The sequence below is a fragment of the Zea mays genome, chromosome 3 (genome assembly GCF_902167145.1).
Source record: "Zea mays cultivar B73 chromosome 3, Zm-B73-REFERENCE-NAM-5.0, whole genome shotgun sequence".
NCBI lineage: Eukaryota > Viridiplantae > Streptophyta > Magnoliopsida > Poales > Poaceae > Zea > Zea mays.
In genome coordinates, this window is record NC_050098.1 from 226083694 (window position 1) to 226155464 (window position 71771).

A 71771-nucleotide genomic window follows, 5' to 3' on the forward strand; every position below is an offset into this window, starting at 1 on the left:
TGTAATTTTTATGAAAAGGTAAATATAGAGTTAAATATAGAGCTAAAAATAAAGAGTTTTTTGAAGATACTATAAGGTTCGTTCCATTTTTTCAAGCGAAATTAGTTCACTTTCTCTTAAAAATAGAAATCCCTTTAAAAAATATAGTTCCCAGACTAGCCTAAAAATTATAGGTCTATAAGGTTTTTTTTTTGCCATCGAGCTTTATATTCCTGCAAAAGGATTATCGAATATTGAAATGAAACTCGCGACAGACAGGTCGTCCTCTGCTCCGTGGACCCTATTCCTGCGATTATCTGGTTGCTCACATGGACGGTGATCCGTGATCCCCGGTGACCAAGGGTGTTGAATCCTCATGCAGGCAGAGGCAGAAACACTGCCCGAGGCTGATGCCTGATGGTGCGATCCCGTTCCCTGTCGCCATCGAGTTCGTTTTTTCGTTGCTTGACAGCCTTAAAGCGGCGCACGAATGCCACGAGCCACTGAGGCGGCTTCCCAGTTCACTCCAGGCCCAGGGCGCCCGGTCGCCATGAACTCCCGCTCCTCCTCCGGCGGCGTGGTAGGTGCCAGGTGGCTGCAATGTCCACCCTTCTCCCGGCGAGTATCCCCAGCGGGTTCTTGGTAGATCTCTCCTCTTCTCTGGATTCATCTCATGGTTCCTCGTCTGTTTTCTTCCCTGGCAGCGGTCCGAGAGCTCGCTGTCGTTGGGGGAGCGCCTCTGCGCGGTCTTCTTCCCCGTCATCGCCATCGCCGAGGCCGTTTTCTTCGCCTTCACCGACTGCCTCGCGGACCTCTGCACCGACTCCGGCTCCTCGCACTCGCGCCGCTTCGGCGCGGGCGCGTCCTCCTCCGCCGCCAGGAACAGTCGGAGCAACCATTGCCAGCCCCACCACAGACCTTTCCTACGCCGCGCCACTGCGGGTGGATGGACCTCCCCCAACCTCCGCCAGCTCGCACGCCTCGCCGACGAGTCCCGATGCTGTAAAAAAAATCGATCCAAGCCTACTCCACCTTTTGCTCTTCCTTGGTTTCTCCGCCTCCATCTCGCAATGCCGTTTCATCTGACTCTGTTTCGATTGAACTGAATTGGACTAAATGAAGTCTCGGTGAACGAGGTGGAGGCGCTCTTTGAGCTCTACAAGAAGATCAGCTGCTCCATCATCGACGACGGCCTCATCCACAAGGTGCATCCAACAAAATCCCTCTTCGATTCCCTGTATCTACCGTCCATATTCTTGTCATTCATGACGTGATTTGGGGTTAATTTGAACATCTATTTCTTTGAGTGAAGTATTTCTTGCTGTACTTGGAAGATGCGATTTTTTTTGTTTTTTTAGCCTGCGGACAATTGCCTCCTTGGCTTTAAATATGGAAGAAATAGTTACATAAGACCTGGGATAGTGACACTCTGTCATCCCCGCATGATTGACGAGTATATTAGGCCATTGAGGGCGACGTGCAATTTAGTACACAAATCCATCTTTAATTTTGCAGGGCATGCAGTGGATTGGATTATTTTCTGAGGGCTGGATTGGTTAAGACAATGTAATATTCTTCTTTTTGAGTTGATTGGAGACCGTCATGTGACAAGCACACATGACAAAATTTTAAAAGTTTGTTTGACAGCCCATTAAGATTGCTCGCCTGAATTTTCCCATATTCCGTGTGCCATTATATCCTAGGATAACACCTGCATCTCGGTATGCTTGGATCCCTGTATGCATGATTGAAGAGTAGGTGATTGAGGACGATGCTTAACTTAGTACATAGATCCATGTTGATTTGTTGCACTACACGCAATGGATTGGATTATTTCTTGAGGACTGAATTAGCTAAGACGACATCTTATTCTTCTTTTTGAGTCGATTGGAGACTGTCATGTGACAGGCCACATGAGTGCATTATAAAACTTTGTTTGACAGCCCATAGGATCACTTGTCTGAATTTTCCCATGTTGCGTGTGCAATTGGGTCGTAGGATAACACCTGCATCTCAGTATGCTTGGTTGTCATGTTCCTTCCTCTGCCATACCAAGGTTGAAGGTTTTGATTGGTGAAGCATGTGATCACATTTTTTTATTAAACTAACACAGCAGCAATTTTGTGTGCGTGTGATGCGGTTCAAAATCAGAGAAATATTTTTCAGCCTTACATTTTCAGCAGCATCTTCTATGTGTGCTGTGTGCACAATAGTCCAATTAGAAAATAAAATATGAATGTCCTTGCTCGTTTTGTATGCAACTAGACGAATGGCCAATGTCATATTAATTTTTCTTAACCATTCCACTGCTGGATGGTTCTTCATCAGGAAGAACTTCAGCTGGCACTGTTCAAAACTCCAAGCGGCGAGAATCTTTTTCTTGATAGAGTGAGTATTTACTGTGCTTTTCTCTTTGTATTTGTTTTCATAATAATTCTTGATTTATTTACTACGCCATACACAGCGCTTCTCCATTTCTTTGCTGATTATCCTCAAAATATTTATATCGCATGCTGTCAACATAGATAATGGCACGAAACTAAGATTGTCTCCGTGATCCAGGTTTTTTATTTGTTTGATGAGAAGAAAAATGGTGTGATCGAGTTTGATGAGTTTATTCATTCCCTAAGTGTCTTCCACCCCTTGGCACCAATTGAAGACAAGATCGATTGTATGTATGCTAACTGCAGAAACGGTGGTCAATATAATAATAATAATAATATGTAGGCTTTTTTATATTTATATTTGCAGCATGCATTTCGTATGTTTCAGTTGCATTTAGGTTGTATGACTTGAGACAAACTGGGTTTATTGAGCGTGAAGAGGTAAGCTCGCAAAGATGTTCTGTATCTATGCATACCTTTTATGTGGATTCTTTTCTAGTAAAGTGGCTAATTGCCATGCCTTGCCTTATAGGTTAAGCAAATGGTAATTGCTATATTGATGGAATCTGATTTAAAATTATCAGATGACTTACTCGAGGCCATCATAGATAAGGTAGGCAATAATCAGCTGGAATGCCCCCAGGATTTTTTTTTTTTTTTTGTGGGCGCAGTGCTGATGTTTTTGTACTCAATTTCCCAGACATTTGAAGATGCTGATGCGGATAAGGATGGAAAAATAAATAAAGAGGAGTGGAAGGAATTTGCGTTACGCCACCCTAACCTGTTAAAGAATATGACACTGCCTTATCTGAGGTTCACCCCCGATCTCCTGATCTTTATGAAAAGTAGGTTAGCCTGATGTCCTGTCAAACATATTAATATGTGCAGTCCTTCCAAAAAAAGGAACTGCACAGAAAAAAAAGGGGTGATGCGTAATTACAAGGCAGAACTTCAGGAGAGCTTACTTTGCTGCCTTTTTGTTTTTTGTTAACGCAATAATTGCTGATTCCGTGGTCCTTAAAAATCCAGGGACATCACAACCGTCTTCCCTAGTTTCGTCTTCAACACGGCGGTGGAAGATTAGTCGTTCGAATTGAAGGCAATAAAGCAGTATTGGGGATTGCTTGAGGTGCACAAGGTTCCTGAAACCTGACGGCTGTTGGTCGCCTTCAACCACTGAGAATCCGATGTGTTCTGAGCATCAAGGCAGCCACCCGACCATCACTCCTGCTATAAATTATAATATAAATTATAAGGCTCATCCGGGGTGGCAGATCGGCAGCGGGAACTTAGGGGGTGTTTGGGAACAAAGTTTTTCTACAGTTTTGAAAGAATACTGCAGTATTCTCAAATACTGCAGTATTATATACAGAATGGTGTTTGGCAAGCTAGCTAAAATCTCAGTTTTTAAAACTGAAGTATTGCAAATACTATAGTAGTTTTAAGCTATTCTAAACTTAAGTCTGGACCTCAGTTTTTAAAACTGCGGTATTGTAAACTGCGGTATTGTCATGACTAAAGTATACTGTAGTATTTCAAAAACTTTGTTCCCAAACAGGGCCTTACCTGATATAATTTCTTGCTGCCGTTTTTTGCGCAGCAATGGATTGAGAGTTGGTAGCTGTAGATACATCTAGCTTCCATTCTGTACGTAGGGATCCAGGAACTGTAAATACGTTCTATGGAATTGTATCGGAAAGTTCCTAGTACGCCAGCCAGATCTAGAATAAGCCAGAGCTTGTTTCTTGCAGTGGTTTTCTTGCCCTCAATGCTCTCTTCTGAACACGAACATGCTTATGCTTGTCAAGACTGCACTGGGTTACCATGTCCTCTCCCACCTGTGACCACGACAATGATAGCTGCAACTGGACGCCAAACGGGCTGCCAGGTGGTTCATTGAGCATATCCTCTCCCACCTGTGACCACGACAAGAGTGGCCTTGTCTATGCGATGGCCCCTGTCATTTCTGTCGGTAGGTTGCAAGGGACGGCGAGACGAGAGGGACCCCATCCCCATGTCAGGTCGCATGAGAAGCATCTCTTTGCTTTCCTTCCTGATGGCAATCATGCCCCGCAGGTAATACTTATTAAACCAAAGCAACTCTCTTTCGGTTAGGATAAGATCGCGTGCGGAGGTGCATGGTTCACAGCCACAGATTTGTCTCTGTGGACCGTGGACCCCTTCACACAAGGTTCCTAGTCACGCACGCTAAACAACCAGTTTTCTTCTTGTAATTTGACTGACAATCAGTTTCGCGGCAAAAACGGACACTACTGGATTACTTGGCAGTGTTTTCCTACGACCATAGTTTAGTTGGTATATAAACAGTATTGTAAAGAGTTAAGAAATTGATGGACAAAGCTTAATTTTAAGACACCATGGAATCAAACCAAACAGCGCACTAGACAGATTGCATTATAGTTGCACTAGAGATCAATTAATTGGGTGTTGGTTTTCTGACTAAAGTTTAGTTTATGTCACATCAAATATTTATGAGCATTAAATATAGGTTTAATAAAATCGTCTCATCTTTTAGTCTTTATCCGGGTAATTAGGTTTATGATTAGACTATATTAAATACCCGTAGTTATCATTCAAACATTCGATGTTGTTTAGTTGGGTCAAAGTATGTTGCCGATTTGCCTGTAACTCTTGTTGGTTGTCACCATCTCGATGGCCTGAAGCGGCAGGGCCTTTTTTTTAAGCACTCAGTTGATGATTGTGATGCGCTATGGAGGTGATTTGTGAAGGTCTCTTTTGTTCATGCCTGTTATAGCAGTCGGGGAGCAACTTTAGTAGAACAGGGGTATTGAGGTCTATTTCGGTAGAGCAGCTTCCAGGCTCAATACAAGAGAAGCTCTACCAAACAATTCTTTTACTGAGAAACAATTATTCGCTTATTCTCTAAAATAAACTAGGAGGTTGATATCTGAAAAACTAGATTTTTTTATTCACTCCATGTAATCTATCATATGCATAGAATCATGAGCAAAAGATGTTTTGTCAAACTGGCCCGATAGGGTCTAGTCATCGAGTCTACTTAGATAGCCAGCCTCCAAGTGGAGGAGGCAACCTTTTGAGATTGAGTCTTGATAGAGAAGTGGCGATTCTAGGATTCACCTTAATGTGGATATATGTGACTTGTGAGTCGTCGAACCATAGGATATTATTTGCGTCTCCATCACTTTCTTGCTAGAGTAGAATTATTTGCGTCTCCTTTGGGTCTGACATTTTGCTTAGCATTTACAATTTGAGCTATAGAAGTTCATGACATGTTTGGTTTATAGCCAAAGTTTTCTCAACCAAGGTTAGGCATGTAACAAAGTAGTGACAGCCATCTTTGCGGCAAGAATAAGGTGTTTGGTTCGCTATCATGCCTAACTTTATGTGGTAGATTTAACTATGGTAACTATTTGGTTTAGCACCATATGAGCTATCACGAATTTGGCAAATATATGTGGCAGGTGTTTGGTTCATGGTCAATGTTGAGTACAATCACCTCATTCTAGGAAGAGGTCAAGAGGTTACAACTTGCAGTCGTCACATCTAGCATTTCCACTCTTTTTACTATATCACAGTGGAAAAAACATGTCTTTTTACTAATACTAGTAAAGTAATCAACAATTCAACACTAATGGACATGTTGAGCAATAATTAACAGCACGATGATCACTTGTACATGTCGTCGTGCCAAAATTGCGGTGAACAAATCGTTTGCCAACTTTTAACGAGAAATGTTGTAACGAAGTATCTAATTGTTAGTCAGTTAATAAGTTATTAGTTGATTTTAGCTAGGTTAGAGCAACTAACAACTAACGGTTATTTGAGAGGTGTGATTAACAATTAGTTGGTCTATTATCTCTCATCTAATTTTAGCTACTAACTACTTATAGTAGTTTTAGAGATTTGGATCAGAACCTAAATCTGTTTGACAGCAAATCTAGAGTAGTATAAATCAAGCACAAACCTAATTTAGTTTGGTATGCTTAAGAGCATCTCCAACAATGCCTTAAACTAGTGCCTCAAATTGAAATATGGGGCTCTATACAGGAAAAACTACTCCAACAGTGCCCTATTTCATAAATTTTTGTCAAAAAACTATAGGGCACCCTCTCAAGTGACTCAAATATACTACACCGTAGTGGGCTGCCCTATAATCTAGATTTGGGGCTTTACTGTTGGAGCGAGGTGTTTTGTTGGTGCCCTAAATTCTATAAAATATACTTATTTTTAAATTATAGGGTATTTTTATAGGTCATGTTGTTGGAGATGCTCTAACACGCGGCGCGGCAGGTTCTGGACACGAACCGAATAGATTCTTAATTTAAGCTATTCATTTCGCCAGAGAAGTAATCCTTTATTGCATATAATATTTATCATGTAATGTGCCTTATAATTTATTTGATTCAATTAATATACTTTTATGCCAAGTCCAATTAAATTTAATAAAGGTAGCTACCTCTAGTAAAAAAGTAAAAAAAACATATAGATAATTTTGTGAATGAACATTGTGATTGCATATTCCCATGAAACAAACTGAAAAGTGAATGAATGGTACTCTATCCTTGATATTTAAAAAGACTAGAGTTTCGTCGTCCGTCCTCACGTCGAAATAAAACAAAACCAGAGCTAGCCTAGGAAGAGCCACAAGGCTATGGCGAGCTAGGACAAATATTAGGGAATCAAACGAACGCAAGAAATTAAATATGGATAGTCCAAATCATGAATTGACCACAAACAACCGCTAGAGAAATGGAGGACATCATGGACCCTGCTATCCTCAGCGATGACAGCAAAAGACTCATAGGCAAGGACCACTAGCTAGCCGAGGACAATTATGGATCGAGGTACCTCACTAAACTTGGCAAACAATACGTAAGTAAGATATGCATGAAAACTGACTATCTAGTGTAACCGACTAGCAAAGCAATATGTAATTAGGACTCAACTTGATACGCCCAGTCGTATCTTGGCTAATTGAGCTCGGCTCTCCCACTCAACCAGCTGGAAGAAAGAGTCTTTACTCGACTCGCGAGATACCTTAATAAATATTAGTGTATTATATATTGAATTAATAATATATTAATATAAAACTAGGTTCATGCCCGTGCGTTGCTACGGGAGTAAAAAAATTGCGCGAAACATAGATACGGAACGACAAACATCACTATGACATGCAAAATCATTGTGGCAAACATTATCAATATCACTTGAAATTATTTCTAAAGAGTCATGTTGGCCTAAAACACAAGCAACACAAATTGCCTCAAACAACACAGAGCAAGTACACCAACTTGGGCTGCTGTTAGTTTTGTGTCTATGACCACACAACAGCACAATGCTAATTTGATAAAAAAAAAGACACACAGACACATAAATGGAACTGATCTCCAATTCTTAGATAAATTTCACAACAAAGCATCAGCACAGGTTACACTCATAGCAATGTTCATACATCATAAGTTCATATCCAAATAGCGATGTGCCACTGAATCCAAGGCATTGGCTTCCTCGGCGACGGCACTGGCCACATCAACGACGACAAATCCCACCTTGTCCATAGCGATGGCGGCTAGCTTTGCAGTAGTGGCGGCCTTCTTCTCCATCTCCCTGGCGGCAGTGCACGCTTCCTCGGCAGTGACTACAGTGGCCCTCTTGGCGTCCAGAGCTTCAACCACGCCTAGCGTCGGAGAACCATGCCTCATCCCACTGTTATAATAATCTCCTTCCTCCCCCACTCTTCATTGTAGCCATAAGCAGGTGGAGGGGCTATTGCTAATACCTATTCACATTCAAAAGAAAAACATAGCTCTTTCTGGTTTTAAGGTTAACCATAAGGAAACACCGCAATTCATTCCTAACGATGATCTATACAGTAGCAGGGATCAAAACTTATACTTACACATATTTAGGGAATAACTCAGAGAATCACAAACATAATTTCACAAGCTCTTTCTGGTTTTAAGGTTAACCAAAAATTTCCATGTCAGTAATGTTGGACAACAGGTTCAGCTAGAGAGCACTAAAACAAAAGTGATCAAAGAAAAGCATAGCTATGGAAGATGACACCAGATTTTGAACATTTAGACTTCACAAAAATATTGAACTTAAGCAGCAGGAGACATGACTCAAAGTGGACTATGCCTACTCCTAGCCTTGTTTAGGTGGAAGCATGCACTAAAACAAAAGTGATCAAAGCAAAGCAAAGCATAGCTATAGAAGATGACACCAGATTTCGAACATTCAGACTTCACAAAAATATTGAACTTAAGCAGGAGGAGACATGACTCAGAGTGAACTATGCCTACTCCCAACCTTGTTTAGGCGGAAGCATGCAGATTAGTTCAAAAAAGGCAAGAGGAAGCAAATTCTAAATTACCATCTTATGTCCAAGTGAATAGAAACAAAGAGGGTGTCTCTATCCAAGTGAATAGAAATAAATTAACAATCCTCATAGATTAGTCTAAGTGAACAGAAATAAAGAGGGATGCTTCTATCCTAGTGAACAGAAATAATAGTAACAATCATCACATTAGTTCAGAAAAAGACAGGTCTCATACCTCACTCAAGCAGGATGTCAATGATTAGAGAGTTGTCGAAGAGTGAAAAGGTGCCCACCCCTCCTTGCCCTTCGCGTTCAGCAAGCTTGAGAGCCCTAAAACAAAAGTTATCAAAGCCAACAGGACATTATCGCGAAACACAACTCATCAGGTGACACTAATTAGATCATTGATATGGTACACATAAGTTACTAAAATTCAAAAAACAATAGTAGTGTCGATAACAATAAAGTTATTTAATGACGCTAAATATCATTACCAGATTCCCGACCTAAGTTGCTTTGAGTCTGGTAGTAATCTATAGCCTCATGGTATTATACTGAAATTTACCCATCTGCCCAGTTACACTGAAATTTACATTGACGAGTTTCCAATAACAATAAACATGTAAGTTGAAGCTTCTGAGTTCTGATATCATCCTCAATCTACAATTGCACCCTAAAAGCATGAAACATTAGTAAAGGGACCTCATACTCGACTTTAATGTGCTAAAAGGCACCATCACCAGAAAGGGTGAAAGTGAATTCCATTAACTGCACATAAGTTACAACAAAGAACAATTATGTGCCTGTTTACAAGGAATTCAGGCATTGCAACATTAACTGCACATAAGTTACAGCAAAGAACAATCATGTCTCTGTAAATGAGAGGAACAATGATTTGCATAACTTGTTTATATCCACATTTATCTACAATACTCTCATGATGTCTGTGATGGCATTTCAAATATCTTTCTCCACAAACACAGCTTGCATCCATTCCCAAGTATTTCAGCATGCATTTAACATATGACGTGATAAAATATCCACATGGACTTAAAGTGATGTTCCATGTATGTAATACTCAATTCTGCATGTATGGGATGACAATGGCCTCTCAAATGTACAACTATATATGTACAGTAGAGGCACTGATATTGCGCTTGGAGCACAGGGACCTATGATGATACAATAGAAAACTTGATGGCTTACCTCATGCGTCAATGGGCAAAGGACATCTTTTCTTTTCAAGTCTGAGTCAATCACTTTTTCTTTCCACCATGGATAAGCATACCTAAAGCCAAGAGCAGTTCAGAGCATGTCACTTCAACAGAAGAAATAAGTAGAGGAAATTTCACTCTAGGTTAAAGGCACAATTCCAAATATATTGAAACAAACAATTGAGTTTTGATAGACTTACCGTAGGAAACGATCTAGGGTTATAGGCTGAAAAGTAACACATTTGGTTATCCCTGATCATGTTAATCCATATTTTTTACCAACCACACTAATAATAGATATGATGATAAGGGGCCCAGCCCAAATGACAGATGAAAACTATAGAACAATCAAACAATTCCTACTGGTAAAACTCTTCCAGTTCTTTCCCAAGTATTTGTCCATCTTTTCAGCTAGATACACTTCTGAATCTACATAGGTAAACCATGAACCTCATTAGAACCAAATAAATTCAAGATATGAGGTCCCAAATTCCCAATCTTCAAAAACTCACTGTAATTTAGTGTTGCAAGATAATGGGGATGTAACAAGTCCAGTAGTTAATATATCCATGAACTTTGCAATCCCTGCAATAATAGGTGTCCCATCAGTGCCTGCCCCACCTACTATTCTAGCCTGCAAAATGAAATTGAGGATCAAGTTATTTCTTCTAAATCAATGGATATATATTAGTTTATTATTGTTCTATTTGTCTAAAGGAAAGCAGTTTGGAAACATGATGATCTGCCCCCAAGGAAAGTAGTTTGGAAACATGATGATCTGCCCCCAATTTTGTTTCCGCCTGGGCCGCAAATTCCTCCGCCATTGCTGCTCCCCGCGCTCCCCCTCTTCCCCCGCTCGTATAGGGTGCATGTAACAATTACAAGGGAGCATAGTCACACTGATAGAACTATGAAACTTTAAAGATCCATTAGTACATACAGATGTATTGATAGCTCTTTTCAAAGAACACATAAAACTTTGAAATAGTATATAGTTAGTTGTCTTTAAAATAGTAAGTAAGGATCTAATAGAAAAAATGGGATTACATACCAAAATTTTGATCTCAGTGAAACAAATAGGAAATACAGAGAACTAAGTAATAACGTAACTGAAACAATTAGAAATAGCTATCATTAAAGCCCTAATTAATTTTGATGCAACTATTTTCTTTCTATTAGACCACACTGATCAATTGATTCTTCATGTTTGCGAGTGTCAGTCGGTATTCTACTTGCAAGCTAGCATCCCCAGCCAGGGTCATTGTGGCCATACTCTCTTGCAGTACGTTGTCCTGTAAAAGCAGGGTTCTAAGCTATTTCTAAAAGTAAAAAAATAATTGATTATGCATATCGATTTTTTGGAGTCTAGGAGACCCTGAATTGCATGTGGGCCAAACATTGGAGTAGCTTCTTGCTGTCCAGACTAACCTAGAAAACTTTCAGATGGATCTTTGGTAATAGTTCTACGAGGAACGACTTTGCTAATGGAGCTAGGTTCTACTGAAGAACTAACACGACTCTGGTTCTGCGGATCTGCTTGATAACAGAATGTTCAAGTTTTGGATCTGCTAGATCCATTTTGGATCTGCTTTGTTTTTTGCTGGATCTGGAAAGAATGCTCAAGTCGATGGTTCACCTCAATCAGACATGTGAGTTGTGGCCCAAACTATTACCCGCCTCTTCAAGATCCAGCTCATCGCGGATGGCAGCCGTGACCGACGATGGCCTTACCCTGCTGGCGTGATCCTGACAATGAGAGCCACACTGCTCTCGCTGCTTGCGCGACGACTCGAGGATGAGGCCGAGCACGGAGACGAACATCTCGTTGCCCAGGAGCATGACGAGGGTGAGGGCGACGACTTGGGAGCTGGACATCGCACCACCTCCTTTAGCATGAACCCAGTGGCTTCGAGCTTCTCGGCCATGAGCACCGTGGCTCCCCGGGACAGCGCCCGTGGCAGGGAAGTCGGGGGAGGTCGTCGACACTGTGGACCAACCTCCGACGTGGCAAGAACGTAGGGAAGGCCCAAGGAAGCTTCGCGGCACCGCGACGCTATGTTGGGGATGCGGGATGGCGTGCGGCGACAACTTAGCCGGAGGGGATGGGAGGAGGCAGCGGAGGGTCAGGGGGCGAGATTGGATCCGCTGTGGCTAGGGACGAAGCGGTCGTTGTAGATGGTGTGCGAGACCGGCGCCGAGGCGGACGCTGCCGCGAACGCGTGCGGTGTGGCGGTGCTACGGGAGGACTACGCGACGAGGCATGAGCGGCCTGGGTCGGGCCCAACACAGACGATGGTGGGGACGGCGGGGATCCGGCGTGCAGGGAGAGGTGGACGAGGGGGGCGGATGTGCGAGGGAGGGAATGGGGGAGCGGTTTCCACCTGCGCGATGGCTCTTCCTCCGAGGCTCGGATTTGGCGTCGGGTATAGAGGATGGAAGGGGCGCGCCTCGGGCGGATCCGATGATGGCGGCGCCGATGGCGTGGGGAGGAGTGTGCGTCGCGGAGAGAATCTCGGGCGTGAGTCGCGGAGAGGATGTCGGAGAAGACGGTGGCAGAACCGTGCACCGTAGGTGGATGTGGACGTCTACACTAACATCTTAAGTAGTAGTATAGATATAGGATCATCATTCAACATTATGAGCTATAAATTCTCATATATTAATCATTAAAAGCTAAGAAACAAGTCGTGTATCTATAGAATCATCCAATATTCATTATTATTGTGTAGGTTTATTAATTTGGAATAGATCATCAAACGATAACGAGCCGGTTCGCAAGACTCGAGCTTATTTTATAGTCCTATCTTATACTCCATCCGTTTCTTTTTACAAGTTGTTTCCAACAGCCAATCTATAAATAGCGACGACGTTTAAAACGAAACGGAGGGAGTTTACAATAGTTGTGATCTTAATTTTTCCCATATGACACTCCTCTAGTTTTACTATGTATGATACATCGCTTACTAGAAGAAAGTAAATATATACTCCCTCCATTTCTTTTTATTAGTCGCTGGATAGTGCAAAATTGCACTATCCAGCGACTAATAAAAAGAAACAGAGGGAGTAGTATTTTCTACGAATTTAGTCAAACTAAATTCCGGAAAGTTTGACTAACACGTTTCCCATGGCGACAATTAACAAATAGGGACGAAGAAAGTAAGCTTGTATCTGAACAAATAATAGAATCAACCTGAAACACAAACAATCAAAAGGTGCATTCACATCTCAGAATGATCAAGAAGAAGCACAAGACACCCCTTCATCCATTACAGCAGTTGCAGCACATGTAACACAGGGGAGAGGTACAATGTTGCTCCCCATGTGGGCCATCTCTCGCCCACTTCAGTTGGCAGTTTATTGTAAGATGTAAGCGAACCTGCTAATGAGTCTCTGATTCCGCATGTAGCTGTCGATCCAGAGCAGCCCACCACTGTACAGCATGCTGACATCGAACCTGAACAATTCCAGCACTTCTGCCTCCTTCATTCCCTCTTGGACTGCACAAATAGTAAGTTAGGTGTGAAAATTAAGAGGTAGCCTCGCATTAGTACAGAGGTTTTGCAACAAAAAAATTGCATTACTATCTCATTTTTGTATATTATTAATTAAAACTAGTGTATTAGCACATATTTGACAGGTTTTGCGCCAATCTTTGACCACATATTCATTCCATGGAACTTGCAGCACTGAAGTCCTATCATTCTGATCACTTTGTTGTTTGTTCGATTCTCCAGTATTGCCATCACCTTTCCTATCACCAGATGTTGAACTACACTGAAAATTACGAATTCTGAAATCGGAAGGTAACCAAGTCCATCCGGCGTCGCTCGGCTTCAACAATGGCGCCGGCTTCCGACCGAGGCTAGACAAAATACTCGTGGCTCATCGGCTCCAAGCCTATTGCAATCGGAGTGTGGAGTCATGTACCTATAGATTAGAGTTTTTTTTTCCTTCCTAAGAGAAATGGAGGATGGAACAATGTGTGCACGGACGGTGACACAAAGTCTTAGCCGACATCAACAAAGAGGTTAATCAATCTATGTCTATAGGTAGTCGAGCACACCAAGGATGGTGGAGGTAAGGACGACAGAACTAGGAGCGGGCGGATGCTGACTTTGAAGTTGAAAAAGCGGATAAACACCAATTGCAACGTACTTTTACTTTCCTAAGTTCCAATATGAATACGTGATTCGAATAAAGTCAGATCGTATCTTTGGTACCTTTTTGTACGCAATTGGAGGACGAGTCTGTTAGGATTTCCAATCCAACGCCCTAATCAAAACGAGGATTCTCAGAACTAGCTACATGAATAATGACATGCACTGAAGATTCGCTCCATGGCATGATAGGCTAAACCTTACTTTTCAGTGGGAACATACATAATTTTGTTCCTAATCTAATACAATGTAGCACTAGTTTTCATCATGGATTGATCTTTCGGCTGCATTAATTAACAAAGAAAGGGATGAGTGCGTTTCGCTTTGATTTCGATAGAAATGGGTAAGTTGATCATGAAAAAATTTGTGATCTAGCTGCACTTAATGACTGTATTACTACTGCAGTATTGCCTTAGTTTCAGATTTTACCTGTATCCTAGAGCTGGAATTCATTTTCAAGCATAGGGAGTGGGAGACCCGTTTTTCTTGTCCAGAGAAATAAACGTACAAAACATTTGTTTAAACGATTTTTTCCTGTATTGTTTCGTACTGTCTATTTTTACTTCCAATATTAAAAATCTGGTATGTAGCTACATTCACAATTTCACATGGTGCCCTCTGATCATGCTTTTCAGAGGAAGTCAAGGAGCGAAAGGGTTCTTAGCTGAGTTATGTGCTTAATCTAATCCTCGAGGGCTTTACCAGAAGTACAATGGGTTGTAGTTGTCTTTCTACTGTTAAGTTGCTACAATTGTTTGATTTATTTCTTTTTTATACCTAATCATAGGTAGAGAAAAGAATGTATAAGTTCGACAAAAAAAACTTGCATAGGGGTCAAACTTTGGAAACCTTGTTATATATTTGTGTATAACCACATGCAGCATTGTTCAGAGAAAAAGATGAAAAAAAAAAGTGTAGCTCTAGTTAAGGGTCATTCGGTAAGAATATATCAAGTTAGTTTTCATTCTTCGTTTTATGAGGAAAACTAGTTAAACGCTATGTTGCCATCCTCTATCCAAAATCAATTTGTAGTCACCCCAGCCAGCCTCGTAATGGTCTAGGTAATTTGGGAAGAAACTCTGAATTAAGAATTTTTGGATAGGACAAGCAAAGAAGGCTAGATTGATGTCTTGAACAGATCGGTTGAGGAAACATGTATGATCTTTCATTTGAAGCTTATTTCTCCCTCGTTGGTATGTACTGACATTTGTTGATTCCAATGCACAAAGTAGAATTGGGGGATTTTGGATGGAGATTTGTTAGGCCTAAACAACGAGCAATGACGTCCGTCCAGCTCATCTGCGCGTGGAACTAACGCAGCACTAACACAGCGCTGATGGCACCGAATTTACAAGCTCAATCACACGAAGACCCACAACACTAATTTTCATAAACATGACCACAATTCCAAACATCCGTCAAACAAACATTTTTAGGGGTCCTGTAACAACAAAAGCTCCATAAACAACTCTTACGGCATGCATTATCCAACAGAACGGTAGAGATACAAGACTCAGAATATTGAGACACGAACTATATAACAGCAAAATACTTCAGGTGCTCCAAAGTCATGCTTATATAGTACCAAAAAGCTACAGCTTTGTTTCCATACTTCACTTCTTTGCTTTCTTTGGCACCCTGCGACATGGGTGAAAAACACGTCAATAACCAAAAAAACATGATAAAATCCAAGGAAACAAAACCTAGTTCCAAGACACTTACCCAGTAGATGGAGCTGGGGCTGCGACAGGTGCTGTTGGTTCTCTTGGGCCCTACACGATAAAGGAAACCTTTTAACATAGATTCTGGAGGAATCCTAAGACCCAAATGTAACAATCATGTTGCATTTTGGTTTTTCTAGTTGCATTGCTTTGATTTTACTACGTATCTAGATTTCAAGGCGTGTGTAGATGCATAGCAAAATTTATGTATCTGGAAATCACAAAACGTTTTATGATTTGGAATGGAGGGAGAGTATCCATTACAAAAGGTTAACGGAACATAAACTACAATGCAGTCAGAGTTATACAAAGTGTACGTAAAAAACAACCTAGCAAAATGTCATTTAAAATGTTAGAACATTGATCCAATTCACAAATTTCACTAGGCGGTAGAAACCATTATAAGATATTCCAGAACATTATGAAGCAGCAGCCACACCCATGCTCAGAAACAAATGCAGTTAAGGATCAATGCAACATTATCATACCTGGGCCAGCCTCTCCTCCCTCCTAGCAATCTTCCTCTCACGGCTTGCCTTGCTCTTTGCACGCTTGGCCTCAAACTGATCAGAAAGTGTCTTCTCTCTGGCCTTCTCAGCCTTGGACTTGTGGATACTCTCCATAAGCACCCTCTTGTTCTTAAACATATTACCCTTGACCTTCATGTACATGTCATGATACATGTGCTTGTCGATCTTCTTGGCCTCACGGTACTTGCGGAGCAGGCGCCTCAGAACACGCATCCTCCTCATCCACAGAATCTTGGTGGGGAGCCTAGCCTCCCTGGTACCCCTGCGCTTGCCTATAAAGACATTGAAATTGAATTAGCACAAGTCCACCGATGTTGAAAACTGTAACATATGGGTTGCAGCAGCATACCGTATCCAGAGTGCCTTCCCTTCTGCTTGGCCTCATGTGCCCTTCTTGCACGGGACCTAGAGTGAACCTTCTGAGGCTTCCTGATGATAAACCCATCCTTAACCAACTTCCGGATGTTCTGGCCTGTAAGTATTGCAAAAACATGGTCTGCTTATTTCCTTTTAAAAAGTTGGAGCAGAATAGCAAGCATAGAAACAACTATAATTGCCTGCACTTTCAATATGATAATCCTTTGTGTGAAACATAAGTTCATGTGCAAAACCCAGCAAACTCACATGACTGTACAAGATTTAAGACGAGGACTATCCTGAACAGCTCAATCATGGTCGGTATGGTAAGTTAAAATTTGAGAAACAATACCACTCTAAGTTAGCTTTGCATGAACATATTAATCTGCAGACACGGGACAAATCTGAGTTGGCTAGGCACTGCAGACATTTAGTAAGGCAGACATGACCAGAACATAATCAGTGTAAAATTAATGGTGGCCAATGATAAAAATGAGGATTACATGTGACAATTATGTCAAGCTATGCAAGGGTATCTCTTCCTTCCAAGCTATTCATAATTTGATACACATGTAATACCAGTTCTAGCCAAAATCTATAATCGCATATCAATAAACAATACATAAAAAAGAACTAATCACAAACTGGGTTCGCTATTTCGAGCAAACTACAATTGCACAGCCTGGCGCATGTGCTCCCGTCCGGGGAAGGGTCAGACCTATTTGGATCTATGGTCCACAGCCTCTCCCGGCACTTACAAGAGGCGGTTTCCACCACTCAGAACCCGTGACCTCCTGGTCACAAAGCAGCGGCTTTACCACTGCGCCATCAGCTTAAATAGTACTACAAGTAACAAGCTAGAACAGGTAGAGCCTACAAACTAGAGTACTAGACATAAACAGGTTTCTAAGTGTGGCCGCAGGTAAACACCGTAACGTGATGGTGGAAAGAATAGTGCAGAGATCGATCCAATATAAGCAACGGCAGCCAGGGCATGCAAACCAGATAAATTATCCACCTTTGACCATACAAGAGTTTCAAAAATTACAGCAAACGTCGAGCATAATCCGTCCAACCGAACCATCCCGAACCAAGAAGGTAAATAACTCAGCCACAGATCCATACGAACACAGCCCAGTGAGCAATTAATCAACGTGGGGAAGAAGATAAATCTTACGGGAGTTAGCCATGGAGATCTCGCTGACTTCATTGGGGTCAAGCCAGACTTTGCCTTTCCCACACTTGAGGACGCTAGCGGCGAGCCGCTTCTGCAGCTTCAGCGACACCATCTTCACCGCCGACGACGATAAGCTCTCGCTACCGTGAACGTGTGGTTGTGGCGTCGCAGGAGAGTGCGGCAGGCGGCGGAGGGGACTCAGGTGTGGATATATGCCGATGGACACAGGGATTAGGGTTTTCTTGAGGCTCTAAGGTGGACCAGGCCTCCGTTCAGTCATTTCAGTTGGGCCATGGCCCATTTACAAAACCACACAGCTCTGAGCGACGGCGTTGGCGAGCGCACAGCGCAGCACGACTGCACGAGCGGAGCAGCAGCACTTAAAGATGGCAACAGTTACATAAAACCCAACTAAACCTAACTACCCGATAGATTTTACCGATATTAAGAGTTAGTTTAGAAACCATATTTTTCTAAGGTTTCCGTTTTCCCAAGCTAAATTAGTTTATTTTTTCTAAGGAAATTAAAAATCCCATGAAAAAATACGGTTGCCAAACTAGCCCTAAAACAGATACAGAATGATTTTTCTACCCGTTAGGTAGACGGGTACGAGTACGGGTTGGTACTACCCATACCCGTCTACCAATTGGTAAAATATACTCACATCAATATCACTATAATCATCTAATAGAATGCATCTTAGCTAAAATAAAAACCTTCTCTAGCTGTCATTTGTCTAGCTATCAAATCATATAATCATATGATTTGTTATATGTAAAGTTGAGCTTGTTTTTTATATTTATTTAATATTTTGAGTGATTGATATATTGAAATTTAAGACTTTCCTAGCAGGTACGGGTTTTGTAAAATTAACCGCACTATTTAATATATGGGTAATCTGGTGGGTAGAATTTTTTAATAGATATGGATATAGAATGGCACTACCCGACGGGTAAGTACCGCACTCTCTCAAACTGCGTGAGAGGAGGGATGGCGGAAGAAGTCAAAAATCGACAAAAAAATGCAAGCAAATAAATGACATGGGCGGTTTTAAAAATAGATAGTAGGATAAACGAAAAATATGTTGCCGAATGTTGAGCACCATATTTGGTACCTAGACTCGGCTGGATGGTTCGGCTATATGGATCAGATGGTTCGCTCCGGAGTCCGGATAGTCCACAGAATAGCCCGGACGGTTCATGATCAGATTAATTCGAACAAGAGAACTTAACCTGTGCATGGTTATCCTAACATATCCACGGTAATCTATTGGATCTCGCATAGGGACGGATCCAGACCTTTCCCTATAAATATAAAGGAGTACAGACGATTGAGAACTAACACACAATTCCATTGAATCAATCTAATTACATTATCATGTCTTGAAAACAGACGTTGCATAGCTCAATTTGTAGTCTCCTAATCTCAATCTTCACCTCTCTTCGGCTCTACATCGTCTAGAGACATCTTAGGTGGTCGGTCGATCCTAAGACAACTATATGATCTTTCCTTCCTGGCGGGGTCCTCCCGAGGGGCAAGATATAGATGCTGGAGGAGGTCATAATTTCTCTATGCACATTGCGAATGATCTGATGAGCAAATCAAAGGGGTCTTGAAATGCTTGATCACAAGATTATGATTTGCTCTTGTTGGGCTAGTCCCTGCGTCCCTTCAAAGTGGACTTGAAATGCTTGATCACAAGCGCCATTTCATCCTCATTTAGACTGGTCGTCTCATATTGCGCCACCTTGTCGGGGAGCGCATCCTTGTTGGCCATCGCTTTGAGAGCAATGGGTGGCACCGGACTGTCTAGTGTTGTCCAGACTAGCCCATGTTTGGCTCATTTGAGCCAAACTCCTTCACTTCTTGGTTGTTTTTGAGATGATCCCTAGAACTTAAACAAACATAGTTATCAACTAAAACAATTGGCTAAGTGATCACTCATACATTTTCAACTTAAACAAACATAGTTATCAACTTAAACAAACATAGTTATCAACTTAAACAAACATAGTTATCATGATAGAATCATACATTTTTCATCTTTACACAAGGATTTGTAATATGTGGAAACTCAAGCTCAAAAAGTGCTAGAAACATTGTAATGGACCTATGTAGCATATTTACGAGTGCAAACCTTACATCTATACCATTTTACATCAAGTTGCTCACTTGGGTCTAGGGATGGCAACGGGTACATACCCGTCGGGTAGTACCATTCCATACCCGTACCCATCAAAAAAAATTCTACCCGTCGGGTTACCCATATATACTCGCGGGTATAAAATCTTACCCATACCCGTACCCGCGCGAGTATTTTTACCCGTCGGGTAACCCGTACCCGTTAGGAAAGAATTAAATTCCAATATACCAATCACTCAAAATATTAAATAAACATATAAAAACAACTTCAATTTTACATATAACAAATCATATGATTACATAACTTGGTATCTAGACAAATGATAACTAGAGAAGGGTTTTATTCTAGCTAAGTTGGACTCTATTAGATGTTTATAGTGCTATTGATGCGGGTATATTTTACCCACGGGTAGACGGGTATGGGTAGTACCAACCCATACCCGTACCCGTCTACCCAACGGGTAGAGGTTTTTACCCATTAACATACCCGCGGGTAGAGAAATCATCCCGTACCCGCCTTCATATCGGGTAAAACCCGTCGGGTATTCGGGTTTCGGGTACCCATTGCCATCTCTACTTGGGTCCATGTTTGTGCTCTTTTGAACTTGATATCATTAATTTGCTTTCTTTACACCAATGCTCATGCTCTATAGTTGTTTTGGTGATTAAGTGCCCAACACACCACTTTGATCTAACTATATTGATAAGAGCATGAGCACAAGTGGAAAGAAAGCAAATTGAAGATATCAAGTTTAAAAGAGCACAAACATGGACCCAAGTGAGCAAGTTGATGGAAAATGATACAATTGTGAGGTTTGCACTTTAAATATGTTGCATAGGTCCATTACAATGTTTATAGTACTTGTGTTTGGGCTCTAACCTATTTTGTAGAGAAAATCTCTTTTGGGCTTAAGTTGACACATATTGCAAATTCTTTTGCAAAGAAGTGAAAGAGGTATGGTTCTAACACTTAGTCGATTGTTTTATGTGCTAATAATGTTTGTCTAAGTGCTAGGGAACCTCTCAAGAAGAGCCAAAAGAAGTTTGAGAAGTTTGGCTCAAAAGAACCAAACTTGGGCCAGTCTAGGGCCCACCGGACTATTCAGTGATGCCTCTGGTGAAGCGTACGACCAAAGACACTGCTCTAAGGAATTTTATTTATAAAATCCACCGGACAGTGAATAGTGCAGTATCCGGTGCACTAGAAAAAGGTTTCCAATGGCTATCTCCATGGGTGGGCGCCAGCCGCCAACGCTAGTTGACGTGGCAGCTGTCCGGTGGCGCACCAGACTATCCGGTACCACGCCGGAAAAGGAAACCGAACAATCAAATCGCCTGGCGACCGTTGTTGGTATGAAATCCAGTGGCGCACCGGACTGTCCAGTGAGCCAGTAGACAGAGAAGTTTTCCAGCTTCCTTGTGGAGAAGGCAACGACTCCTATGCCTCTTGGGGCTATAAAAGGAGCCCCTATGCACCCTCTCCTGGTACCCCAAACATCACAAATGCACACTACAACTCTAAGACTCAATGACTACCTTGTTCATTGGTTCGAGAGAGATTATTTGAGCGCATTTCTGGGCTGTTACTGTGTCGTTTTAGTGTTGCACTCTTGTCTTTGCTTTCGTGCGTGTTATTGCTGCTGAAAGGATCACGATGCCCAATAGGGGGTGAATTGGGCTTTTCTAAAATTCCAACAAAAGTTAAACCCTAAGCATGAGCCCAACTTCACCCAAACTACTAGCCATAAGTAAATACTACTAGATAGGCAACAACCCTAAGTCATTACTACAAATACTAACTAAGCAATTGCACAAAGTAAAATGCTCAAAGTAAATGCGGAATGTAAAGTAAGGGCAAGAAGACTCCTCTAATTTTTTTGCCGAGGTATCGAAGAGTCGACACTCTTTCATAGTCCTCGTTGGAGCACCTGTGCAAGGGTATCGCTCCCCCTTGGTCCTCGCAAGAACCAAGTGCTCACTATGAGATGATCTTTTGCCTCTCCGGCGCGGTAGATCCCTCACAATCGCGTGCAATCTTACGTCAGGTCACCAACAAGTCCTCCGGGGTGATCACCGAACTCCAATCGCCACCAAGCCATCTAGGTGATTCCGACCACCAAGAGTAACAAGTTATAAACTTTCACTTGACCAATAGAATCCTAATGCATATGGTGTGTGCTCTAGGTGGCCCTCATGCGCACTAATGAGGTCCTAACATGGGATTATGATTTTCCTAATCACCTCACTAAGCTTTGTGGGCTTGCAATGCAGTAGCAATGAATACAAGTGTATGTGGGCAGCAAGACACTAAGGGTGTGTTTGGTTGCACGTGTAATGTGCCACGCCTAAGGTTAGCACCCTGCCATATCTGTGGCGTGCCTAAGACGCCTAAGGTTAGATCTTTGTTTGGTTTATCTCCACGCCTAAGGTTAGGCACACCTATAAATGTGTGGCAGCTGTTTGGATTACTACCACACCTAAGGTTAGGCACACCATTAAATGTGCAGCTACTGTTGGTTTATCGTTTAACTCAATTTGTGTCACACTTTTTTAATAGAACTGAGCATATGAAACAACACACATAATTTAGGCTAGCAGCACACAAAATTTAGAAACTGTCTCCAAAAGGTCTCATTTTTCACTAGATACATTAGAGAAAAATCTGACACTACTAGAACATTTGCAATGCGAAATTGGAGCAAAAATTATTACAGTCCAATGCCTTCCTTGCTTTGCAGAGATTCCATAATTGTAAAAGGTACTGGTGCTATGCACTATGCTCATTGGTACCCTCAAAGTTAAAAATCGACAAAAAGAGCAATGTAACAACAGTCACAACCACCAAATATCTCCATCAATTGCCATCCATCAACCTAGAAGAAATGCAAAAAACCCAACTATCACACCATTCATCTCCTACATGGATCATCCTGCTACAATTGCAAAAAATATCTCAAATTATTATAAGCATAAACAATAGAGCTATAATGATAGAAAATACAAAAAAAAATTACTTAGTCGATTCATAGGTCCAAATCACTCAGATGCTTTAGTACCCATGACTCAAATGTTATGTCTGATGCAGCAGATAAGAAACCACGCATACCCTTTTGATCTTTGTGTGCTAGATACGTTCCTACCATTAACTTTTGATCAGTAGTAATTGTCATATTCTCAAGCCTTTGCCACAATATTGCATTAGGGTTAACAAAAGGCATAGGCACTGGAGGTGGTGGCTTCTTAAGATCATTTCGAAGTTCTACCAAAGTAGCACTTAGTTCATCTACTACCTTTGTTGTGTGACTCTTTGGTTTCACATTCCTCTTCGCAAGTACTCCCTCTCCTTGTGGGCGCTTCAGTCCAGAACTTGACGAGCTATGATCAACACTTTGAGATGGATGATGATTGGGAGATGGTAAAGTGTCAGAATCATCACCTAGATCATGCACAGGCTGAGGGTAGTTGGAGAAGTCACTGCACACATCATCATTGAAGTCACTGTCATCTCCAGGATGAGTTTCATTCATGCAAGTTGTAGCTTCCATGGCTAGAGAGCCATCAGCACTGCTGTTAATAAACAACTCTTGCATTTCATTGAAAAACTTGATAGGCTTAGAAAGGAGCCTCCTTGCCCTATCCTGCATACAGAAACATAGAGCATAAATAGGAATTTTTAGGTACATGTAGGAACAAATACATATAATAAACAGAGCAAGCACCTAGAATGCACGACAAATAGTATCTAACATGTATGATTTCAAGCATATGAAGGAAATGCACATTCCATAAAGAAACTAGAAATTAGAAAAATGCATCGAAGAGTTTATTACCTTTAGGTTAGCTTTCTCTGATTCAGATATGACTACCATAGACCTTGTTGTGTCAAAAGTGTTACCACTCTTGCTTAAGGCTGCAGCAACAAACTTCCAATTCTCTTTATAATGCCTGTAACGTCTTTCAACTTGAGTAGCAGTGACCCCCATATTGAATTGTCTGTTCAATGCCTCAGCACACTTGAAGTGGTGTTGTTTTTTAATCTTAAAACCAGCATGTTGTTCTTTTATGAAGTCAGTAAACCAACCAAGCATAAACTTGCTTTGATCCTCATCCCACACAATGGTCCTCTCAATCTTCTCTTTTCCTTTACTCGTCTATAAATTTCAGCAATAAAGGCACAAACAAAATACCATGAATATAACATGAATAGGGTCTGAGTACATCAACATAATACCATAAAATAGGTTCTCATTACAGCCACATAAAACCATAAAATAGGTTCTCGTTACAGCCACATAAAAAGATCAATTTCCATCCCAATCGTCCCACATTTGTTGCGCTAGCTGATCACGCATAGTTGCCCAAAGTTGATTATTTATGTTCATATTAGCATGGGTACGACTACTTCTTGGAAGACTTCCAAACCATGCCTCATCTTCATAAACATAAATATCAGTTTCATCCTCTATTATGAAGTTGTGCAAAGCACAACAAGCCAAAACAATCTTCACTTGAGTTTTGAGAGGGAAGAACGGTTGGCTTGTGAGTATCTTAAATTTGTTTTTGAGTGTACCAAATGCTCGTTCTATCGTTGTCCTAAGATTAGAGTGTCGAAGGTTGAACAGTTCTTTTGGATTCTCTGGCCGCCTAGTACCCTGAAACTCCTTAAGATGGTACCGAACACCCCTATATGGAGGTAATATGTCAGGTCGTGCTGCATAACCCGCATCTGCTAGAAAGAAATGACCTACAATTGGATTTAACTAAAATTAGCTAGTCATTTTACAAGCCGAAAAAGGGTAAGTCGTGTGTCTTGTCTACTACCTTCGGGAATTTTTAAGCCTGAGGGACGTGACAATGCATCTTGGAGTACAAATGAGTCATGAGCCGATCCTTCCCATCCAGCCAACACATATGTAAACCTAAGATCAAAATCCACGGTAGCTAACACATTTTGTGTTGGGTAGTGTTTTCTACCTCTAAACCTATCCTGCATATAAATGGGGACCCATGCTGGTACATGTGTGCCATCGAGTGCTCCTACACATCTCTATCAAACAGAAAAATGGGTATTTGTAAGTACCTACTATAAGGATCAATTCCATCTATATATGTGTGTGAGATATGTTACCTCAAAGTAAGGGTGAAATCTTCCCGGGCTACTAGATATCTTTGGATGTGTCTCTGTGGTTCTCATAGTAATGAGGTCACGTGACATGACACATAGAGCATCTAAAACAAGGTTGAAGTACCTGCTAACTGTTTCTCCAGACCGTAGGAATTCAAACCCAACTGACCTATTTGTCCATCTATGGCCAACAAACTTTAAGAACATAGCAACCTGTTCTTCAACAGAGACACTGACGATATCCTCTAACAGCTTACCAAACCTTAAATGGCTACATAACCTATGGAAAACAAATTTGCACATGCGCAACTCACTAATACAATTGGCTTATGTCCCATTATACAACCGGTTGAGCCGCTTCTCTCGTTCCAAATCTCTTAGTAACAAAGGACCATATTTAATACTCTTCTTATGTAATCTAGCCAGTTTATACCACAAAAAAACCACACAAATGGTAGTGCAAATAAGCACCCTTCTTCTTCGTAGGTACTGATTGTAACTATTGTAATATTGAAGATACATCTCCTTCACACCCATCTAGACAAATTAGAAACTAATTACAATGTAAACTTGACATGAAAATGAATTTGCATGCCATCAAACATTCACGCACCTTGAAGCAGTACCAAATGAAAGTCTCTTACTTGCAAATGGACCTGAGAACCAAAAGATAAAATATTTTGAGCCTTACACACTTATCTGTCTTATTTTAATGTACTTGATTTTGTGAGGATTTAGATAAAATATTTGAGATGTCCATGGGGAGATATGAACAACCGTAGAAATTTGAGAACACTACTAATGCATAACATATAACTTAGGAAGTTATAAATCCCATTCGGTAGTAGCATCAATTCAAGTACTACTTGCCTTTAACTATACATACTTTAGTTGTTTTAGGTACTGCTCATCACTAAGCTAGTTATTTTAGCAGCTGCAGACAAGTGCCATCAACAGGGTAGCAGGAGGAGGACGCGACTAGCAGGTAACAGGTAGCGGCAGGAAATATTCTAACTAGAACTCCAATCTTGGCTGCACTATCCTAGAGCAAGTTTCTGTCACAAGTGAGATATCAAGCAACGAGACAAACAGGGGCAGCATCCATCTCGTAGCTTCCAACTACATCCATACAACTTCTTCCGTTGAAAAAATTGGAGGTCACTGATGGCAACGATGACTTAGTGGTGGGAGCAGGGGATGGTGCCGACCAGCGCAACACCTCTAGATCTGATGGCTTCCGGACCCCGCGCAACTAGCATGTGTTGAACAACGTAGGCCTAGATCCAATGGCTTCTATGTGATGGCTTCCAATCCACTAATTTCTTTGTTTGATAGTGCTTGGAGGAGATGAAAAGTAGATAAGGGATCGTAAGGGATGCTGACCGTGCTTGGAGATCCGACGAGCAGATCCGATGACTTCACATGAGGATCTTCTAGCGGAGCATGAATCTAGAGTGGGGGTCCAGATGCGCCGCCGGCATGTGAGGACTGAGGAGAGGGCGGTAGTCGGCTTCGTGTTCTTGGAGAGAAGTGCAGCATGAGAGAAATGCGGTGTGTTGGAGGTGTTGTGGCGGCCGATTCCAGTGCCCCAGCTGTGGCATAAAATTCTGTGGCAAACCTAAAAAATGTCGCCAAACTTTTTGTGGTCGCCTAAAGTTAGTCATTAAACCAAACACTTACCTACAAACTTTGGCACGCCTAACTTAAGGATGTGGCAGTTGGGGTAGTGAACCAAACATGCCCTAAATGTGGCTGGTAGAGGGGGTATAAATACCCACACCAACCAAAACTAGTCGTTACTGTGGCTTCTGCACATGGGCGCACTGGACTGTTTGGTGCGCCATCGGTGCGCCAACGGTGCGCAGCCAATGGCTAGTTCTGACAGCTAGTCGTTGCTATGATGGCGCACCAAATAGTGAACAATGATTATTGGTGTGCACCGGACAGTCTGCTGCACAACTAAAATTTAGGCCAACGAACTACGCGCTCTCGGGTTTTATGTCACACCCGGGTTCTAGGGGCCCCAAACCCGAGCGCAAATCATCACCAAGTGTGCTAGGATCAAGTCTCACACATATGATGACTCATGGTACAGAAACGAATGTCACATCTTTAATTTATAATGGAGTTCTATACAAAATAGATAAATAATTACATCATACAAAGACAACGATCCAGCAACCATATTTGACTGGGAGACGATGGCCTAGATCACTCACGAACTCATCATAACATCCTTCATGCGCCCATCCTGTGGTACCTATTCTTGACCTGGGGGATGTGAGTACAGCAAGGATGTGAGTACAGTAAGGATGAGCTCACATACATTCATCGCTCAACAAGTTGTGGGGAATAATGTGCATGAACTCACCAAAGGTGGGAGCTCATGTGAAGTGTAAGGCTTACCAAAGGAGATGGTTAAAGCTGAGCATTGCTTTTAAAGTTGGTCAAAGTTTTATTAGCAGTTACTAAGTATAAGTAGATATCAACCTAAATAAATAAGAGATCAAATTAATGATAACACTCGTGATCAATGCATATGACAGATTAAATTTAGTTCCATAAATTAATCATGCGAGAGTCCTGAGTCGCTCTTGACCGTGAGCACGACTGATATACCAGTTTTACACTCTGCAGAGGTTGCGCCCTTTACCCACAAGTCGTGTACCCTGTCTAGCCAGGGTTTGCAAGGCCCTTAGACACTTCTGAGGTGAATGGCTAGGGATCCACTACGAGGCCTTTATAAATTCCAGTAGCTTCAGAAAACACGCTACGGTTTCTGAGAAGGGCAATATAGGAATCCCTCGTCCAAAAAGCCATCGCAGCATGATCGACCCGAGAACCTCCCTATACGCAGCTCCTATACCGTCTTTGCCCCTTTTGGATAAGGTAGTCCTCCATTAGTTTTCCTAATTAGTCGGCCAGGGCGTCCCATTCTACCCTTGTGGTAGCACAAATATCTCAAGTTAAGTTCCCTGTCCAATTAATAGATTGTTCTTGTCATGACCAATAATTAAAACAACAGCATAACTGGAACATGATCATAATGTAACATTAATTTCCCCAAACTAGGTAGAGCAATAACAAAACTAACCAGTAGTTCTTTTGTCTGCAAGGTGTGGGATAAACAATGCTAGGGAAGCCTAATAGGTCCCATCAAATTAACCTGAGCATGTGACAGTAAATAAACGAAACATTATTGGGTAAAGAAGAGTGATCAAGGGCACAACTTGCCTATAACTCGAATTTTTAGGTACTTCACCTAGTTGGTCTTCGGTGACTCGTAACCTCGCTGCTACTCGTAGCAATACATACAAACAAACAAGTAGTACATAAAAATAACATTACACCAAACATGAGAACAAACCACATAAGAATATTCTACGCGTTACTTTGAGGTCGTAGGTTCGAGAACCACTAAATTCAGACTTACGGTTAAGAGGATACGATTTTCCAAAGATTTAGGTGATTAAATAATAAAATATTTATTATATGTTAATTAATATAAATCACGTGAGAATTAATTAAACTTTAATCCAAGATATAACTTGATTATATGTTGTATTTTTAGTCAGGTTATAATCATGGACAATTAACTTTGATTAGCAAGATAAATCAATAATCATAGGATAAACAATATAAAAGTAAGTAATATGTCGCAAATAATGTTGTTATTGCATAGACAAATTTAATACGAGACTAACGCAACTTGAACGGACTAAATGAGAGTTAAAACGAGCAATATAGGGATTAATTTAGTTTTCGGTTATTTTTATAATTAAATCGAGCTCTAGGGACTTATTTGCAATTCTCAGGGACTACTAGGTAATCATCTTACCGCATAAGTGGATGGCAGGTTGATTAATATAGAGCACATGGTTTCTTTTGCAAAAGTAGATAGCCGAAGAGGTATGGGCTTTTGTAGACCATTGGATCAATAGTCTACAATGCAGATTAGATCGAAGTCTCGGTCGTTGGATCGGAGATCGACGACAGATATTTTATGACAGCAGATCGAATTTCCCGCGCCAGATTGAATCGGACGGCCCACGGCCCCGGCCGAATCGGTACGCGACCGATCCTATCACAATCGTCGGATCTAAATGAACGCTCGAGATTAAAGGATCCCACGATCTAATCTCGGCCAACAGAATCTAGGTCAATGGCTATGATTTTCGATCACGATGGAGTATTTGAGATTAAATCGTGAGCGCTCATCACCGGATCGATGGCAAGGGACGTTTTTCCTCCCGCACGATCATGTTCACGCCGGAACGGGGCGGCGGCATCGTGCCCGTGGTGGCAGGCCCACCGGCGAGCGGTGGCTGCTGCGAGACTATGGATGAGATGAGTCTTTGATTGATGACTTGAGGTGTTATGGTGGCATGTATTTATATAGGCTGGGAGGTGGGTGGTTACATGATAGATCTAATATGGTAGTTATTTGTTACAACCATATCCTATATATTACGACTCTAACAAACTCGAATCCAAATCTGTTACATGATAGATCTAATCTGGTACTTATATGTTACAATCATATCCTATCTATTACGAAATCTAACAAACTCGAATCTAGAATAGGTAACAGTGATGAAAGATCTGGCAAGTGGAATAAAAAAATAGGAGGAAAAACTCATGTGGGTTGTGTTCCTTAAGTGGCCGAATAGATAAGCCTTTTATTTGCTATTCTTTTTTTCCAATTTTTTTATTTCTAGATTTAATTATCCCAATTCAAATATGATTTTAAATTTTGAAACCATATTTATATGTGCAACCAAAACACCAACATGAATGCAAATATTTTACACTTATTTACTCCTTATTTACTTTGCTCAAGTATGTATTTGTATGCATAAAATGTAATAAGCATGGAATTCACATAGTTATATAACCCAATAGGAGTAATTTATATAGAATAACTCACTATCCCATTTATTATAGTTTAAGTATATAGTCAACATTTTATATTTACTATTTATTAAATTTTAGGGAAGATAGTCTCAATTCATAACTTTGTTATATTACGCTTGAAATTTTAAATCTTTAGGGAATTTTCTTAATTAACCAAGATACAATTTTGGAGGATTACATTTTCCTAGGAGCAGAGGTTGCTCCTGGAGCTTTGTTGGCCCATTATCAGGGGTCACACCGGACAGTCCGGTGCCCCTAGGACAGAAACTCTAGTTTCTTTTCCTTATGTTTTTCTAACCCGATTTCGTTCTAACTTGTGAGTGTGTTATAGAGTGACACCTAGCACTAGTTGTGAGTGTGAATATGGACCAACACCACACTAGAATTCTCTTGGTCAAACTACTCATCCACGACCCCTCTTTATAGTACGGCTAAAATTAAAATAGAAAACCTAACTCTATACCAAGTGTCCACAACTCCTTCGACACTTGGAATATGAAGACCTTCATCTTTTGATTTGCCTTTTTTAGTCGTCGCTTCAAGTTCTCATCTAAGGGATTATTTTCAGCGTTGCAGCGCAACCTCCTGTAATGCAACCTAACTTACCATTTGCTCTGCAAAACACGCATTTGTCACATATAATCTTATGTTGTTATTAATCGCTAAAACCAACCAGGGGCCTAGATGCTTTCAATATCCCCCTTTTTGGTGATTGATGACAACCCTACAAGAGTGTGAGAGTGATTTGTTTGTTTTTCTGTCAATACTGAAGATTGAGAGCACCTAGAGGGGGGTGAATAGGTGATCCTGTAAAAATCTAAAACTTGTAGCCACAAAACTTGGTTAAGTGTTAGCACAATAGAATCAAGTGGCTAAGGACCGAGCTCTTGTGAAACACAATAGACACAAAGAAAACAAGCACAAGAGACACGGTGATTTATCTCGTGGTTCGGCCAAGTATAACACTTGCCTACTCCACGTTGTGGCGTCCCAATGGATGAGGGTTGCACTCAACCCCTTTCAAGTGATCCAATGATCGACTTGAATACCACGGTGTTTTTCTTTCTTATACTCTCTTCCGATTGCGAGGAATCTCCACAACTTGGAGTCTCTCGCCCTTACAATTGATGCTCACAAAGAAGCACAAAAGTAAGGGTGGGAAGAGCAACACACACAAGACTCAAAGCACGAGCACAATCACGCACACAAAGCCACGACTTGAGCTCACAACACAACTCGAGGAGTTCTCTACTCAAATGGTGCTCAAGTCACTGTCTCAAAGAATCGAATGCGCGAGAATGGAGTCTTGGTTCTTAGGAATGATCAAGGAATGTTTGGGTGCCTCCTCCATGCGCCTAGGGGCCCCTTTTATAGCCCCAAGGCAGCTAGGAGCTGTTGGAGGCATTCCTGGAAGGCAATTCTTGCCTTCTGTCGGGTGGCGCACCGGACAGCCACTGTAGCATGTCCGGTACGGATCTCCTTCCTAAAATAGCATAGTCGACCGTTGCGGAATTGTAGCCGTTGGCGCACCGGACACTGTCCGGTGCACACCGGACAGTTTGGTGCCCCTGCCGACCGTTGGAGCGGGCCACGCGCCGCCCGCGGATTTGGCGGCTGACCGTTGCGCTGGCGGCCGTTGGCTCACCAGATAGTCCGGTGAATTATATCCGTACGTCGCCGACAAATTTCCGAGAGTGGCCAGTTCGCTAGAGCCCAGCCTGGCGTACCGGACACTGTCCGGTGCACCACCGGACAGTCCGGTGCACCCAGACTGAGCAGCAGTTGGCTGTACACAACCAACTCTTTTCCAATCCTTTTCTTTTCCTGATTCTAGCACTTAGACAAATATATTAGTACACAAAAACCAATGTACTAAGTCTAGAACCATACCTTCTTATCGATTTGCACTTCATCCATCATTTGGCATATAATTTCTCACTCAATATGTGTTGGGCACTTAATCACCAAAATATACTAGAAATGGCCCAATGGCACATTTCCCTTTCAATCTCCCCCTTTTTGGTGATTTATGCCAACACATCAAAAAGCAACAAATGGAAGTGCAACATCAATGCAATTGAGAACAAAAATAGTCTTTGACAAGATTTGACATATTTGGATCGTTCTTCGCCACCACTTGGTTTGTTTTTGCAAGTCAAATTCATTTTCCTATCTCTAAGTTAAACACACATGTTTAGACACAATGAGAGATAGTCCAAGAGTAAAAATGATTAAGAGCTAAAAACTCCCCCTTTTTCCCATAATTAAACATTCTCCCCACAAGAGACGGAATTTTGATAGTAAGAGTTATTTTGACAAATCAAAAGTTCTACTCTATTCTCTTTCAAAAATTTCACAAGTGGTAGCTGATCCATTTGCTTTGGCCTTATTTTCTCCCTCTTTGGCATTAAGCACCAAAACAGGATCAATCTTGGCCCTTAAACCCCATTGCCTCACCAAAATCGTCAATTATGAGTAAAAAGGCAATAAGAGTATGGAGATGAACTCGGAATAAATTACCCTCTTATCGGAGTGCAATGGAAGTCTTGCATGGTCCAAGTTCACCTTTCCCTTTCAATCCACCTTTGAGACTAGATTGAGTAAACTCAAGCACACGGTTAGTTTCAAAGGGTTAAGTTGTAGCACATCCCCCCCCTAAATATGTGCATCACTCACACATGGACTTTTGAGGTCCGGGGATTGCTTGCACAACTTGATCACCATAAGTAAGCAATAATATGCATGAAGGAACATGATCAAAGACATAAAACACATGTATGCTATAGATCAATCCAAGTTATGCGAATCTAAGACATTTAGCTCACTACGCAGCCTGCAAAAGGTCTTCTCATCTAAAGGCTTGGTAAAGATATCGGCTAGCTAGTTCTCGGTGCTAACATAAAACACTTCGATATCTCCCTTTTGCTGGTGGTCTCTCAAAAAGTGATGTCGGATGTCTATGTGCTTAGTGCGACTGTGTTCAACAGGATTATCCGCCATGCATATTGCACTCTCATTATCACATAGGAGTGGGACTTTGCACAGATTGTAGCTAAAGTCCCAGAGGGTTTGCCTCATCCAAAGTAGTTGCGCGCAACACTATCCTGCGGCAACGTACTCGGCCTCAGCGGTGGATAGAGCAACGGAAGTTTGTTTCTTAGAACTCCAAGACGCTAGGGACCTTCTTAGGAATTGGCACGTCCCTGTACTCTTCCTATCAACCTTGCATCCAGCATAATCGGAGTCTGAGTATCCAATCAAGTCAAAGGTAGACCCCTTTGGATACCAGATTCCGAAGCAAGGTGTAGCAACTAAATATCTAAGAATTCGCTTAACGGCCACAAGGTGACACTCCCTTGGGTCGGATTGAAATCTAGCACACATGCATACGCTTAGCATAATATCCGGTCTACTAGCACATAAATAAAGCAAAGAACCTATCATAGACCGGTATGCCTTTTGATCAACGGACTTACCTCCTTTGTTGAGGTCAACATGTCCGTCGGTTCCCATGGGTGTCTTTGCAGGCTTGGCATCCTTCATCCCGAACTGCTTGAGCAAGTCTTGCGTGTACTTCATTTGAGAGATGAAGGTGTTGTCCTTGAGTTGCTTCACTTGGAACCCAAGGAAGTAGTTCAACTCGCCCATCATAGACATCTCGAATTTCTGTGTCATCACCCTGCTAAACTCTTCACAAGACTTTTGGTTAGTAGAACCAAATATTATGTCATCGACATAAATTTGGCATACAAATAGATCACCATCACAAGTCTTAGTGAAAAGAGTTGGATCGACTTTCCCAACCTTGAAAGCATTAGCAATTAGAAAATCTCTAAGGCATTCATACCATGCTCTTGGGGCTTTCTTAAGTCCATAGAGCGCCTTAGAGAGCTTACACACATGGTCGGGGTACCGTTCATCCTCAAAGCCAGGGGGTTGCTCTACGTACACCTCCTCCTTGATTGGCCCGTTGAGGAAAGCGCTCTTCACATCCATTTGAAACAACCTGAAAGAATGGTGAGCGGCATAGGCTAACAGAATGCGAATAGACTCTAGCCTAGCCACAGGAGCAAAAGTCTCCTCGAAATCCAAACCTGCGACTTGGGCATAACCTTTTGCCACAAGTCGAGCCTTGTTTCTTGTCACCACTCCATGCTCGTCTTGCTTGTTGTGGAACACCCACTTGGTTCCCACAATGTTTTGCTTTGGACGTGGCACCAGGGTCCAAACTTTATTTTGCTTAAAGTTGTTGAGCTCTTCCTGCATGGCCAACACCCAGTCCGGATCTAGCAAGGCCTCTTCTACCCTGAAAGGCTCAATAGAAGAGACGAACGAGTAATGCTCACAAAAATTAGCTTATAGAGCGAGTGGTTACTCCCTTGCTTATATCACCCAAAATCTGGTCGACGGGATGATTCCTTTGAATCGTCGCTCGGACTTGAGTTGGAGGGGCCTGTGGTGCTTCTTCTTCCATAACTTGATCATCTTGTGCTCCCCATTGATCACATGCCTCTTCTTGATGAACCTGTTCATCATCTTGAGTTGGGGATGCACCATTGTTGAGGAAGAAGGTTGATCTTGCTCTTTTTGTTCCTGTGGTCGCACATCTCCAATCGCCATGGTGCGTATTGCGACCGTTGGAACATCATCTTCATCTAAATCATCAAGATCAACTTGCTCTCTTGGAGAGCCATTAGTCTCATCAAATACAACATCGCTAGAGACTTCAACCAAACCCGATGATTTGTTGAAGACTCTATACGCCTATGTATTTGAGTCATAACCTAGCAAAAACCCTTCTACAACTTTGGGAGCAAATTTAGAGTTTCTACCTTTCTTCACTAGAATATAACATTTACTCCCAAATACACGAAAGTACGAGACGTTGGGTTTGTTACCTGTTAGAAGCTCATACGAGGTCTTCTTGAGGAGGCGATGAAGGTAGACCCGGTTTATGGCGTGGCAAGCTGTGTTCACAGCTTCCAACCAAAACCGCTCGAGCGTCTTGAATTCTCCAAGCATCGTCCTCGCCATGTCTATAAGTGTCCTGTTCTTCCTCTCTACCACACCGTTTTGCTGTGGTGTGTAGGGAGCAGAGAACTCGTGCTTGATTCCTTCCTCCTCAAGGTACTCCTCCACTTGAAGATTCTTGAACTTGGACCCGTTGTCGCTCCTTATCTTTTTCACCTTGAGTTCAAATTCATTTTGAGCTCTCCTTAGAAAGCGCTTAAGGGTCCCTTGGGTTTCTGATTTATCCTGCAAAAAGAATACCCAAGTGAAGCGAGAAAAATCATCAACAATAATAAGACCATACTTACTTCCCCCGATGCTAAGGTAGGCGACGGGTCCGAAGAGGTCCATATGAAGTAGCTGTAGAGGTCTTGTTGTGGTCATCACGTTCTTGCTGTGATGAGCACTTCCCACCTGTTTACCTGCTTGACAAGCTGCACAAGGTCTATCTTTTTCGAAAGAAACATTGGTTAGACCTAACACGTGTTCTCCCTTTAGAAGTTTTTGAAGGTTCTTCATCCCAACATGTGCTAAATGGCGATGCCACAGCCAACCCATGCTAGTCTTAGCAATTAAGCATGCATCTAGATCGGCCTCCTCCTTCGAAAAATCAACTAAATAGAGTTTGTCGTCTAGTACACCGTTAAAAGCTAATGAGCCATCAATCCTTCTAAAGACAGACACATCCACATTGGTAAATAAGCAATTGTAGCCCATATTACATAGTTGACTAACGGACAACAAGTTATACCCGAGCGATTCAACTAAGAACACATTAGATATGGAATGCTCGGAAGAAATAGCTATCTTCCCTAGACCTTTAACCTTGCCTTGGTTCCCATCTCCAAAGATGATCGAATCTTGGGAATCTTTGCTCTTGACGTAGGAAGTGAACATCTTCTTCTCCCCCGTCATATGGTTTGTGCATCCGCTGTCGATAATCCAGCTTGAGCCCCTGGATGCATAAACCTGCAAGGCAAATTAGGCTTGGGTTTTAGGTACCCAACTCTTGTTGGGTCCTACAAGGTTAATTACAATATCCTTTGGGACCCAAATGCAAGTCTTATCTCCCTTGCATTTGGCCCCCAATTTCCTAGCAACCACTTTCTTATTTTTACATGAAAGTACAAAATCAGTGTTGTAGGTATGAAAAATAGTAGCAGATTCATTATGCATTTTCTTAGGCACATGATGAATAGCACTTCCCCTCCTAGGCCTACTTCTACTATGCACAAAAGTAGAACTTGAAGCAATCATAGCATGTGAGTCAAAAGTACTATGAAAATTTCTAGAATATTTTCTATCATGGTACATGAAAGCATGATTCTTTTGACTACTACTAGCCATAGGGGCCTTCCCTTTTTCCTTGTTGAAAATGGGAGCCCTTTGGCTTGTTAAGTTCTTGGCTTCTTTCTTAAAGCCAAGCCCATCCTTATTTGAGGGGTGTCTACCAACAGTGTAGGCATCCCTAGCAAATTTTAATTTATCAAAATCACTTTTACAAGTCTTAAGTTGAGCATTAAGACTTGCTACTTCATCATTTAATTTGGAAATGGAAATTAACTGTTCATCACAAGCATCAACATTAAACTCCTTGCATCTATTGCAAATTACAACATTCTCTACACAAGAACAAGATTTGTCAACTATTTCTAGCTTGGCATTTAAATCATCATTAATACTCTTCAAACTAGCCACAATTTCATTGCAAGTAGATAACTCAGAAGATAGTAATTCATTTCTCTTTATTTCTAAGGCAAGAGACTTTTGAACACTAACAAACTTGTCATGTTCCTCATACAGAATGTCTTCTTGCCTCTAGTAGTCTATCTTTTTCATTTAAGGCATCAATCAATTCATTAATTTTATCTACTTTTGATCTATCTAAACCCTTAAATAATTCAGTATAGTCTACTTCATCATCACTAGATTCTTCATCGCTTGAAGTAGTATACTTAGAAGTTTCACGAACGCTTACCTTTTTCTCCTTTGCCATGAGGCAGGTGTGGCGTTCGTTGGGGAAGAGAAAGGACTTGTTGAAGGCTGAGGCAGCGAGTCCTTCGTCGTCGGAATCAGAAGATGAGCAGTCTGAGTCCCATTCCTTTCCGATGTGTGCCTCGCCCTTTGCCTTCCTATAGCTCTTTTGCTTCTCTTTCTTTCCGCCCTTTCCTTGTTCCTGGTCACTAGAGTTATCGGGACAATTTGCTATAAAATGACAAGTCTTACCGCACTTGAAGCAGGAGCGCTTTCCCTTTGCCTTGTTCTTGTTTGAGTACTCCTTACGTCCTTTCAATGCGGTCTTGAAGCGCTTTATGATTAGGGCCATCTCATCCTCGTTTAGTCCGGCCGCCTCAACTTGTGCCACCTTGCTAGGTAGCGCCTCCCTGCTGCTTGTTGCTTTGAGAGCAACTGTTTGAGGCTCATAGATGGGCATTGGGCCATTCAATGCCTCATCGACGTATCTTGCTTCCTTGATCATCATACGCCCGCTTATAAACTTTCCGAGTATTTCTTCGGATGTCATCTTTGTGTACCTAGGATTCTCACGGATTGAGTTCATAAGATGAGGATCAAGTACAGTGAAGGACCTGAGCATAAGTCGGACGACGTCGTGGTCCATCCATCTCGTGCTTCCATAGCTCCTGATCTTGTTGACCAGGGTCTTGAGCCTGTTGTACGTTTGGGTTGGCTCCTCCCCCATGATCATTGCGAACCTTCCCAGTTCGCCTTCCACCAACTCCATCTTGGTGATCATGGTGGCGTCATTCCCCTCATGAGAAATATTGAGGGTGTCCCAAATTTGCTTGGCGTTATCCAAGCCACTCACCTTGTGGTACTCGTCCCTGCACAAGGATGCTAGCAAAATAGTGGTAGCTTGTGCATTTTTATGGATTTGCTCATTAATGAAAACGGGGTTGTCAGTACTATCAAAAAACATTCTGTTTTCAACGATCTCCCAAATACTTGGATGAAGAGAGAATAGGTGACTACGCATTTTGTGACTCCAAAATGAGTAGTCTTCTCCATCAAAGTGTGGAGGTTTCCCAAGTGGAATTGAAAGTAAATGAGCATTGGAGTTAAACAGAATACGAGGATAATCAAAAGAAAGGTTTGAGTTAACCGATTTCTTTTTCTCGTCGTCGTCATCTCTTTGGGAAGAAGAAGACTCGTCGCTGTCGTAGTAGACTATCTTCTTGATGCGCCTCTTCTTCTTCCCGTCCTTCTTCTTATGACTTGAGCTAGAGTCAGTGGGCTTGTCGTCCCTTGGCTCATTGAGGGAGGACTCCTTCTCCTTGTCGTTGACCACCATCCCCTTTCCCTTAGGTTCCATCCCTTTGGGCGATTAGCCCCTTTCGTGAAGAGAACGACTCCGATACCAATTGAGAGCACCTAGAGGGGGGGGGGTGAATAGGTGATCCTGTAAAAATCTAAAACTTGTAGCCACAAAACTTGGTTAAGTGTTAGCACAATGGAATCAAGTGGCTAAGGACCGAGCTCTTGTGAAACACAATAGACACAAAGAAAACAAGCACAAGAGACACAGTGATTTATCCCGTGGTTCAGCCAAGTATAACACTTGCCTACTCCATGTTGTGGCGTCCCAATGGACGAGGGTTGCACTCAACCCCTCTCAAGTGATCCAATGATCGACTTGAATACCACGGTGTTTTTCTTTCTTATACTCTCTTCCGATTGCGAGGAATCTCCACAACTTGGAGTCTCTCGCCCTTACAATTGATGATCACAAAGAAGCACGGAAGTAAGGGTGGGAAGAGCAACACACACAAGACTCAAAGCACGAGCACAATCACGCACACAAAGCCATGACTTGAGCTCACAACACAACTCGAGGAGTTCTCTACTCAAATGGTGCTCAAGTCACTATCTCAAAGAATCGAATGCGCGAGAATGGAGTCTTGGTTCTTAGGAATGATCAAGGAATGCTTGGGTGCCTCCTCCATGCGCCTAGGGGTCCCTTTTATAGCCCCAAGGCAGCTAGGAGCTGTTGGAGGCATTCCTGGAAGGCAATTCTTGCCTTCTGTCGGGTGGCGCACCGGACAGTCCGGTGCACCACCGGACAGCCACTGTAGCATGTCCAGTGCGGATCTCCTTCCTAAAATAGCACAGTCGACCGTTGCGGAATTGTAGCCGTTGGCGCACCGGACACTGTCCGGTGCACACCGGACAGTTTGGTGCCCCTGCCGACCGTTGGAGCGGGACACGCGTCGCCCGCGGATTTGACGGCTGACCGTTGCGCTGGCGGCCGTTGGCTCACCGGACAGTCTGGTGCACCACCGGACAGTCTGGTGAATTATAGTCGTACGTCGCCGACAAATTTCCGAGAGTGGCCAGTTCGCCAGAGCCCAGCCTGGCGCACCGGACAGTCCGGTGCACCCAGACTGAGCAGCAGTTGGCTGTACACAGCCAACTCTTTTCCAATCCTTTTCTTTTCCTGATTCTAGTACTTAGACAAATATATTAGTACACAAAAACCAATGTACTAAGTCTAGAACCATACCTTCTTGTCGATTTGCACTTCATCCATCATTTGGCATATAATTACTCACTCAATATGTGTTGGGCACTTAATCACCAAAATATACTAGAAATGGCCCAAGGGCACATTTCCCTTTCAAAGATAGTTAGTGATACTCAATAAGTTTGATAGAGAAAGTCATGTAATAGTATAGGAAGTATAAGCACATACACAACATAAATATCTTGTTCACAAAAGTATGAGATAAAGTCCATGAACAAGATCTGCAAGACTGGTGACAACTTTATAGCTAAAAACATAACACACAATCATTAAAACACCATGAGAACATGTCATAGAGTTTGCAAGGTAAACATCATACAAAAGCGAAGAGCTAATACAAAGAGTATCATGCATATATTACATCAGAAGATCATGAGTTCTCAACTAGCTCCCCCTAGCTCTCACAACTCGCATCTCTCCCCCTTTGGCGTCAAACGCCAAAAGGGTTACCCTAACCTAGAGCCTAGAGGAAGGAGGAGGAGGAGCAGGTGCATCAGGTCGAGGTCGAGGAAGCAGTGCAAACACGAGCAAGGTGTCACAGTCAGTCTCAGATCCAGTATCTGCGGTAGGGGATAGAGTTAGTGCTGACTCAGATGTTGGCTATAGTGCAGGATCTGCTGGAGCTAGAGCAGTCACAGAAATAGCCACGACAGGAGTGACGATAGTAGATGTTGGAGGCACTGGTGGCTGAGCGCTTACTGGTCCGACGACTTGGGTAGAGAAGTCAAGGGTGACCGGCCTAAGCAGAGAGATGGTAGGACCAAAAGAGTGGAACTGGGGTCTTGACTAAATGGCTAGCACAACTGCAGCCTAAAGAGCAGAATTGGAGCAGACCACATTGAAGGGATAAGAATACCAGTATGCTAAAGGATATGAGTCATGAATGCCCGGTGCTCTGCCTTGTCTGCTAAAAGTTGCTGCTGAAGAGTGTCATGGCGGTCCTGAATGGTCTGTAACATGGACAACATTCGCTCGGACATCTACTGCTGGATGGCTGCCTGTTGGGCCTGCTCGGTTGCTAGGTGAGCCTGCTGCTGAGTGAGAGACTGTAGAATTGTGGCCAATGCAGGGTCAATCGCAGGAGGAGGAGCACTGGAGCCACCAGCCTTGTGGTCGTGGGAACGAGGTGGCACGAGAGGTGGTGGCAGAATCCCCAGATACTCATCATCTGAAGAAGTGTCAGCAGCGGCACCCTGATCCTCAAACTATCAAATAGCCTCGTCCTCATCCCTAAGGCCCGACACCAGTGGATCTACTGAAGCTAGAGCGGTGTCCTCAGAAGCTGGGCGGTAAAATCCAAACTGAAGTATGGAGGCATCAAGGGTAGCCTGGAACTGAGGAGGATGGATCAGCTATGCGAAGACATGACAAAGGTAGTGAGCATATGGCTGTAGACGTCGAGCCCGAAGACCATCCAACACTGTGTCCTTTATCTCACATATTAGGAAATCGACCACATCGAACACAAAGTGAGATACCAGAGCACCAAGGAGCCGGAGCTGAATATGTGTGGTGGCCACTCTGTATCCCATCCTCGGTAGCAGGGTGCGCCTCATGAGCTCATATAAAAACTTCACCGCTGGGGTTAAGTCAGCAGGAGAACGTCGAGACCCGTCTGTGAATGGAGGTCTGAACATAGCGGCGACGTGAGCGGTGCCAGGAGCTACTCCACCATGAGGACGACGAGGAGGGTCTGAGGTACCATAGCACATGTTGTGAAGCCTCATCGTCGACTCAGGGAATCCAAATAACTCTCTGATCTGAGTTGTATGCAAAGTGTTGTCCTCATGCTCGAACCAAAACCTCATCCACTAATGGTCAGAGTCAATACATACTGTGGCATAGAATACTCGGAACCACTCCTCAACATACCGGCCACCAAAAGTCAGCAAAGAGTACAACCCTGGCAGGTATGTGATGTGACCCTCTAACGCTAAGTCAACTGTTGTACGAAAAGCAGTGAGATCCAAACGTCGGTGAGTCCGTAGAGCAATCTAAGTTGACAGCTGAGCCCTCAAGAAGGACTCCTGGGTCCTGGTACTGAAAAGTGGTGTAGCTGCCCGATCCTGCTGAGCAGGCAGCCACGAGTCCACTAGCACGTGTCTGAATCGACACACCCTGGCAGCTGTGGCCCTTTGAAGGTCGAGCAGGCATGGGTCTGCAGCAAGAGGACGCATCTTAGTCTCATCACGCTCCCAGAAATGAGGTGGAGGAATAGGTGGAGCGGAAGTGGGAGCGGGAGCAATGGAAGCTGGTGTGGTGGAGGTAGTAGACGCAACAGGTGTGATGGAAGGCTCAAGAGTGGTAGGAGCTGGCGTAGTGGAAGGTGGAGTGGTAACTGGGCCTGAGGGAGCGGATCGAATAGGGATGGAGTGAGCCCGAGACGAGAGGCGACGGACTCAGAAAGCAATTTGGTCGGAGGTGATCATCAGCTGACCTCCCTGCTCTGCCTGATCTGCTGTTGTTGCTGCGGCAACTGCTGCATGGGTGGCTCTATCCAACCGTCTCTTTTTCTTGCCCCCTTGCTGCTCAAGGTAAACTGTCTTGCCCTTATACTATCTGAAGTGGCGAGGAGGGTCCTAGTCATCTCCTCCCCCTGACGGTGTGACATTCTTTGTCCGCACCATCCTGCACTGACTACTGACACGCTGCATGATAATGATAAAAGGTAAGCGAGAGTAGTAGAGTAGTAGGTAAGTAAATATTTAGAATGGAATAGCTACCTTGGTACGTCTCGAGAGAGAAGAACCAGACAGGACAGGAGTCATGCAGGCGGGCAAGGAGGCACACTAAAATGACAGAAGATGTGAGCACATATTAGTCACATAGTCATAAGTATATGGAATGTGAGTAAATACATACAAAGAGAGTTATGACACAAAAACTGAGAGTTTTAGGAAAACAGAGGTCAAACGGAGCGAGAACGACATTTGAAGATGAATTGTGTCATAGAGAATTTGAATTGAAAACGGGGCATGAAATGACTGGAAAATGAGCCGATACTTCACTGATAGGTAAATATGTATGACAATGAGTGAAGGGAGTGCTTGGTTTGAAGTTTGGCAGAGGGAAAATAATTTTGGCACCCGGCTCGAAAAGGATCGCCAAAAATATGAATAGGATGTGTAACCGGTGCCTGGAGTATTGGATAGTCATGAAATTTGGCATGAGAGGTAATGGTAGTAGCTGGCGTGTGCTGGAAAAAATTGGGTTCGATTTGAGCTTGTTTGGCTGGTTTGTGTATTTCACCGAGCACATGGCGTGCGATGTTTTAGAAAGGCAGAAATCAAAGCTTTTTAAGGTGTGAAACCCCCAAGGGGATGAAGCACCCGCAAGGGAAGGTACACTAGTGCACCAAGATCACATAGAGCACTGGATTCACATGATTTCACAGAGCGTTGATTGGATTTGAGGGGTGGAAGGGATTCTTCAATGGAGAGGAAAAACAGAGAGAGTGAGGAAGAAGGAGAGGGTGAAGCTCACCATGGAGGAGAGGAAGAAGCCGAGCACGGGCAGCTTGCCAGAGATCGGACCAAAGTGATCGCCGGCGGTGACCAGGTGGTGACGGTGAGGGAGTGCACTAGACAGAGAGAGCAGCTGGGCAACACTACGGTGAGAATGAAATAAGCCTGGCCTCGGACTCGAGCGGGTGAGAGTTTTTTTTAAAATGAGTTATGGGCACACCGGACAGGGCCGCACATTGGCAAATCCACGCGCGCCCAGCCGGTGCATCGGACATTGTACAGTGTAGTGTTCGGTGCACACCAGACTGTCCGGTGAGCCCAGACAGAGGGTACTTTCAGATTTTCTAGTAATTTTTGAACCAAACCAAACCCCAACTTATAAGCACACAAAAGAACACCTGTTGGGACAGGTATTGGCACCCTCACATATTCTCTCATAATTTTTCAAAATATTATGCCATGGGCTATGTAGTTTTTAGAGAAATTAGCAAATGGTGAGATTTTGCATTTGGGTGTTGCACTAGGGGTTTCAAATATGAATTGAGTTGTGAATACTCCCCCTATGTGTAATACCACATGCACATCTCAAAAACCAACAATTGCATAGAAAATGAAATTTAAGCACCAAAAACTTAAAAGCTAGAACTTGTCAAGTTTGAGCCCGAGTTAAGCCTTTTTCACTCGCTTTGTTGACAGTTATCTCAACTAGGTTATACGAGTCCTAGATGCAATACAAGAAATTTAAATATGCAATGGAAACTTGACATCACCATTTTATAATTAAGTGAAATTTATGAGATCAAGAATATTTAGCTCATTCCTCAACATGCAACAACGGGTTTTATCTAAAGGCTTTGTAAAAATATCCGCTAGTTGATCTTCCGATCTCACTCCTTCTAGTATAATATCTCCTTTAGTAACATGATCTCTAAGAAAGTGATGACGAATGTCAATGTGCTTGGTGTGAGAGTGTTGTACAAGATTATTAACAATTTTAACAGCACTCTCATTATCACACAACAAAGGTACTTTTTCTAGAACTACACCGTAGTATAGAAGAGTTTGTTTCATATAAAGAATTTGTGTGCAACAAGCACCCTCGGCAATGTATTCTGCTTTGCGGTTGACAAGGCAACACTGTTTTGCTTTTTAGAGGTCCATGAAACTAGAGATCTCCCAAGCAAATGGCACACTCCATATGTACTTTTTCTATCAATTTTGCAACCGGCGTAATTCGAATCAGAATAGCCGATTAATTTAAAAGTAGCTCCTTTGGAATACGAAAGACCAATGCTCGGGGTGTGCTTAAGGTACCTAAGAATTATTTTAACAGCGCTAAGATGAGCTTTCTTAGGGTTTGCTTAAAAGCGAGCAAACATACAAACATTAGATGCGGTAAGATAAAATAAACTATCTGTTGGTCCTTGTTCTCAGATGCTAAATACCAAGAACAAGGCAACACAATTGTTATTGATTAGGGACCTTCGTCCTTCGAAGCATTATCTCCCTCAGGATATAATGATCTTCATACAAAGGTCATGAAGGACATACCTTCATCATCTTAGTGAAAGAAGACATAAATAAAAGCATATGAAACACAGAGAAATATAAACAATTATTCCAAATCATTAGGTTATTAATCTATTTATTTCTTAAACATGGATAAGCATTAATAGTAATTTTATTACATTTGTACCTTCGACTTGACAGAAGGTGAAAAGGCAATAGTGACGTGCGAGTGATTACAAATCAGCGTGAACAGTACGGCGTTACTGGTCATCTATTTATAGGCACAGGACGTAGCCTGGGCAAAATTACATTTATGTACCTGATATTTATTGTTAGCCAAAAGGTAAACTGTCGAGGACTAAGCAGTCTTTTCCCCTTTAGGTCGGTTTCATCCTCCACCATCGTCCTTGTGCTAAGCCGAAGCTCCCCCAGCCACAGCTTCGGAGTTGGTCCATCCTTCTTCCAGATCACGCTTTTCATATCATGCACACCTTCATCTTAAAGGTGAAGCTTCCTATGACAGTATACTATACTGAAAAACATGTTAGTCGTGGTTTTGAGGACATTCGGAAGACGAAGGCCCCTAACAGTAGCCCCTTGCAGTATTAATTTGTTTTTGCGTCTAACAAATTCAGGCTGCGACGTGAACAAAGGCCTTTAGCCGAAGGTCCGAAAAAACACCTTTCCTTCGCTAGAATAGCGAAAGTCAATGACACATGGGGCCCACCAAGCTGCAATGCGCTAGGCGTATAAATAGAGACCTGCAGCGATAGCATTTGTTGTGCTTTTCAATTGCTTTGTGCTATTGTTTCAAGCTTGAAATTTCTTACTGTCAGATCTTGCTTGATTTGTGAGCTTCGTCATTTGATTGTGGACCCTGCCCTAGCTGGGTTTTACGAAGCAATGGAAAAAACAAACACAGAAAAGATTACAAATGAAATATTAGCTGGGTTGTCTGAGGATTCTGATGATAGCGATGACTTCGATGTGGAAAGCGGGAATGAAGATGCCGAAGATCGGCCCTGGCGGCCAAGTCATACCATCTTCGGAAATTCGTCCATCAAACAGAGTCAGATTGATGCCATGAAGGGAAGATACTTTCGTGACATGTCTATTGTGAGAGTTGGGGGCACAGTGCCGCCCCTGCACCCAAGGAAGATGAAGTTGTTGTTTACAGAAGCTTCATGAAGGCAGGTCTTCGGTTCCCATTGAGCAAGTTTTTGGTTGAAGTTTTGAAGACATTTGAGATCTTTCTTCATCAAATTACTCTCGAAGCTATAATCAGAATGGGTATTTTTGTCTAGGCCATGAGAAGCCAAGGGCTGGAACCAAGTGCAAAGTGCTTCTGTAACATGCATGAACTATTGTACGAGACGAAGGCCACTGGCAAAGAGCAATACCACAACAACTTTGGTTGTTATGGCTTCGTTCCTCGTTCTGATGTAAGCTACCTAGTTCCAACATTTCGAAAAAGGTCGCCCGGGGCCTGGATGGAGGAATGGTTTTATGTTAAGAATAATCTGATTGAAAGGGAAGACATAAAGGGGATTATCCAACGCCCTATCTGGTCTCGCTTTAGCCTCCGAAGGCCAACTACTGCGCTTGGGAACGATACTGAAGCATGCCAGAAGGCATTCAACAATGTTTGCGCCTTCATCGGCACAAGAGACCTAGTTTAGGAGCACATAGCTTACAGGGTATGGCCGCTTGTGAATGAATGGGAGATGCCGAAGGAAGCTGCTGTCAAGTCTAGCTAAGGTGGACTGGTTTACTGGAAATACACCTTTAGATATAGAGATCGATTTGACGAGCCAAATGATGAGTGGTTGAGCAGTATAGAGGCAACCAATGACGAATTGCTTGGGGCATACACAAGGGCCGAAGATGATGCAATGACCTTGGCCTTCGGAGGGCGAGGCAATAAAAGGTTGAACATAGTTTTTGATGTCATCGACTGTGTACCCGGACTACACCTATCCATCGCGAAAGCAGGGAAAGAAAAGGAAATTGCCGCTTCGGCCATCTCTGTTGCGCTGAAAGGCAAAAAGATCAAGGTCTTAACACACCAGCCAAGATACATTGAAACAGCCACAGTGCCAAAGCTTCGCGAAGGGACATCTTCCACTACTGAGGCAGAACAAACTGCTCGTGCCGCTCCCACGGAAGAACTGACTAAATTGCCGAAGGTTCCTGCAGCCGGGCCAGTCGAAACGCCAAAACATGGTGCCGAAGCCAAAGAAAAGACAGCCAAAGAGCCAGAGCTAGGGAAAGCAATAATGCTGCCATAAATCTTGAGCCCACCAGCAGAGGCAGAATTACCGAAGGTTGCAAAGGCTCCCACAACAACTCCCAAGAGAAGTAAAATGGCCAGCGTACTAGATGCTGTTATGGAGTCAACAAGGGCATTGACTCCTGCCCCTGCAAAAAAGGTTGTCGAAGCTATTACGGCTTGTGCTAAAACCGAAGCTGGGCCCTCAGTGCCCGCCAAGGCAGAGTTTGCTGCAACTGAGCAGAGAGCTGAGCAAGAATCTCGAGATACTGGCATGGCTCTGGAGAAGAAAGATGCTCCCGAAAAAGCTAAATCTCCTATTCCCGAAGCACCGTCCGAAGATCTTGACTTTTTTATTTGACATGCTTCGGGAAAAAGGTTATCTAAAGAAGAAATCGCGGAAGCCAAACACTACGCCCGGGAACTGAAACCTGAAGGGGGCCTTGGTGTACAATGGCACGGACGAAGATGATTTCCTATACTGTCTCCCAGACAACAAGGAAATATCCGTCTACAGGGAGATGGCCAAAAATATGGGATTTCTGAAGCTTGAAGATGGCCTCTCTGCCTTGTCAAAGGATGACCTCGCAGACAGCCTTGCATACAATAGTATGAAGGTACAGAAGTTATAGACTTGTAAATAGATTATCTTTGTCTTTTATTTTTGTGCTGATCCTTTATCTCCCTTCTTTTTGCAGGGTTTAATTCTTAGCAACGCTATGAGGGTGCAGAAAAATGCTGAAGATGAAAGTTGCCACATAGCCCTCGACAACTTTCGGTCAGAGGTTATCAAGCTGAGAAATGAAGCCGTAGAGAAAGATAAAATTCTGCTTTCATTGGTGGACAGAGTGAAGAAAGACGAAGCAAAATTTAACGCTCAATCCGAAGCTCATAAAGCCGAAGTTGAAGGCCTTCGGAAAAACTTGCAGAGGCTAATGAAAATTTTGAACTTGCAAAACTGAAGCAAGAAATAAGTGAATGGTCTAACGCCAGGCTGGAGAAGAATGTTGAGGAGCTTCGTGAATCCAAGGAGAGATGCTTTGAGAAATCCTTGGATTGCGTAAGAAAATTGAAAATCAGCTTTGCCAAGGTGGGTGCATATTCTTCCGAAGAGAATTTCATTCGAGGTGACCCCGAGGGAGTTATTGATTCGATAAGCGAAGAAGCCGAAGCTTTTGAAGAGATCCTCAGTGATCGCGGGGACATTTGTGCCTTTGTCGGCACGCGAGGGGTTGCAGCAATTCTGGAGAAGGCTGGTTGTGACCATGTTAAATCTCCAGCCCAGACTGAAGCCGCCTTCTCTACAGACGACACAAAGGACCCCTCGACCGAAGCTACTTTAGTGGGCGGAAAATTTTATTCCGATGTTTGGGTGAACGGTGGCCGAGAATTGGCCAACGAAATCATAAAGAAGAACTGCCAAAGGTGAAGCATATCAAAAGCAAAATTGCCATGATGGAAATCATCATACCATTCATCATCGTTGTATGAATTGTCTTTACGAAGCTCTCTGTGTTGAGGCCTTCAGTCTTGATCATCCTGGGTGAGGTGACACATTTCCTCAGCGGCCTCGTCAATTTTCCTCTGAAGATCGGCGAGATGAAGCATTTTTTCCTTCTTCTTCTGAACCTGCTGATGGATAGCTTCGAGGTCCCTGATTTCTTGATCTAACTCCTCCTTCTGAGGTGTTGGCCTGGTAGCCTTCCTCTTCTGGCTCCTAGCTTCGTGTAGCGTCTCCTAATTAACGTCCAGTGGCTGCAGTGTAGCCCCTAGCCCTGTTGTCTTCTTCGGTGGCATGATGAAGGTCAAAGCTTATCGAATGTGGTCGTATGAGTTCACCGGAGGTGGGCGCCAATGTTGGTCCTCGTTCTCAGATGCTAAATACCAAGAACAAGGCAACACAATTGTTATTGACTAGGGACCTTCGTCCTTCGAAGCATTATCTCCCTTAGGATGTAATGATCTTCAGACGAAGGTCATGAAGGACATACCTTCATCATCTTAGTGAAAGAAGACATAAATAAAAGCATATAAAACACAGAGAAATATAAACAATTATTCCAAATCATTAGGTTATTAATCTCTTTATTTCTTAAACATGGATAAGCATTAATAGTAATTTTATTACATTTGTACCTTCGGCTTGACAGAAGGTGAAAAGACAATAGTGACGCGCGAGTGATTACAAATCAGCGTGAATAGTATGGTGTTACTGTTCATCTACTTATAGGCACAGGACGCAGCCTGGGCAAAATTACATTTATGTCCCTGACATTTATTGTTAGCCAAAAGGTAAACTATCGAGGACTAAGCAGTCTTTTCCCCTTTAGGTCAGTTTCATCCTCCACCATCGTCCTTGTGCTAAGCCGAAGCTTCCCCAACCACAGCTTCGGAGTTGGTCCATCCTTCTTCCAGATCACGCTTTTCATATCATGCACACCTTCATCTTAAAGCCAAAGCTTCCTGTGACAGTATACTATACTGGAAAACATGTTAGTCGTGTTTTTGAGGACCTTCGGAAGATGAAGGCCCCCAACACTATCAATCATAGAATGATAAATAGTTTGATCAACCCAGGTTACCTCCCTCATCTAGGTTGAGATGTCCATTAGTAGGCATGGGTGTCTTGATTGGTTTGCACTTCTCCATTTTGATTCTTTTCAACAAGTCTTTGGTGTACTTCTCTTGTGAGAGGAAGTTGCCATATTTCTTTTGCTTGACTTGGAAGCCGAGGAAGAAAGTGAGCTCACCAATCATTGACATCTCGAACTCCTTCAACATCAACTCACCAAATTCCTTGCAATGACAATCATTTGTCGAACCAAAGATTATATCATCAACATAAACTTGACAAATAAAAATATCACTGTTATGTTTCTTTGTGAATAGAGTGGTGTTGATGGTCCCGATCTTGAGGCCTTCTCAATGAGGAAGTCACAAAGACGCTTATACCAAGCCCTTGGAGCTTGGTTTCGACCATATAGTGCCTTAGACAACCTGTAAGTATGATTAGGATATCTAGGTTCTTCAAACCTGGGTGGTTGCTCAACATATACAAGTTCATTTATGAAGCCATTTAAAAATGCACTTTTTACATCCATTTGATAAAGTTTTATGTCATAGCAGGATGCATATGCAAGAAGGATACGGATGGCTTCAAGTCGAGCAACAGGTGCAAAAATCTCTCCAAAATCTAAGCCTTGAACTTGAGAGAACCCCTTTACAACTAGCCTTGCCTTGTTACGCACAATTACAACTTGATCATCTTGTTTGTTTCAGAACACCCACTTTGTTCCTATGACTCTAGCATCTTGTGCAGGCTTCTCCAAGGTCCAAACTTGATTCTGGGTGAAGTTGTTTAATTCTTCATGTAAGGCATTCACCCAGTCCGGATCTTGTAGTGCCTCATCTATACATGTAGGCTCAACATAAGAAACAAAGGAGTGATGTTCAACAAATGAAGCATATCTTTGAGAACGAGTGATAACCCCTTGTAAAGGACTCCCAATGATGAGATCTTGTGGATGTGATTTTAGTAGTGATGAGTTCCTCCTGTCAACCACTTGGGAAGAAGATCTTGGAGCATCAACATTGTCGGGGACCATAATTAGGGGTACCCTCAAGACTCCTAATTCTCAGCTGGTAACCCCCATCAGCATAAAGCTGCAAAGGCCTGATGGGTGCGATTAAGTCAGGGATCAGTCCATTCGAGCGACTCGATCACGCCTCGCCCGAGCCTAGCCTCGGACAAGGGCAGCCGACCCCGGAGAATTTCCGTCTCGCCCGAGGCCCCCCTCCAACGGCGGACACATCTTCGGCTCGCCCGAGGCCCTGCCTTCGCTAAGAAGCAACCCTGACTAAATCGCCGCACCGACCGACCAAGTCGCAGGAGCATTTAACGCAAAGGTGGCCTAACACCTTTATCCTGACGCGCGCCCTCCGGCAGAGCCGAAGTGACCGCCGTCACTTCGCCGCTCCACTGACCGGTCTGACAGAAGGACAGCGCCGCCTGCGCCACTTCGACTGCAGTGCCACTTGACAGAGTGATACTGACAGGAAGCCAGGCCCTGCCAAAGGCGCCATAGGAAGCTCCGCCTGACCCAGGGCTCGGACTCGGGCTAAGACCCGGAAGACGACGAACTCCGCTCCGCCCGACCCAGGGCTCGGACTCGGGCTCAGCCCCGGAAGACGGCGAACTCCACTCCGCTCGACCCAGGGCTCGGACTCGGGCTAAGACCCGGAAGACGGCGAACTCCGCTCCGCCCGACCCAGGGCTCGGACTCGGGCTAAGACCCGGAAGACGGCGAACACCGCTCCGCCCGACCCAGGGCTCGGACTCGGGCTCAGCCCTGGAAGACGGCAAACTCCGCTCCGCCCGACCCAGGGCTCGGACTCGGGCTAAGACCTGGAAGACGACGAACTCCGCTTCGCCTGACCCCAGGGCTCGGGCTCGGGCTCAGCCCCAGAAGACGACGAACTCCGCTTCGCCCGACCCCAGGGCTCGGACACCGCCCTAGCCTCTGCCGACGACCTCCGCCTCGCCCGACCCAGGGGCTCGGACTCGGCCTCGGCCATGGAAGACAGACTCGACCTCGGCTTCGGAGGAGCCTCCACGTCGCCCAACCTAGGGCGCAGGCCAGCCACGTCAACAGGAAGCGCCATCATCACCCTACCCCGAGCTGACTCGGGCCGCAGAGAACAAGACCGGTGTCCCATCTGGCTGTCTCCACCAGATAGGCAATGATGGCGCCTCGCATGCCCTGTGACGACGGCGGCTCTCAGCTCTCTTACGGAAGCAGAAGGACGTCAGCAAGGACACAACCGCTCCGACAGCTGTCCCTCCGCCAGGCTCCGCCGCTCCTCCGACGGCCACGACATCACACTAGCTGGGTTCCAAGATCTCTCCGGCTGCCACATTGGCATGTACTCAGGGCACTAGCTCTCCCTCGCTAGACACGTAGCACTCTGCTACACCCCCATTGTACACCTGGATCCTCTCCTTGCGTCTATAAAAGGAAGGACCAGGGCCCTCTTAGAGAGGGTTGGCCGCGCGGGACGAGGACGGGACAAGCGCTCTCTTGGGGCCGCTCGCTTCCCTCACCCGCGTGGACGCTTGTAACCCCCTACTGCAAGCGCACCCGACCTGGGCGCGGGACGAACACGAAGGCCGCGGGATTCCCACCTCTCTCACGCCGGTCTCCGGCCGCCTCGCTCCTTTCCCCCCTTCGCGCTCGCCCACGCGCTCGACCCATCTGGGCTGGGGCACGCGGCACTCACTCGTCGGCCTGAGGGACCCCCCGGTCTCGAAACGCCGACAGTTGGCGCGCCAGGTAGGGGCCTGCTGCGTGTTGACGAACAGCTTCCCGTCAAGCTCCAGATGGGCAGTCTCCAACAACCTCTCCAACCCGGGACGGTGCTCCGTTTCGGGAGTCTTGAGTTCATGTCCCTCGACGGCAGCTACGACATGATACTCCTTCCACCGCCGCGCGACAACGACGATGGCGGCCGACAGCCCGCCCGCCGGCGGCGGAATCGACGACGTCTTCCCCGCGTGGCGGAAGAACAACATTCGAGCTCGCCCCGTCCTCTCCCCCGCCAACGGAGGAGGAGGCGGGGCAACCAAGGCCAAGCAGGAGGCCGCGCCTCATCGGCTGTCGAGCGAGTCGACGTCCCTAGCACCCCAACGGGGGGCACGTTGGGCGTCGACCTCGCGTTTGAGACGAAGGCGAGCGCCGTCTCCCCGCGACACGCCAATCCCGAGCAAGTGGACGACGCCAGCGCGCTTGCGAAAAGCTTGCAGGACGTCGCCCTCGTACCTGAGGCGACGATGCGGTCAGTCCTCGACGTGACTTCATCGCCGCTCGACGACCAAAAGGTACCAACCGATTCCCATCCTACGTCATTTGTACTCAGCCTCAACCCGCCTAGCAATCTTGCTTTGGCGGGCGCCCTTGTAGAGGCGAGTACAAACCCTCTGGGGTTTTGCTTGCGGTCGCCTTGGGACCGGCTGACGGACGTATCGACCTACGGGCCCTCTGGGTCCGAGGAAGATGACGACCCCAACATCTGTTGGGATTTCTCTGGATTTGGCAACCCCAGTGCCATGCGGAACTTCATGACCGCATGTGACTACTGCCTCTCCGACTGTTCCGACGGTAGCCGCAGCCTCGACGACGAGGACTGCGGCCCAAGCCGCGAATGTTTCCACGTCGATCTAGGGGGTCCCTTCGAAGGCAATCATCTCGGCATGCCGGAGGACGGTGCTCCCCCTGGGCCGGTGCCTCGCGCTGACATCCCGCGGGAGCTAGCTGTGGTCCCCGTTCCGGCGGGGGGTTACGACCCACAGCTCGAGCAAGTCCGTGGGGCGTAGGCCAGGATCGACGAGGGAGCAGGAGCGCTTGAGCCGATCCGCCGGGACGTCGGGCAGGCATGGGCAGGCCAACCCCCGGCCGGAGAAATACGTCACCTGCCCCAGGGTCTCCAGCACCGCGTCGCCGATGTCGTCAGGGTCAGGCCACCACCTGCATCCAGTGGGGTCGGTCAGAACCTGGCCGCAGCAGCGATGCTCCTCCGCGCGATGCCGGAGCCATCCACCACCGAGGGTCGGCGAATCCAGGGAGAGCTCAAAAATCTCCTGGAAGGCGCCGCGGTCCGACGGGCCGAGAGCACTGCCTCCCGAAGGCAAGGATACCCCTCGGAACCTCATGCCGCGACTTCCCGATTCATGCGGGAAGCCTCGGTCTACACCGGGCGCACGCGCAACACCGCGCCTGCGGCCCCGGGCCACCTCGGCAACAAGCGCCATCACCGCGACCGTCGAGCCCACCTCAACGAGAGGGTGCGCCGAGGCTATCACCCCAGGCGTGGGGGACGCTACGACAGCGGAGAGGATCGGAGTCCCTCGCCTGAACCACCCGGTCCGCAAGCCTTCAGCCGGGCCATCCAGCGGGCACCGTTCCCGACCCGGTTCCGACCCCCGACTACTATCACAAAGTACTCGGGGGAAACGAGGCCGGAATTATGGCTCGCGGACTACCGCCTGGCCTGCCAACTGGGTGGAACATACGACGACAACCTCATCATCCGCAACCTCCCCCTGTTCCTCTCCGACACCGCTCGCGCCTGGTTGGAGCACCTGCCTCCGGGGCAGATCTCCAACTGGGATGACCTGGTCCAAGCCTTCGCCGGAAATTTCCAGGGCACGTATGTGCGCCCTGGGAATTCCTGGGACCTCCGAAGCTGCCGACAGCAGCCGGGAGAGTCTCTTCGGGACTACATCCGGCGATTCTCGAAGCAGCGCACCGAGCTGCCCAACATCACCGACTCAGATGTCATCGGCGCGTTCCTAGCCGGCACCACCTGCCGCGACCTGGTGAGCAAGTTGGGTCGCAAGACCCCCACCAGGGCGAGCGAGCTGATGGACATCGCCACCAAGTTCGCCTCTGGCCAGGAGGCGGTCGAGGCTATCTTCCGAAAGGACAAGCAGCCCCAGGGCCGCCCGTCGGAAGATGCTCCCGAGTCGTCTACTCCGTGCGGCGCCAAGAAGAAAGGCAAGAAGAAGTCGCAAGCAAAACGCGCCGCCGCCGACGCGGACCTTGTCGCCGCCGCCGAGTACAAGAACCCTCGGAAGCCCCCCGGAGGTGCCAACCTCTTTGACAAGATGCTCAAGGAGCCGTGCCCCTATCATCAGGGGCCCGTCAAGCACACCCTTGAGGAGTGCGTCATGCTTCGGCACCACTTCCACAGGGCCGGGCCACCCGTGGAGGGTGGCAGGGCCCGCGACGACGACAAGAAGGAAGATCACCAAGTAGGAGAGTTCCCCGAGGTCCGCGACTGCTTCATGATCTACGGCGGGCACGCGGCGAATGCCTCGGCTCGGCATCGCAAGCAAGAGCGCCGGGAGGTCTGCTCGGTGAAGGTGGCGGCGCCAGCCTACCTAGACTGGTCCGACAAGCCCATCACCTTCGACCAAGCTGATCACCCCGACCACGTGCCGAGCCCGGGGAAATACCCGCTCATCGTCGACCCTGTCATCGGTGACGTCAGGCTCACCAAGGTCCTTATGGACGGGGGCAGCAGCCTCAACATCATCTACGCCGAGACCCTCGGGCTCCTGCGCGTCGATCTGTCCTCCGTCCGAGCAGGCGCTGCGCCCTTCCACGGGATCATTCCCGGGAAGCGCGTCCAGCCCCTCGGACGACTCGACCTCCCTGTCTGTTTCGGAACACCCTCCAACTTCCGAAGGGAGACTCTGACGTTCGAGGTGGTCGGGTTCCGAGGAACCTACCACGCGGTGCTGGGGAGGCCATGCTACGCGAAGTTCATGGCCGTCCCCAACTACACCTACCTGAAGCTCAAGATGTCGGGCCCCAACGGGGTCATCACCGTCGGCCCCACGTACAAACACGCGTTCGAATGCGACGTGGATTGCGTGGAGTACGCCGAGGCCCTCGCCGAGTCCGAGGCCCTCATCGCTGACCTGGAGAGCCTCTCCAAAGAGGTGCCAGACGTGAAGCGTCATGCCGGCAACTTCGAGCCAGTGGAGACGGCTAAGGCCGTCCCCCTCGACCCTAGGGGCGACGCCTCCAAGCAGATCCGGATCAGTTCCGGGCTCGAGCCCAAATAGGAAGCAGTGCTCGTCGACTTTCTCCGCGCAAACGCCGACGTCTTCGCGTGGAGTCCCTCGGACATGCCAGGCATACCGAGGGATGTCGCCGAGCACTCGCTGGATATTCGGGCCGGAGCCCGACCGGTCAAGCAGCCTCTGCGCCGATTCGACGAGGAGAAGCGCAGAGCGATAGGCGAGGAGATCCACAAGCTAATGGCAGTCAGGTTCATCAAAGAGGTATTCCATCCCGAATGGCTCGCCAACCCTGTGCTTGTGAGAAAGAAAGGCGGGAAATGGCGGATGTGTGTAGACTACACTGGTCTCAACAAAGCATGTCCGAAGGTTCCTTACCCTCTGCCTCGCATCGATCAAATCGTGGATTCCACTGCTGGGTGTGAAACCCTGTCTTTCCTCGATGCCTACTCAGGGTATCATCAAATCAGGATGAAAGAGTCCGACCAGCTCGCGACTTCTTTCATCACGCCCTTCGGCATGTACTGCTATGTCACCATGCCGTTCGGTTTGAGGAATGCGGGTGCGACGTACTAGCGGTGCATGAACCATGTGTTCGACGAACACATCGGTGGCACGGTCGAGGCCTACGTCGATGACATCGTAGTCAAGACAAGGAAAGCTTCCGACCTCCTCTCCGACCTTGAAGTGACATTCCGGTGTCTCAAGGCAAATGGCGTCAAGCTCAATCCCGAGAAGTGTGTCTTCGGGGTGCCCCGGGGCATGCTCTTGGGGTTCATCGTCTCCGAGCGGGGCATCGAAGCCAACCCGGAGAAGATCGCAGCCATCACCAGCATGGGGCCCATCAAGGACTTAAAAGGTGTACAGAGGGTCATGGGATGTCTCGCGGCCCTGAGCCGCTTCATCTCACGCCTTGGCGAAAGAGGCCTGCCTCTGTACCGCCTCTTAAGGAAGGCCGAGTGCTTCACTTGGACCCCTGAGGCCGAGGAAGCTCTCGGGGACCTGAAGGCGCTCCTCACCAAGGCGCCTATCTTGGTGCCCCCAGCTGATGGAGAAGCCCTCTTGGTCTACGTCGTCGCGACCACTCAGGTGGTTAGCGCCGCGATTGTGGTCGAGAGGCAAGAAGAGGGGCATGCATTGCCCGTTCAGAGGCCAGTTTACTTCGTCAGCGAGGTACTGTCCGAAACCAAGATCCGCTACCCACAAGTTCAGAAGCTGCTGTATGCAGTGATCCTGACGAGGCGGAAGTTGCGACACTACTTCGAGTCTCACCCGGTAACTGTGGTGTCATCCTTCCCCCTGGGGGAGATCATCCAGTGCCGAGAGGCCTCGGGCAGGATTGCGAAGTGGGCGGTGGAAATCATGGGCGAGACCATCTCGTTCGCGCCTCGGAAGGCCATCAAGTCCCAGGTCTTGGCGGACTTCGTAGCCGAATGGGACGACACCCAGCTACCGACGGCTCCGATCCAACCGGAGCTCTGGACCATGTTTTTCGACGGGTCGTTGATGAAGACGGGAGCCGGCGCGGGCCTACTCTTCGTCTCACCCCTCGGGAAACACCTACGCTATGTGCTATGCCTCCATTTCCCGGCGTCCAACAATGTGGCTGAGTACGAAGCTCTGATCAACGGATTGCGAATCGCCATCGAGCTAGGGGTCCGACGCCTCGACGCTCGCGGCGACTCGCAGCTCGTCATCGACCAAGTCATGAAGAACTCCCACTGTCGCGACTCGAAGATGGAGGCCTACTACAATGAGGTTCGGCGCCTGGAAGACAAGTTCTACGGGCTCGAGCTTAACCACATCGCTCGGCGCTACAACGAGACTGCGGACGAGCTAGCAAAAATAGCCTCGGGGCGAACAACGGTTCCCCCGGACGTCTTCTCCTGGGATCTGCATCAGCCCTCCGTCAAGATCGACGACCCTCCCAAGCCCGAGGCGCCCTCGGTCCAGCCCGAGGTACCCTCGGCACGGCCCGAGGCACCCTCAGCTCAACCCGAGGTACCCTCGGTCTCCGAGGGCGAGGCATTGCGCATCGAGGAGGAGCGAAGCGGGGCCACGCCTGATCGAAATTGGCATACCCCGTACCTGCAATATCTCCGCCAAGGAGAGCTACCCCTCGACCGAGCCGAGGCTCGGCGGATAGCGCGACGCGCTAAGTCGTTCGTCTTGCTGGGCGATGAGAAGGAGCTCTACCACCGCAGTCCCTCGGGCATCCTCCAGCGATGCATCTCCATCGCTGAAGGTCAGGAACTCCTGCAAGAGATACACTCGGGGGCTTGCGGCCATCACGCAACGCCTCGAGCCCTCGTCGGGAATGCTTTCCGGCAAGGCTTCTACTGGCCAACGGCGGTGGCTGACGCCACTAGAATTGTCCGCACCTGCGAAGGGTGTCAATTCTATGCGAAGCAGACCCACCTGCCCGCACAGGCTCTGCAGACAATACCCATCACCTGGCCCTTCGCTGTGTGGGGTCTGGACCTCGTCGGCCCTTTGCAGAAGGCGCCCGGGGGCTACACGCACCTGCTGGTCGCCATCGACAAATTCTCCAAGTGGGTCGAGGTCCGACCTCTGAACAGCATCAGGTCCGAGCAGGCGGTGACGTTCTTCACCAACATCATCCATCGCTTCGGGGTCCCGAACTCCATCATCACCGACAACGACACCCAGTTCACCGGCAGAAAATTCTTGGGCTTCTGCAAGGATCACCACATCCGGGTGGACTGGGCCGCCGTAGCTCATCCCATGTCGAATGGGCAAGTAGAGCGTGCCAACGGCATGATTCTACAAGGGCTCATGCCTCGGATTTACAACGACCTCAACAAGTTCGGCAAGCGATGGATGAAGGAACTCCCCTCGGTGGTCTGGAGCCTGAGGACGACGCCGAGCCGGGCCACGGGTTTCACGCCGTTCTTCCTGGTCTACGGGGCCGAGGCCGTCTTGCCCACTGACCTGGAATACGGCTCCCCAAGGACGAGGGCCTACGACGATCAAAGCAACCAAGCTAGCCGAGAAGACTCGCTGGACCAGCTGGAAGAGGCTCGGGACAAGGCCTTACTACACTCGGCGCGGTATCAGCAGTCCCTGCGGCGCTACCACGCCCGAGGGGTCCGACCTCGAGACCTCCAGGTGGGCGACCTGGTGCTTCGGCTGCGGCAAGACGCCCGAGGGAGGCACAAGCTTACGCCCCCCTGGGAGGGGCCATTCGTCATCGCCAAAGTTCTGAAGCCCGGAACGTACAAGCTGGCCAACAGTCAAGGCGAGGTCTACGGCAACGCTTGGAACATCCAACAGCTACGTCGCTTCTACCCTTAAGATGTTTTCAAGTCGTTCATATACCTCGCACCCACGCAAAGTTTAGTCATCAAGGAAGGGTCGGCCTCGCCTCGGCAAAGCCCGACCCTCCCTCGGGGGCTAAAAGGGGGGAACCCCCTCTGCGTCGAAATTTTCCTCGAAAAAAGGTCTCTTCTGCCAGAATATCTTTCGTGCTTTTTGACTACTTCGAAAAGTGGATCCTGAAAACGACGGAGTACACGTAAGCAGTCAAGGCGGACCGAGCCGAGGGACTCCTACGCCTCCGGGATACGGATACCTCACTCATCACCTTCTGCGATAAGTAACTCGCGTTCGAATAAAGTGATTCTGTGGACCAAATAAGTTTTCATGTTCGGAAGTTCTTCTGCCGAAGCAATCCTTCGAGCCTTCTCGACTGAGTCGGTGGCAGGGCCTCATGGACGGGTGAAAGTACGCGTAAGCGGCAAGGCCGACCGAGCCGAGGGACTCCCACGCCTCCGGGATACGGATACCTCACTCATCACCTTCCGCGAGAAGCAACTCCCACTCACACAAACATCCCTGTTACCGACAAAAAAGTCCAGATACTCGAAACAAGAGGAAAGGAGACGCAGCTTTACAACACAGCGAGGGCGTGTATTCTGGCCTCGGCGGCTGCAGAAGGCACACGCTACAAGACACTCTGACCCTGCAGGCTCGGGTCTTGACGCTGGAAGGGGGCAGCAACACCCTCGGCATCGACGACACCTTCGGCGAGGCCCGACCTAGCCTCGGACGGCGACGCGGTCCGAGGATCTCCGCTCCGAAGGTCGACGTCATCACCACGCCTAGGCAATCGCTGCCAGGGACTTCTCTGGGAATCTGGCCCGAGCAGGCGGCTCGGCCGGTTGCCCCTGGGGCCTCGGCCGACCATCTCCCAAGGGCGCCAGCCCGACCTGAGGCCTCGGCTGATCAACTCCGACGCCGGTCCCGCCAACGGACAACCCGGCTAGGCTCCGGCCAACCAGGTTTCATTTTCGAGCCGACTCCGCCTCTGTTCATACTGATATCGCTACCCCTGGCCTCGGCTCGTCGAAGAGCGGCCGAGGGGTCCCTTTAACTAAGCTAGAGGAGCCTCGGACAGCAAGGCCGACCGAGCCGAGGGACTCCTACGCCTCCGGGATACGGATACCTCACTCGTCACCTTGACACGGGGCGACTCATGCTTGGTGAAGCGGTTCAGATAATCAACAGACGAGTCTTAGCGCTCAAAAATGAGGAAAAAACATGGCTCCGTGCCGAAATTGCATACATGTTCAGGCCCCGAAAGCCGAAATGAACAAAAAACACCGGCATTCGAAGTGCCATTACAAACGGAACTCTGGTTCCCCCCTCCACAGGTACGAACAGCCCCACTCGATAGGGGTGGTCCTGCGGAGCAACGGAAGACCGACGAACGGCGCGCCGTCACCCGCTCCAGCAGCGGCGGCGACGACGACTTCTGCTCCGGGGGGCCGAACAGCGGCAGCACTGACCTCAGGGCGGATGCTGCTGCCAGGAGGCCCCCGCCCATGCCCAAACTCGTGAGGCAAGGACGGGCAGAAGGCCGTAGAGTTGGAGGTCAGCCCGTGGCCGGCCTTGGCTATCAGCGCCGGCGGAAGAACCTCTTCCAGCTGCCGTGGCAGACGCCGGCGCTGCGAGCGGCTCCGAAGCCACTCGCGTCCGAGAGCCAGGCACGGTGCAGCTGCCGGCGCCACGGACGACGGCCGCCCTTCCCTCCAATCACTGAGTGAAGGAGCGGGCCGTCGCCCACGCAGGGGCCGACCCCAACTCGGCACACTCTCCTCCCCAGCCCTGGTGATGAAAATCCTTGAGGCTGAGGGAGGGGCAGAGGCCGCAGCCCGGCTCGCTTTCCCCCACCATCAAGCTGGAGGTCACCATCTTGGGTGACCGCCGGTGAAGGGGTGCAGCCGGGCTGCATGATGAAAATCCTTGAAGCCGAACGATGGCTGAAAGGTACCAACTCCCACGGAGTTGCGTCCCTCCAACGACGAGGCAAAAAGACGGCGGGTATCCCCCATCCGGGGGCTTGGAAGGTGGAAAGACGCGGTGCATAAGGGAGCGAGAAGACACGGTCGCCTTTCGAAAGGGGTCACCCTCCTTTTAAAGGCAACTCTCCCTGCTTGCACCCCCAACCGTCACGGGCTGAGTCTTCTCCAACACGCTCCAAAGCCCTCCCCTGCGGCGCGGGGGCTGGGTCTCGCATGTCATGCAGACCGGCTCCGAGCAGAAGAAGCCAAACCGCCGCACGTGATGCACGCAACCGCCCAGCGGTTACAAGTGACCGTCCACTTTTGCCCAGACCAACGGGCGAAAGAGGCGGGTAGCCATGCAGGCGGCATGCAACCGCGCCAAGTGGACGCGCTTCTCCGACTCCCGACACGCCAGCATGGAGGCCCAGGCCCACGCGTCGCGCAACCGGCGCGCCGGATGCTGCATGCAAGCAACTGCACCGCCACTTGCGCCACCACCGCGCCTCCTCGATTGCGGAACCAATACCGCGACTCGAGGCGACCCAGCGCGCGACCCAGCAGCGCCAGCCTGACGCGGCGGTCAACACGGCCAAAAGTGGGCCGGCAGTAATGACGGTGGCAGGCGCGCGGGAGCAGCGGTCACGTCGTCAGCCAAGCTCACGTCCCATCCGGGGGCAGCAAGAGAACCCCCTCTCACGGCGTGAAGACAACGCGCCTGTGATCCGTTCCTCGAACGGCTCGCGCACGCGCAACGGCCGCCCCGCCAACTACTCGCCCCGTCGCATTAACTCCGCGGCTGGACAGGCGGCGCTTCTGGCAGGAGCAGCGGGCGACGCTTCGCCTTCGCCGAAATAACCGCGCCAAAAAGGTACGCCGCGTCGTTCGGTTTCGTATCCTTTTCCCTTTTTCCTCTTTCTCTATCTCTTGCGACAGGGACCGGGAAAGGGGGATACCCCGAAAGGGATCCTTCCCCGTGAAGGAACCAGGCTCCGAGCCTCCTTACTGATCAGAGGTTCGAAGGCTGGCCCCCCGAAGGGTTCAACAGCCGCCTCAGATCGCGTGGGCCCTACACCCACTACTGGTCAGAGGTTCGAAGGCCGGCCCCCCGAAGGGTTCCACGGCCGCCTCAGGCTACTCGGGCTCGCGCCCATTACTGATCAGGGGTTCGAAGGCTGGCCCCCGAAGGGTTCACAGTCGCCTCAGACGTCGAGCGAGGGATGACCAGGGGTACGTTCGATACATAACCAAGGCTCGGGCTGCGCTCCCGAGGTACCCTAGGACATTTCCGAGACCAGCGGGAGCGATCTTGTAACGGAATCCCATCAGAGGGAGGCATCGAGCCCTCGGACCCCGTCGCCAGGGGACCGGGTCCGGCAGATCACCCGCAGGTACTTTTGGGCGTGCCTCTGGGCCCCTAGCCGACCCCTAATGAACGGGGCACAGACGTCCACTCGGATTACCCGCTTGCAGCTCACCGGAGACACCATGTTCGGCGCCCATCGAGGGTAACATGGCGCTCTCCCCCCCTCCTCCTTGCGGAAAGGCGACGCAGGGGCGTATGTAAAAAAGTCGAGTCTGTCCCTGATCGCCCTCTTGCCCTGTGCAGAGGCTCGGGGGCTGCTCTCGCAAACCCGGCTCCGGCCAAACCATTGACAGCGTCAACATACCAGCCCGAGAACTTGGGCCCCGACCGTACACCCGGGCTACGGCCAGCTCGCATAAGTGAACAACCAGACCAGCCGAAGCATTACGCAAGGCATTAAGACCTCGAAGGAGTGAAACCACTCCTCCGAGGCCTCGGGGGCTACACCCGGCGGGTGCGCTCGCGCGCACCCCCGGAACAAAATGCAACCGAGAAAGGCTGGTCCCCTTGCAAAAAAGTGCGACGAAAGTCTCCAAGCGAGTGCTAACACTCCCTTCGAGGCTCGGGGGCTACTGTCAGGGACCATAATTAGGGGTACCCTCAAGACTCCTAATTCTCAGCTGGTAACCCCCATCAGCATAAAGCTGCAAAGGCCTGATGGGTGCGATTAAGTCAGGGATCAGTCCATTCGAGCGACTCGATCATGCCTCGCCCGAGCCTAGCCTCGGACAAGGGCAGCCGACCCCGGAGAATTTCCGTCTCGCCCGAGGCCCCCCTCCAACGGAGGACACATCTTCGGCTCGCCCGAGGCCCTGCCTTCGCTAAGAAGCAACCCTGACTAAATCGCCGCACCGACCGACCAAGTCGCAGGAGCATTTAACGCAAAGGTGGCCTGACACCTTTATCCTGACGCGCGCCCTCCGGCAGAGCCGAAGTGACCGCCGTCACTTTGCCGCTCCACTGACCGGTCTGACAGAAGGACAGCGCCGCCTGCGCCACTTCGACTGCAGTGCCACTTGACAGAGTGATACTGACAGGAAGCCAGGCCCTGCCAAAGGCGCCATAGGAAGCTCCGCCTGACCCAGGGCTCGGACTCGGGCTAAGACCCGGAAGACGACGAACTCCGCTCCGCCCGACCCAGGGCTCGGACTCGGGCTCAGCCCCGGAAGACGGTGAACTCCGCTCCACTCGACCCAGGGCTCGGACTCGAGCTAAGACCCGGAAGACGGCGAACTCCGCTCCGCCCGACCCAGGGCTCGGACTCGGGCTAAGACCCGGAAGACGGCGAACACCGCTCCGCCCGACCTAGGGCTCAGACTCGGGCTCAGCCCCGGAAGACGGCGAACTCAGCTCCGCCCGACCCAGGGCTCGGACTCGGGCTAAGACCCGGAAGACGACGAACTCCGCTTCGCCCGACCCCAGGGCTCGGGCTCGGGCTCAGCCCCAGAAGACGACGAACTCCGCTTCGCCCGACCCCAGGGCTCGGACACCACCCTGGCCTCTGCCGACGACCTCCGCCTCGCCCGACCCAGGGGCTCGGACTCGGCCTCGGCCATGGAAGACAGACTCGACCTCGGCTTCGGAGGAGCCTCCATGTCGCCCAACCTAGGGCGCAGGCCAGCAACGTCAACAGGAAGCGCCATCATCACCCTACCCCGAGCTGACTCGGGCCGCAGAGAACAAGACCGGTGTCCCATCTGGCTGTCTCCACCAGATAGGCAATGATGGCGCCCCGCATGCCCTGTGACGACGGCGGCTCTCAGCTCTCTTACGGAAGCAGGAGGACGTCAGCAAGGACACAACCGCTCCGATAGCTGTCCCTCCGCCAGGCTCCGCCGCTCCTCCGACGACCACGACATCACACTAGCTGGGTTCCAAGATCTCTCCGGCTGCCACATTGGCATGTACTCAGGGCACTAGCTCTCCCTCGCTAGACACGTAGCACTCTGCTACACCCCCATTGTACACCTGGATCCTCTCCTTGCGTCTATAAAAGGAAGGACCAGGGCCCTCTTAGAGAGGGTTGGCCGCGCGGGACGAGGACGGGACATGCGCTCTCTTGGGGCCGCTCGCTTCCCTCACCCGCGTGGACGCTTGTAACCCCCTACTGCAAGCGCACCCGACCTGGGCGCGGGACGAACACGAAGGCCGCGGGATTCCCACCTCTCTCACGCCGGTCTCCGGCCGCCTCGCTCCTTTCCCCCCTTCGCGCTCGCCCACGCGCTCGACCCATCTGGGCTGGGGCACGCGGCACTCACTCGTCGGCCTGAGGGACCCCCAGTCTCGAAACGCCGACAAACATCTTCGGCTTGTACCATTGCTTGTTCATGAAAGACAAATGTATCTTCATTTGCATGCCTCTCATCTTTTTCATCATCTTGTGGTACATTTGATGAAGACGACCTATTGATATCTTGCACTTCTTCTTCATCTTCTTTTGGTATGATGGCTCCAATTGGCATATTCTTCATGGCTTCCCTAAGTGGTTCATCACCTACATAATCAAGATTTTCAAGTGCTCCTTGGGAGCCATTAGTCTCATCAAATTCCACATCATATGTTTCTTCCACCATGCCAGTGGTATGATTGAACACTTGATATGCTTTGGATTTTGATGAATAACCAAGTAAGAAACCAATGTCACAACATCTTTGAAACTTCCCTAGCTAATGGCGTTTCTTGTAGATGTAACATTTGCATCCAAACACCTGGAAGAAGGAGACATCTGGCTTTCTCCCATTTAGCAGTTCATAGGGAGTCTTCTCAAGTAGCCGGTGAGTGATCAATCTGTTTGATGCATAGCTTGCAATGTTGACAACTACAACCCAAAACCTCTCCGATGTGTTATACTCGTCAATCATTGTCCTTGCAAGAGTGATCAAAGTCCTATTCTTTCTTTCTACAACTCCATTTTGCTGAGATGTATATGTTGTAGAAACTTCATGCTTGATCCCAATTTCATCACAGTATTCATGAATGTTGGTGTTGTCAAATTCCTTTCCGTTGTCACTTCTGATTTTCTTAATTTTGCAGTCAAATTCATTTGAGCTTTCTTGGAAAATTTCTTGAATATTGATGCAACCTCAGACTTGTCATGAAGAAAGAACACCCAATTGTATCTTGAAAAATCATCAACAAGAACCAGACAATAGAGGTTGCCACCAGCACTAGCATAAGTTGTTGGTCCAAATAGGTTCATGTGAAGTAACTCTAGTGGCCTTGATGTTGACATAAAAGATTTTATAGGATGAGTGTTACAAACTGCTTTCCAGCTTGACATGCGCTACAAAGCTTTTCCTTTTCAAATACAACATCCTTCAATCCTCTAACCATGTCTTTCTTTAGAATTTTCTTGAGTGTGCTCATTCCAACATGTGCAAGCCTTCTATGCCATAGCCATCCAAGAGATTCTTTGGTAAAAAGGCAAGTCCTTAGGTTGGCATCTTCGGAAGAGAAATCCACTGAGTATAGGTTGCTATATCTAAATCCTTTGAATATCACTGACTCATCATCCATTTTATACACAACAACCTCTGTAGGAGTGAATAAGCACTCAAGGCCAAGATCACAAAGTTGACCCACTGATAGCAAGTTGAAGCTTAATGGTGCAACCAATAGAACATTTGAAATTGCCACCTTGCCAAGCCCTTGAACTTTTCCTTTTGAATTATCCCCAAAAGTGATTTTATCTTGTTCATCGACATCTTCATCTAGTGAGGTGAACATCAGTGGGTTGCCAATAACATGTTGAGTGCATCCACTGTCAATTACCCAATGGCTCCCACCAGTCTTGTAGTTCACCTACATGAACAAATAAACCAAGCTTCAATCTTGGGGGCCCTATTTTGCATAGGGCTAGTAACTTTCTCAATAAATGAATTTGCAACCCAAATTTGTCTAGGTCTACTCTTGCTTGGTGGACCTAAGAATGTTACTTTGGCCTTTCCATTTGCAACTTTTCTTAGTACATAGTGAGCATTGAATGCAAATGATCTTGAGTGCTTTGGCAAGGGAGTTGGTGGTGTGGCTTTGTAGTTGTGGGCAAAGTGTCCTTTTCCACACTCATAGCACTTGATTGGCTTAGGAGTTTGTTTTGCCTTGTATTGATTTGTTGCTTTCTTTTGCACAAAAGAATTGTATCCAATACCACTCTTATTATTTTTCATGACATTGTTCATGAGGAGCTCATTTTGAAGGTATTCGCCTTTGTTGAACTTTTGCACACTAGTGGCAAGATGTTCTTTCTCAAGCTTGAGTTTCTTGATTTCATCTCTAAGCCTTTCATTATCCACTGCCAACTCATTATTATCATCATTGCTTTCTATGGCAATTTTTCCTTTAGTGGTTGCATCGGTCCAATACTTCTTCAATTTCTGGTTCTCTAGTGTCATGACTTCAACTTTTTTCAATAAATTCATCATAGATACTAGACTGATCAACATTGCTCAGATCATCACATGAGGTTGCTACATCAAGCTTAACAACAAGGTTAATAGTCTCATGTGTGTCACAAGATAAAACCACATTTGCAATAAGAAGATTGCCATAATCAATTTTATTTTTTGTGTAATCTTCCTTTATTTTGACAAGCCTATCTTTTAGCTACCTATTTGCTTCACTTAATTTTTCACATTTTTCTTTAGCATCTTCAAGGGAGGTCTTGAGCTCATTTTTGGTGGATGACATAGTTTTGTTTTCTTCCTTCATTTCTTCACTAGCTTTAACAACTATGTCATACTTAGCAGTTAAGAATTCATTTTCATCTTTTAGCTTGTCACATTTAGCTTTGGACTTTCTAATGATTTGTGAAAGTCGCCTAGAGGGGTGGTGAATAGGGCGAATCTGAAATTTACAAACTTAAACACAACTTCAAGCCGGGTTAGCGTTAGAAATAGAAACGAGTCCGAGAGAGAGGGCACAAAACAAATCGTGAGCGAATAAGAGCGAGACACAATGATTTGTTTTACCGAGGTTCGGTTCTTGCAAACCTACTCCCCGTTGAGGTGGTCACAAAGACCGGGTCTCTTTCAACCCTTTCCCTCTCTCAAACGGTCACTTAGACCGAGTGAGCTTTCTCCTTAATCAACCGGGTCACTTAGACCCCACAAGGACCACTACAAACTTAGTGTCTCTTGCTTTGATTACAAGTGCCTTGAGAATAAGAATGGGAAGGAAGAAAGCACGATTGCAAAAGCCAAGCGACAAGAGCGACAAATAACACACAGATCACTCTCTCTCTCTCAAGTCACTAATCACTAATGATCACTTGTCTCAATTGTGGAACTTGGAGAGATTGGAGGCTTTGATTGTGTCTTGGAATGGATTGTTAGCTCTTGTATTGAATGTTGAAGGTTGAAATGCTTGGATTGAAGTGAATGGAGGTGGTTGGGGTTGTATTTATAGCCACCAACCACTTCCTAGCCGTTGCATCTTTCTGTCGACCGTGGACGGTCCGTGCCCCTGGTCCGGACGGTCCGCCCCTGCAGATCAACGGCTGAAAACGCAACGGTCAGCAGTAACGGCTATATCAACGGCTATATTGCATTTAATGCGTCGTCAGATGTCAGATAAAGCCAGTCGCGGACGGTCCGGTCGTGCACCCCGGACGGTCCGCGAGGACGCTATAATTCATTTGGCCGAACCCGTCACCTTCGGGTTTTTCGGTTCCTCACCTACCGGACGGTCCGCGCCTGAGCCCGGACGGTCCGCGCGTGGTCTCGGATGGTGCTTGCTCTTCCATCGGACGGTCCGCAGTAGAGACATGTGTTTTTGCATTGGTTCTGTCCGCGGGTCATTTAGGTGTCGCGGACGGTCCGACGCAAAGGCCCGGACGGTCCGCGCATGGCCTGATTTTCCAAAAAGCTTCTCCTGTCCGGAATAATCTATGGTATTCCGGACAGTCGATTTAGTATAGTTGTAGATGAACCTTTGGCACCTGTAGAACATATAATCTAGAGCAAACTAGTTAGTCCAATTATTTGTGTTGGGCAATTCAACCACCAAAATCAATTAGGAAAAGGTGTAAGCCTATTTCTCTTTCAATCTCCCCTTTTTGGTGATTGATGCCAACACAAACCAAAGCAAATATAGAAGTGCATAATTGAACTAGTTTGCATAATGTAAGTGCAAAGGTTACTAAGAATTGAACCAATAAATTCTCATGAGATATGCATGGATTGTTTCTTTATTTCTAACATTTTGGACCACGCTTGCACCACATGTTTTGTTTTTGCAAATTCTTTTGTAAATTCTTTTCAAAGTCCTTTTGCAAATAGTCAAAGGTTAAATGAATAAGATTTTGAGAAGCATTTTCAAGATTCGAAATTTTCTCCCCCTGTTTCAAATGCTTTTCCTTTGACTAAACAAAACTCCCCCTCAATAAATTCCTCCTCTTAGTGTTCAAGAGGGTTTTAAGATACCAATTTTTGAAGGTGCTACTTTCCCCCCCTTTGGATATAATAAGATATCAATTGAAGAAGTCATCTTTTTTTAAAACCTAGATGGTGGTGCGGTCCTTTTGCTTTGGGCTAATACTTTCTCCCCCTTTGGCATGAATCGCCAAAAACGGATATTTTGAGTGAAATATAAGCCCTTTTTACTTTCTCTCCCTATGGTAAATAACATATGAGTGAAGATTATACCAAAGTTGGAGAGTTGCACGGAGCGACAGAGAAGGGTGAGTAATTTGATGGAGTGGAGTGGAAGCCTTTGTCTTCACCGAAGACTCCAATTCCCTTTCAATCTATGACTTGGTTTGAAATACACTTGAAAACACATTAGTCATAGCATATAAGAGAGACATGATCAAAGGTATATTAATGAGCTATGTGTGCAAAACATCAAAAGAAATTCTGAGAATCAAGAATATTTAGCTCATGCCTAAGTTTGTTAAATGTTTGTTCATCTAGTGGCTTGGTAAAGATATCGGCTAATTGTTCTTTGGTGTTAATATATGCAATCTCGATATCCCCCTTTTGATGGTGATCCCTTACAAAATGATACCGAATGGCTATGTGTTTAGTGCGGCTATGCTCAACGGGATTATCCGCCATGCGGATTGCACTCTCATTATCACATAGAAGAGGAACTTTAGTTAATTTGTAACCATAGTCCCTAAGGGTTTGCCTCATCCAAAGTAGTTGCGCGCAACAATGACCTGCGGCAATATACTCGGCTTCGGCGGTAGAAAGAGCTACAGAATTTTGCTTCTTTGAAGCCTAAGACACCAAGGATCTTCCCAAGAACTGGCAAGTCCCCGATGTGCTCTTTCTATTAATCTTACACCCCGCCCAATCGGCATCCGAATAACCAATCAAATCAAATGTGGATCCCTAGGATACCAAAGCCCAAACTTAGGAGTATGAACTAAATATCTCAAGATTCGTTTTACGTCCGTAAGGTGAGCTTCCTTAGGGTCGGCTTGGAATCTTGCACACATGCATACGGAAAGCATAATATCCGGTCGAGATGCACATAAATAGAGTAAAGAGCCTATCATCGACCGGTATACCTTTTGATCGACGGATTTACCTCCCGTGTCGAGGTCGAGATGCCCATTGGTTCCCATGGGTGTCTTGATGGGCTTGGCATCCTTCATTCCAAACTTGTTTAGAATGTCTTGAATATACTTTGTTTGGCTAATGAATGTGCCCTCTGGGAGTTGCTTTACTTGAAATCCTAAGAAGTATTTCAACTCCCCCATCATAGACATCTCGAATTTCTGTGTCATGATCCAACTAAATTCCTCACAAGTAGATTCGTTAGTAGACCCAAATAGAATATCATCAACATAAATTTGGCATACAAACAAATCATTGTCAAGAGTTTTAGTAAATAAAGTAGGATCGGCCTTTCCGACTTTGAAGCCATTAGTGATAGAAAATCTCTTAAGCATTCAAACCATGCTCTTGGGGCTTGCTTGAGCCCATAAAGCGCCTTAGAGAGTTTGTAAACATGGTTAGGGTACTCACTATCTTCAAAGCCAGGAGGTTGCTCAACATAGACCTCTTCCTTGATTGGTCCATTGAGGAAGGCACTTTTCACGTCCATTTGATAAAGCTTGAAGCCATGGTAAGTAGCATAGGCAAGTAAAATGCGAATTGATTCTAGCCTAGCTACGAGTGCATAGGTTTCACCAAAATCCAAACCTTCGACTTGTGAATATCCCTTGGCGACAAGTCGAGCTTTGTTCCTTGTCACCACACCATGCTCATCTTGCTTGTTGCGGAAGACCCATTTGGTTCCCACAACATTTTGATTAGGACGTGGAACTAAGTGCCATACCTCGTTCCTGGTGAAATTGTTGAGCTCCTCTTGCATCGCCACAACCCAATCCGAATCTTGTAGAGCTTCCTCTACCCTGTGTGGCTCAATAGAGGAAACAAAAGAGTAATGCTCACAAAAATGTGCAACACGAGGTCTAGTGGTTACACCCTTATGAATGTCGCCGAGGATGGTGTCGACGGGGTGATCTCGTTGGATTGCTTGGTGGACTCTTGGGTGTGGCGGTCTTGGTTCTTCATCCTCCTTGTCTTGATCATTTGCATCTCCCCCTTGATCACTGTCGTCATCTTGAGGTGACTCATCTTTTTGATCTTCTCCTTCATCAACTTGAGCCTCATCCTCATTTTGAGTTGGTGGAGATGCTTGCGTGGAGGAGGATGGTTGATCTTGTGCATTTGGAGGCTCTTCGGATTCCTTAGGACACACATCCCCAATGGACATGTTCCTTGGAGCGATGCACGAAGCCTCTTCATCACCTATCTCATCAAGATCAACTTGCTCTACTTGAGAGCCGTTAGTCTCATCAAACACAACGTCACAAGAAACTTCAACTAGTCCTGAGGACTTGTTAAAGACTCTATATGCCCTTGTGTTTGAATCATATCCTAGTAAAAAGCCTTCTACAGTCTTAGAAGCAAATTTAGATTTTCTACCTCTTTTAACAAGAATAAAGCATTTGCTACCAAAGACTCTAAAATATGAAATATTGGGCTTTTTACCGGTTAGGAGTTCGTATGATGTCTTCTTGAGGATTCAGTGTAGATACAACCGGTTGATGGCGTAGCAGGCAGTGTTAACCGCCTCGGCCCAAAACCGATCCGAAGTCTTGTACTCATCAAGCATGGTTCTTGCCATGTCCAATAGAGTTCTATTCTTCCTCTCCATTACACCATTTTGTTGTGGCGTGTAGGGAGAAGAGAACTCATGCTTGATGCCCTCCTCCTCAAGGAAGCCTTCAATTTGAGAGTTCTTGAACTCCGTCCCGTTGTCGCTTCTAATCTTTTTGATCCTTAAGACGAACTCATTTTGAGCCCGTCTCAAGAATCCCTTTAAGGTCTCTTGGGTATGAGATTTTTCCTGCAAAAAGAACACCCAAGTGAAGCGAGAATAATCATCCACAATAACTAGACAGTACTTACTCCCGCCGATGCTTATGTAAGCAATCGGGCCGAATAGATCCATGTGTAGGAGCTCGAGCGGCCTGTCAGTCGTCATGATGTTCTTATGTGGATGATGAGCACCAACTTGCTTCCCTGCCTGACATGCGCTACAAATCCTGTCTTTCTCAAAATGAACATTTGTTAGTCCCAAAATGTGTTCTCCCTTTAGAAGTTTGTGAAGATTCTTCATTCCAACATGTGCTAGTCGGCGATGCCAGAGCCAGCCCATGTTAGTCTTAGCAATTAAGCAAGTGTCGAGTT

The 71771-nt window shown here is 46.5% G+C and overlaps 3 protein-coding genes across 10 annotated transcripts; 1 reads left to right on the top strand and 2 right to left on the bottom strand.

Moving 5' to 3' along the window:
• The first annotated feature begins 239 nt into the window (after positions 1 to 239).
• LOC100193926 (uncharacterized) lies at positions 240 to 4113 on the top strand. 8 transcript variants are annotated; one of them, XM_008673959.3, is made up of 9 exons: positions 240 to 559; positions 684 to 981; positions 1102 to 1184; positions 2308 to 2367; positions 2542 to 2650; positions 2752 to 2804; positions 2896 to 2976; positions 3064 to 3176; positions 3393 to 4113. In XM_008673959.3, exons 1-9 carry the CDS (start codon positions 470 to 472, stop codon positions 3445 to 3447), a joined length of 942 nt encoding a protein of 313 aa, XP_008672181.1. In that variant the 5' UTR covers positions 240 to 469; the 3' UTR covers positions 3448 to 4113. The 8 variants fall into 8 exon arrangements, with proteins under 8 accessions (XP_008672181.1, XP_008672182.1, XP_008672184.1 ...); NM_001138998.1 differs by having other exon boundaries at positions 351 to 559; positions 2731 to 2804; positions 3393 to 3900; XM_008673961.2 differs by having other exon boundaries at positions 384 to 597; positions 2731 to 2804.
• Positions 4114 to 15441: 11328 nt separating this feature from the next.
• Positions 15442 to 18037, bottom strand: LOC100282430 (60S ribosomal protein L19-3). The gene is made up of 5 exons (NM_001155341.2): positions 17845 to 18037; positions 16660 to 16782; positions 16269 to 16582; positions 15782 to 15831; positions 15442 to 15697 (listed from the first exon to the last, which is right to left on the bottom strand). The coding sequence occupies exons 1-5, from the start codon at positions 17954 to 17956 to the stop codon at positions 15673 to 15675; spliced, it is 624 nt and encodes a 207-aa protein (NP_001148813.2). The 5' UTR covers positions 17957 to 18037; the 3' UTR covers positions 15442 to 15672.
• A 4968-nt stretch (positions 18038 to 23005) lies between these two features.
• Positions 23006 to 24133, bottom strand: LOC103652594 (uncharacterized). Its single transcript, XM_020551061.2, has 2 exons — positions 23817 to 24133; positions 23006 to 23624 (listed from the first exon to the last, which is right to left on the bottom strand). Exons 1-2 carry the CDS (start codon positions 24072 to 24074, stop codon positions 23010 to 23012), a joined length of 873 nt encoding a protein of 290 aa, XP_020406650.2. The 5' UTR covers positions 24075 to 24133; the 3' UTR covers positions 23006 to 23009.
• Positions 24134 to 71771: the final 47638 nt, after the last annotated feature.

Excerpts from the sequence above, each read along its gene's own strand:
- LOC100282430 (NM_001155341.2), bottom strand. The coding sequence starts at position 17,956 with ATGGTGTCGCTGAAGCTGCAGAAGCGGCTCGCCGCTAGCGTCCTCAAG. Across the intron at positions 16,783-17,844 it reads GATCTCCATGGCTAACTCCC|GCCAGAACATCCGGAAGTTG; the intron begins GTAAGATTTATC and ends CAATACTTACAG. Across the intron at positions 16,583-16,659 it reads GGGAAGGCACTCTGGATACG|GCAAGCGCAGGGGTACCAGG; the intron begins GTATGCTGCTGC and ends ATGTCTTTATAG.
- LOC100193926 (NM_001138998.1), top strand. The coding sequence starts at position 470 with ATGCCACGAGCCACTGAGGCGGCTTCCCAGTTCACTCCAGGCCCAGGG. Across the intron at positions 560-683 it reads GCTCCTCCTCCGGCGGCGTG|CGGTCCGAGAGCTCGCTGTC; the intron begins GTAGGTGCCAGG and ends CTTCCCTGGCAG. Across the intron at positions 2,368-2,541 it reads AGAATCTTTTTCTTGATAGA|GTTTTTTATTTGTTTGATGA; the intron begins GTGAGTATTTAC and ends TCCGTGATCCAG.
- LOC103652594 (XM_020551061.2), bottom strand. The coding sequence starts at position 24,074 with ATGCTTGGTTGGTTTACTGACTTCATAAAAGAACAACATGCTGGTTTT. Across the intron at positions 23,625-23,816 it reads CAGAGAAAGCTAACCTAAAG|GATAGGGCAAGGAGGCTCCT; the intron begins GTAATAAACTCT and ends TTCTGTATGCAG.